General features: G+C 32.9%; 1 protein-coding gene across 1 annotated transcript; it reads right to left on the bottom strand.

Moving 5' to 3' along the window:
* Positions 1 to 40,142: 40,142 nt before the first annotated feature.
* LOC124537590 lies at positions 40,143 to 42,599 on the bottom strand. The gene has a single exon (XM_047114463.1). The coding sequence runs from the start codon at positions 42,597 to 42,599 to the stop codon at positions 40,230 to 40,232; it is 2,370 nt and encodes a 789-aa protein (XP_046970419.1). The 3' UTR covers positions 40,143 to 40,229.
* Between the last annotated feature and the right edge of the window lie 29,490 nt (positions 42,600 to 72,089).

The following is a 72,089-nucleotide window of genomic DNA, read 5'->3' as shown; positions in this document are numbered from 1 at the left end:
ATTTAGATAATTTTATTATAAACTTCTCTATCATAAAGATATCAGAACAATCAAACAATAAATTAATAAAACTAATAATAAAAACGCGCTAATTAAAATAGATGCGATAAAAAGTCATTGCAATTGAAACATAAGATACACTATAAAATCCCTTTTATACCACGATCCAACTCCGTGCGTCCGACATAAAACAGTCCCAGTCATAATACACACGTATAGATAATCTAGAATATTAACCGTCCATATATTTATTATAACCATAACTTGGTATCCATGCTCCGAGGTGCATCACTGAACCGCGGGCAAAGTGCACTGCACTTAAAACCTGAAAGCATCAGACGAAATTCACTCTTATATTTCAAGATTTAAAGTCGATTTTACTTTAATGAAAATAGGTTTTTGAGACATTCAGCTCTTGCACTAAATTGTAGTGATCATATTCTGGAATGTACCTTAATGCGTCTAGATAAATCACATTTTTCGACGTTGATGCGATATCCTTCTCAATTTTATGGCTTCAAAACGTTCGTCGCAAAACGAACTTTATTTAAACGGTAGTAAGAATGAAAATTAACTAAAACTGTAAGAGGATTTAAGTCGTTTTGTAACTAGGATGCAGAAAATTGACCTCAGCTGTGGCGTCCCCGTAAATATTTGCGTCGGACGCGGTTCGCGCCAACCCGTAAAGGATTAGAGATGAGATGGCTGAATTTTGAAGATGTCTGTTTCTTTAATGGTGTTAGACCAAAATATAACGCAATATATAACATCGTTTAGATAAATATTCTTTAATATCAGCTGGTAAACTTAAAATCTTGAAATTCTTGCAGTATAGAAAACTCATAGAAATTCTGAATGAATGTTCTGAAAATATTCTTTATAACATAATGACGAAGAGAATAGTTCCTATAAAATGGATAATATGTTTGATATTATAGCACTCATCATATGACGTATCCGACAATTATGACTACATCCAGGAATCCTACACATCGTATGTTAAAATTGATTTACGCTTAGACTTAGTACTAATATATAAACTAAACGTTTTACTTCAGTTAACCAATGTACAGTGTATAGACATATATAGCCAAGAATCTTCTAACTTTAGTGAAAAAATAAGCCCAAGATAAACTTATGAAGATATAAAAGCCATTTTAGCTATTGTCATTTATTAATCAAAATTTCTTTTAATTGATTGTGTACTGTATAGTTCATGAACCGTCAGTAAGGAATTTTAAATTTTCTACAGCTAAATATGAGCAATAGACAAAAGTATATTTTTTGGAAATCTAATGGGCATATATTCCTCTAAAATCAATCTTCTGATAATAACTCATATATATTTGTCTCACATTTGTATTGGATTAAAAATCAATGAACATCCCAGCAAATGTAGTCAAAGATAACTGAAATCGTAGTTAGGTTTACGTCTGATTAATTTGCGGTGGAATCAATCGGTCGGATGATAGCCGGCCAAGTATGCGGTAAAATTGAGTGGAGAGCTATGTGGACTTGGGTATCAATTAATCCAAGTATTAATATAGTTTCAATTTAACTTTTTTTTTTATTTGTCAGATTTATTTATAACGCGATAATTCACGCATGAATGTGAACATTGGTTATGGACAGTGATTTGACTATTTACCGTTTTATTTCGATATAAAAGTATTTTGATATGGTTATAAGTTAACGCCGTGTCTAGTTTAATAATAATCGAATGGCTTCCTGATTATTCTTGCACAGCAGCATAATATCTAAGGGTTATTGATCTCTGTAATCGTATCCAAAAAATTGAAGATGCGTGGTGAAATATATATCAAACCTTATCTTCTAATTGAAAGGTGTCGACAACAGAAGAACATTAACATTGAACATTTCCGAAATGAAATTTGAAGTAAAATTTTAAATACCATTTTCCAAACAAAATATTTTGGCGCTTAAGCTGTTCTCTGCACTGACTGATATATAGCACCTCGTCTAAAGTAAAGTAAAAGTAAAAGACCAATGGAGCTGAGATGGCCCAGTGGTTAGAACGCGTGCATCTTAACCGATGATTGCGGGTTCAAACCCAGGCAAGCACCACTATATATATGTGCTTAATTGTGTTTATAATTCATCTCGTGCTCGGCGGTGAAGGAAAACATCGTGAGGAAACCTGCATGTGTCTAATTTCATCGAAATTCTGCCACATTTGCATTCCACCAACCCGCATTGGAACAGCGTGGTGGAATATGTTCCAAACCCTCTCCTTAATGGAAGAGGAGGCCTTATCTCAGCAGTGGGAAATTTACAGGCTGTTACTTTACTTTACTTTTTACTTTATATATACCAATTACTTTACATCCTAATAATATAATACATCTAATAATAAATAAATATAATAGTAATAGGCTTATATAGTACATATTTAAATAAATATTATTTATTTTTATATATTTTAGTATAATAAATTTTTATTCTCTCGTTATAACAGTTCAGTTAATGTAGCAGCAACGAATGTCACTTTGTATAATTCCAAGTCTTTCAAGATAATGCATCTTATTAAAACATTTGTTTAATGTTTGTTATAAGCATATTATATCATAAATACGTATAGTGAAAATATAAAATTTTCAAATAATTTCTGGTCGAAACGGTGCACGTTCAAATCAAGTATAATAGAGCTTCCTACGTGATAGCTATTAATATGGAGCTTCCATGTACTATAATTATTTTAATTTTTCTTCTACTCAGCTATGAACAAACACATGAAACTAGGAATTATTGAAGGAAATGTTAACTAATATATCCATATTTTTATGTTTTGGGGGGAAGGGAATCGGGCCTCCATGACTCTCCATACCGGACGAGACGAGGTACCACTTTACGCCGATTTAAATTGAGTGAGTGGCGACCCTTATGGTTTGGTCATGTCTGTCTGTCTATTTGTCCGTATGTCACAGGCACTTTTATTTCTATAAGAATTATACAGTCGAAATTTCGTTTAAGGAATGAAACATTTCATAAATATAAACTTTGATACTTGTTGCTACGGAACCCTTCATGGGCGAGTCCAACTCGCACTTTTTTATGACGATTGAAATGTCATATAACATATTACTTTTAGCAAAATTCTTTTAAATATATATAGTTTTTTTCATCTGACGCGTGTTACACTCAACGTCTTTGTATAATTAATGACCTAATTTTCTTTTGAAGTGTTCTTGCGACAGTTAACTGGTATATTTGCCAACAGATATGATTTTTATAACGAACATTTTGCAAATTACATCACACGTGTTAGTATTTTTCCTTTACAAATAATAACTAGCAACCCGCTTCGCCGGTTGCCATGCTGATACTATATATTATACTACAGAATGTCTTACAACGTTCACATCTTTTTTGTCATTAGACAATACAAACTACTGTCCCGGAGTATTTAATCTGTAATATCTTTGAAAATAATTATTTAAATTACATACTGTAAAGAGAAAATATTAATCGAAATTAAATGTACAATATATTTACTTGGTGATAGGGCTTTGTGCAAGCCCGCTTGGGTAGGCACCACCCACTCATCAGATATTCTACCGCTAAACAAAAGTACGCAGTATTGTTGTGTCCCGGTTTGAAGGATGAGTGAGCCGGTGTAACTACGGAGCATTTTAGTTTTCAAGGTTGGTGGCACATTGACTATGTAAGGAATAGTTAATATTTTTTACAGCATCATTGTCTATGGGTGTTGGTGACCACTTACCATCAAGTGGCGCATATGCTCGTACGCAAACCTATTCCATAAAAAAAAACTTAATAGGATGAGGATTAATGCTGTATTCCTTAAAACCTCTTCGAAAATAAGCCATTATTTCTCGAAAAAAGTAAAGAATAAAAAGTCATTATTATGGGTTATGCCAAAGAGACAGACATATACTATCGCGGACTTTTTTAAGGAGACGCAAGCAAAGCCGCGGGCGAATACTAGTTATGAAACAAAAGTGTCTTTGAATAAACTATGTCTCCATTTTTATTCGTCAAAAATACGATATGAAAATATTACGAAGAGAACTGTATGTTTTAAAGATAAAGATCTGAGAGAGGGTATCGAATCAACACAAGGGAGTTGCGTACTTTGCGTCAAATTCGTAGTATTCGAGAGCTTTACTAGAAATAACAAATGATTTTTGTTTCTCGGAGACGAAATTGTTTTCAAGAATCTGTTATAAGTCATTTAATGATGTGAAAACACGAGAACGGTATGTGAATCTCTGAAAATAGGTTCAGCTGGAACACGTATGTTAATTACTTCGGGTTCAAACCTGAACAAGCATCACTGAATTTCAAGAAGGCGATTTGTTTTACCACTCATCTTGTACTAAGCAATGGAACCTTTCAGAGAAGAGCGTACTCTTCCTCAAAGGCCGGCAACGCAGCTGCTAGCCCCCTGGTGCTTCAGATGTCCATGGGCGGTGGTAGTCACTTTCTATCAGGTGAGCCTTCTACTCGTTTGCAGGTCGCAAATCAACATAAAAAAAATTAAAACATCGCGAGTAAGTCTGCATGTGTCTTATTTCAATGTAATTCTCCCGTATATACCCATTATAGAGCAGCATACTTAGTTAGGGAAGTTTGAAAGTGGCAACGGTAACTGAGAAGCGAAGTGGATGGATATAGAGGTAGAGGACGACCAAACAAACGATGGATGGATTTTGTGAAAGTTGATATGGTTAGAAATAATATTACTTGTGAGATGACGTGGGACAGAAAGGTATGGAAGGAGAAGACATGCTGTGCCGACCCCAAGAAGAATTGGGATAAGGGCAGGCGGATGATGAGAGCAGTATAATTAGTTCAAAAATCTTCTATAATTGAGAATAGGCCTTAGCCCAGCAGTGGGAGATTAAAAGGCTGTTAATTTGTAAAGCAGCAATAATTAGAGTAACCTAAAAATTTGAGGAACCCATAATAGTTTAAACTAAATCCACGTAAATTATCATAATCGAAACATCCTTCCGTATCACTGACGATTAAAGATTCAAAAAACTGTTACGTGATATCAGTAAAACATGATAGTATCTGTATTACAGAACACATTTTCCGGTAACTGTATCTGTATCAAAATCGTTTCCACGTAAAATAGTTCGCAGAATAAACGTCAACGCGTTTATCTCATCGCGTAAAAGATTTTCGACAGTCAGTGATTCAGAGATAGAATGGTGTGATGAAATATTATGTAAAAGGTGATGTTGGTTGAGTGGTTAGCTGATTAACTTAGGTTCGATAACGAGTTGGGCAATTCTATTTCTGGAGAGACATTCTCAGTTGCAACTTGTAGGACATAAATATGTACTGCACAATTGTCTTCAACTATCTTAGAACATTAACTCTTTAAACTAGAATACAGCATTGAAATTTAATAGGATGTTAGCACTACTACAAATTACTTGATTTTATCCGCCCATTTGAAATAAAAAAACTGACTTACACAGATTATTATCACCAGTATATCTAATTTGATCGCCATACTGGATCAAACTCAAGGTTACGTTCCATATTATTTCTGACATTTCCTGATTGTATTCTGCAGTAGGTATAGTTCTTAAAGAACAGTTCTGGTAAACCGAATTGTTAAAAAATTAAAATCTTTTCATTACTACCTATCTATATATCTTACCAATTGTGTGACATGAGCTGAATATTATGTATGAGATCTGTGCATATATAAATTTTACATTCAGATAAAAGAGATCGAATTTATGACATACATCGTTTCAGTTCTGTACGTTTTATGTATTGATAAAAAATGTGAAAGACATATTTATTTCATGTTCAAATATTTTTTGTAATGTAGGTAGACTGCCTTGTAAATGGAGCATTATATGGTAAGTGGTCACCACTACCCGTAGCCTCTATAATACTCATTTAAATTATCATTGAGAGGTTGAGACGTATCTTGAGTTTTTGAACACTGGAAAGAAGGGTAGTCAAAGATTAAAATCTAAATGTTTGCATTGGTTGATGGTAAAAATGACGTCATTGGCAACCAATGAGCGTTCAGTATATCCTTAGTTAGATTAAATGCGTCTTTGCTTATAATTTCAGAATCTGGCAGAAAGTATCCACGCTGTAAACCAATATATTATACAATTTTGGCGTTAAGCCAATATATACAATACTTTGTTTATCAACAATTGGATGATAATATTTTCGTTCCATTTTAATGGACGGAACTCTTAAAAATACTTAATTGCTGTCCGTCAATATTAAACGTGATTTCTCCAAATAATTTCAATAATTTATTCTAAAATTATAACGAGATCGAATCGATGTACTTGTGCCCACACACGAAAATGGAGAGTATATAGCATATGTTAATTTCAAATAAATATAAACATCTACATACATTTCGTTATGTCAAACGATAGCGCGATTTAAAAGACAGTCAGCGCCATCTCTTGATCAAAGCAATAATACTAATAAAATCATTAGGTCCGACTAACCTTCAAGGAACAGACAAAATTGCTGCTAATATTTGAAACATTGATTTATTTTATAACCCACTGAACTTTAATTTGAAATTGGAAGGGAATCTTTGTATAAATTTAATCCACACAAAGTCAGGCTAGTCAGCTAGTTCGTATTAAATTCGAAAACTGAAATTTTATGACGTTAAAATATGGAACGGTTTCTAAATTTGAAATAATAATTCGTCGAGAAACCGATTCGAAATCGTCTTGCTTTAAAGGTTGCATCATATTTATTCTGTATTTACATATCATTTCAAAACGTTACAATCTAGCGCGTCCCATTAATTCGAATTTAAATCGCTTTAAGCGTGACGCCTTAACCATGAAAACGGCTGTCTCCAACCGGAAGGTCGTCATTAGTGACAGATTCTTTAGATTCTGGTAGCTAGCCAAGTTCATGGTTATCTTGCGTGATGATAGAAAATAAACGTGTTTGGAATTTAACTAAGGAAGCTATTGAATCGATATTTTGTCTGTTTATCAGCTTGGCATTACTGCCAGACTTCAAGGCCTTCTCTGGAGCCAAATGGTCATTGATTGCTTTCGAGATAATATTATGTCTTATTCGGGTTATAACAATAAATTTGTTAGTCGAAATTTCATATTTGTTTGTTGCAAACAAACTCTTGCATAATTTTGTTTGAAATTTAGGTTGTTATGATGAAAAACTAACGACATTGTCCTGACTGATCACTGAACTTAACATTGATCTTAATTCCGCTCTAGTCCAATACATTCAACTGCGATTTTGGGCAATATTTAGTTTTAGTTTTCATAGAGTCGAGATGGCCCAGTGGTTAGAACGCGTGCATTTAACCGATGATTGCGGGTTCAAAACAAGGCAAGCACCGCTGATTCATGTGCTTAATTTGTTTTTATAATTCATCTCGTGCTCAGCGGTGAAGGAAAACATCGTGAGGAAACCTGCATGTGACAAATTTCATAGAAATTCTACCACATGTGTATTCCACCAACCCGCATTGGAACAGCGCGGTGGAATATGTTTCAAATTCAAGTCAGTTGTCCTACTAAATAAAAAAACGATAACAAAAAAAGTATGTATTTTGTAGAGAAGCTTGATGGATCGTCGGTTAAACATTTGATATACATTTGATAGTGGTATGTTCGGTAACAAAAAACAACAACAGCCTGTTAATTTCCCACTGCTGGGATAAGACCTTTCCCTTCGAGGAGAAGGTTATTCGGTAATTTTGGCTTAAATTGTTTTAAGTGAAAGGTTAAAAATTACCTGACAGAGATATACAAAAATATATTAATATAAATAGAGTTTATTCATGTAATCATGTATTTTGAATAATAATGTATCTGTATAAAATTATAATATATGTTGTGACTGAACTCAAAATTATGGCATGAAAAATCTTTTTAAGTAAATTAATTTCAATGTCATAATGTTTCTCTAAATTGATGAACCTATTTTCATATATACAAATGGGGAAAGCTGCCAAATGAATACTGAGTGATATTATAAATGCGAAAGTTTCTTACGCTTTATTACTCCATCATCACGAAAACATACAAGTAGCTAGGGGTACAAAAAAGATCATAACATACCCAATACCTGAAGAACTTGCTCACTCTTTTTTTATGGTGTAGGTTGGCGGACGAGCATATGGGCCACCTGATGGTAAGTGGTCACCATCACCCATAGACAATGTCGCTGTAAGAAATATTAACTATTCCTTACATCGTCAATGTGCCACCAACCTTGGGAACTAAGATGTTATGTCCCTTGTGCTTGTAGTTACACTGGCTCACTCACCCTTCAAACCGGAACACAACAATACTGAGTACTGTTATTTGGCGGAAGAATAACTAATGAGTAAGTGGTACCTACACAGACGGGCTAGCACAAAGCCCTACCACCAAGTAAAACTCTAACACACGCCCAGGCAAAACCTTCATTTAAATTCAAAAGGAATATTAAAAGGACTTAGCTCTCTAATTGTCTAGCTTATTTCGAAATGTTGATGTATTATTTGTATAGCTAAAATAACCCAAACTAGTTGTAAAGTAAAAAACTCCAAGGTATATTCATACCGTCTCTCCTCAAGTGCATCGTAAAATATCAAAATACAAAGCACTCGTGGTTTCTGAGTGAGTTTATGCGAAATAATTTCTGTTTTCATCTGACTACGGATTGAGTTCTGCTTAGTGTTACGATTTCTGGTGTTCGAATTATTGTTTGAGATACGCCCTTACGACACTCAGCGCTCGGAATTGTTTTAGTAATACCGATATCGGTACTGAAACTCACATTTGTACTAAAAGCTGTGCCAATTTATTCAAACTTCTGATGTATTAATTGTACATAGAAGTTTTACTTCTTATTTTAAATATCTAGGTTACCTGGCAAATGGATTAGCCGAATGCAATATCAGGCATTGACGCTGTTAGAAAAATTTGCCGTTACAAAGCCAAGACGTCACCAATTTTGAGAACTAAGATTAAATGTTCCTCATGCTTGTAATTCAACAATAACTACCATAGTTTGGCGGTAGAATATATAATGCACAAAGCCCCATCACCAATGAAATAATTTTAATCTATTTGGTAAACATTTAAGGCCTACTTTAGCTTATCTTAAATTGGAAATAAAACCTTATTCCTATAAGTACTCTTATCTTATCTGTTCGTCAATATTTTTCTGCCGACAGTAACAATATTATATTGTTATATGCATATATATCAGTTTACTTCTACATATAAACATAGTATCGCAATCTTTCAAATCATTTGGCAATCTATTGAACAGCTGCGCTTCTTCATACAGTGTTTGATTTGATAACCAAGATAACACCTGCCTAGTAGCGAGATCTATTATAACGAAGCACTTTACTAAATCTAGTTACAAAGTTGATAAGATTTTTAGTTATATGAAAATTAATGAGCTCTTTTTTTGTAAATATGCTCATCCATGAAGGAAAACATTCTGATGAAAAAATCTTACAGTTTAGACGTTGGAACAATAACAACAGCAAGCACAGCCTGTAAATTTCCCACTGCTGGGCTTAAACCTCCTCTCCCTTTGATGAGAAGGTTTGGAATTACATTCCACCACGCTGTTTCAATGTGGGTTGGCGGCATACACATGTGGCAGAATTGTCATTAAATTAGACACATACAGATTTCCTCCCGATGTTGTCCTTCACCGCGGAACACGAGATAAATTATAACACAAAAAAGCTCATGAAAATTCAGTGGTATTTGCCTGGGTTTGAACCCGTAGGCACCGCAGTCAAGATGCGCGCGTTCTATTCACTGGGCCAACTCGGCTAGTACCAATCTGTAATGTCACATTGTTGGGCTAAATAATATACCATAACATTACAGTTTGATACTTTACTTTCCATAAAGACTTGCAGATTTAAAATAATTATTGCTGGTGAGGGTAAGATGGAATCGTATAACGTGAAAGCATCATCTTTGTCGTCTATGAACAAAAACAAAACTCCTTTCTTGGAGTTCAGCTTTGCTTCATATTAAATTTCATCAAATTCGGTTCAGTGGCTTAGTCGTGAAAGATCGACAGACATACAGACAGACACAGAGCGAGAAACTGGCATATTTATAATATTCATATACATATAGATATAATTAAAACTTTGCTTTAAATTGCATACAGAGAAAATATTCATTAACGAAATTTAATAGTGTATTAATTTTTTTATTCATATATAATACATTTAAAAATATAAAAAACAGAGGCCAACCAGTGGCGGGAACAGGGTCCAAGCCACCGGTGGTCAGGGCTCCAAAGAGAGGAACTTCCTCACAGTACGCGCCGTGCCGAGGAGTACTGCCTTCTGCGTCTATTATCTTAATAGTCTTATTATTAATAATTATTAATCATCACATTTGATTTTACATCTGCCGAGCGTTATGGCCATTTACCATTGACTAGTCAAAAGTTTTACCGTAATACTTAGATTAGCTGATTAGTGACATCTATCGGTACGGTTAAGAACTATGATCCTTGACCGAGTGGAGAGTTCATCGACCCGTTGTTACGAAATCGTGATCGTCACAGCTCTATATTATTATCTAAATTGTGAACGCTTTTTTGTTTTATTATTTGCTAAGCTGAGTGAGATATTGTTAAATGTAGTCTTATTTTTTTACATGATAGATTTAAACTCCTTATAATGTTTAAACAAAATAATCATTTTTTATTAGACACTGGTGAGTATAATTAGACGGTGGAGTGGAATATACGCAAGGCGGCAGGCAGGAGCTGGATGCGAGGACCACAGTCTCGTGCACTTGGAGAGGCCTATGTCCAGCTGTGGGCAAGATCAGGCTGACAATGATGACAAGTATTAGACTGAGAGTATTGACTAAGAAACATATAGTACAACTTACATTAAAATGCCATTAATCACCCATGAAACCTTCTTTTTATTATATAGGCAGACGAGCAAATAGGCTACCTGGTAAGTTGTCACAACCGCCCATAGTAATATCTTTGAGAAATATAACATTTCAAATTATTAAATATCAATCTTTACATCCCCAATACGCCACCAACCTAAGGAACTAAGATGACCCTAACACACTGGCTCATTCACCTTTCGAACCGAAATACAACGGTATCAAGTTTGGTCTTTGGCGTAGAATTAACTGATGAGGGTCGTACCTACCCAGTCGATCTTATACAAAGGCTACCACCAAGTTAAAACTAAGGTCGTAAGTTTTGTCTTAAGCCTTTAACAAAGTTCTTATTCATCTTTGGTTTGGTTTATCTTTGACTGTAAAGTCATAAGCCAAAACTAACATCGATGACAACAATGATCATTCTTGGAATTTAAGAAACCTAGCTCAGTCATCCTTCAAACCATATTAAAAAAAATGTAAAGTAAAGTAACAGCCTGTACATTTGCTGACTGCTGAGATAAGGCCTCCTCTTCCATTACGGAGAGGATTTGAAACATATTCCACCACGCTGTTCCAATGCGGGTTGGTGGAATGCACATGACAGAATTTCGATGAAATTAGACAGGTGCAGGTTCCCTCACGATGTTTTCCTTCACCGCCAAGCACGAGATGAATTATAAGCACAAATTAAGCACATTTATATAGTTGTGCTTGCCTGGGTTTGAACCCGCAATCATCGGTTAAGATGCACGCGTTCTAACCACTGGGCCATCTCAGTAACCATATTATCTTTATGAAAACCATTGATATCCGACGGTGTAGTGGGGGTGAGGGTAATGCTTAGGTTTACCTAGGCTAGACTATACTTTATTGTGTCATTTAACATAAACGTAATCAAAGATATTTAATTCTTTACATATACATACACAGTTTTTATTTATTTTATTTATTATTCTTTATTGCACAAATAAAACATGTACAAAGGGCGGACTTAACGCTATAATAGCATTTTCTGCAGTTCTTATCTTCGTCATCTTTGTAAGATTAGGTTAGTTTTAATGTTACTACCGATTCGTAATGTTGATTGTATCCAAATAGACCAACAAGAAAGTGATAGTTGATCTTTACAGCAAAAGGGTTGTTATAAAAAAAATCATATATAAGTACATCAGATATACGTTGAGATTAACGTAGATATAAATATAAAAAGTAAATATGAGACAACATCACACACATTACTCTGATCCCAATGTAAGTATCTAAAGCATTTGTGTTATGGAAAATCAGAAGTAACGACGGTACCACACACACCCAGACACAAGACAACATAGAAAACTAATGATAATCTACATCGACTCAGCCAGGAATCGAACCCAGGACCTCACTCGATCACGGAGGTCGTCAAATAATCAAGTCAAGATATCAACCAATGAAAACAGTTGAAGAATTGAATTTTTAGTTCCCGAGCAAAACATGCAAACAAACAAAGTTTACTTCAACGACAAATCTGATATGACCGGTAAAGTTTTACCCCAAGGTCAGGCTTTACGTGCTTTCCGAGGCACGTATGCACACTTTCAACTCCTAGAATCTTGGTGGTCATTAAGAGGATCTATTGAAAAAAACAACTTTATATCGGCCCAACTTGGGATTTGAACCCACGACCTCAGGATCAGCGGTCTTATATCACTAGACCAATGAGACAACAACAGATAAAAAAAAACAATAACGTAGCCTTCAATAAAGCAGACATATATCAATGTTTATAGGTGTGAATACCCCTATAAAATTTACTGCATATTAATAGGACGATAGATCCCTAACCTTACCTAATATAATGCAAAGCCATGTTCATAAGCTAGCTTATACGTACTAGCTACAAGCGTATTGATGAATTCATTTATCATATGACGTCATGCGTAGGCGCCGATGCCCCGGTCAGTGACCTCGGCCTGGATTTGAGAATTATTGTATTATGAACGATTATATTCAAATCGCGTCGTAATTATGCTCTTTGCAAATTTGTGTGGCTTTATATAGTAAAGAATATATGCGTATTTTTTTTTGGTTGTTGAATCATCGAATGAAATCTTTGCCGAAGTACCGGTGAATTTTCCTATGTTTAATTTTTATATATGACATATTACGTGATATGTAGGAAAACATAGCGAGGTTATCTGTGTGTGGTGTGTGTAAATTTACTACAGTTATGAAGGTTTTCAGGCACCATGGTGTAATAAGTTGAAAGCCTTGTGTTCAATAGGAAAAGAAACCTAGTCCAGTGCTGGGACTACACTCTGGTTCAATTGTTTTAATCCATATAAACAAAATGTTTTTTTATTAAGTTTGCATTTACAATTTTCTCCTGATATTTTATACATTTTATAATTAATTCAGTGCTAGGTCTCCGCAGCCTACCTTTTTAATTAATTTTACCGTCAAACAGTAATAATTTGTATTGATTTGTTCTGATTTTGGTGGGTGAGCCAGTCTATGTCAATTTCAGATTCATATATTTTTTAACTAGTAACCCGTCCCGGCTTTGCACGGGTAGACATAAGTATTTTTTAATAATATTACTTTTTATTTACATACTCTTTGTTGGCCTTACTCAACATATTAAACAATTGTGGTTCTATTTCAACTTATTTACACAAAAACCACATGAAAATCAGTTCAGTAGTTTGGAGTTTATTTTGAACATACAGAAAGACAGACGAGGCTGACTTTGTATTATAATATGTAGTGATATCAAATACAAACAAACGACACAGAAATGGGTTCCCCGTGGGTAAAGTCAGCAGAGTCCATAGAATTATTAACTAAATCACTAATACGCCGCCAACCTTGGGAACTAACTTATGTCCCCTGTAAGGAGAATTAAAACGTTTTGTTTTTACACTTTTTGAGGAATAATCATAAATTATATATTTCCAAATATTTTCAATTTATGTAAGATTCAATTATATGCATAGCAAGATATCAATCCCTTATTTTTGGAATACAATAAAGCATTTGTTATAGACATAATAAAATTCGAGTATCTGTTTTATGTATTAAAATGACTAAATGCCTTTTTAATAAATGCATGAATGTGTTTATAGCAATTTAACATTTTTTTCTGTTTTTGTCTGTCGGTTTATTCCGACTGATCTGTGGAATGGCTGGACCGTATTTTTTTATTTTTATGGGACTTTCACTGGAAGAAAGCTGATATAATGAAGAATAACTAAGGTTATAACAATACCTATGTTGTTGAATGCAAACGCGCGCGAAGTCGCAGGCGCATCTAAAACATTAATATTATTATTTACCATCATGGATATGTAGAAAAAGTACATTGAAATAAAATTATTGTTATCAAATTCCATGAGATGGCCCAGTGGTTAGAACGCTTGGATCTTAACCGATGATTGTGGGTTCAAACTCAGGCAAGCACCACTGCATATATGTGCTTAATTTGTATTTATAATTCATCTCGTGCTCGGCGGTGAAGGAAAACATCGCGAGGAAAGCTGCATGTGTCTAATTTCTCCGAAATTCTGCCACATGAGCATTCCACCAACCCGCATTGGAACAGCATGGTGCAATATGTTCCAAACCCTCTCCTTAATGGAAGAAGAGGCCTTATCTCAGCAGTGGGAAATTATTATAGTACAGGCTGTTACTTTACTCACTATATCAAATTCGGATATAATATACACTAGTTCTTTATTCATTTTAAGTACTATTATTATGATAATTTAATCAATACGATACAAAAATGTGTTTGATTTATACATATTACGATATAAATAGTTGATTGTTTTGGTCGTATATAAAGTCATATCTATATTAAATAGCAAGCTGTAGGTTCTAACGATTAATAAACCATAACGCAATCTAAAACATGAGTACAATAATCAAGGTAGGTACCACCCACATCACAAATTCTACCGTCAAACAGATATACTTAGTATTGTTGCATTCCGGTTTGAAGGGTAAGTGAGCCAGTGTAACAGGATCGGTGGGCTGCATCGATGTCAGCGATTGGTGGATAACCAAAATACCTACCTATTTTTCATACTTAAGATATTTATATAAGCCTATAAATTTAATTAAAGCAATGAATATCAATATAAGTCATCATTGTATATAATATAACGTCCAAAATAAATAGTTCGAAATTATAATACGTATTACAAATTATATGGTCATACTTGTAATAAAAATTATCATTATTGTTATTCGTGTCATATAAGTACGAGTATACAATATCAGGTTGAATTTATATAAAGGCCTAGCGTAATTACTTGATTATACTTGCGCAAGCAAGTACGGTGCGCATAAGACGTCTTAAATTACATTTTATTTTAATTTATTCTTTGCTTTGGTGAGCTATTCCGTAAGAGACTAGTAACTCGACATAGATAACGAATCAATGAATCGAACATATCACGAACGTCAAAGTCAGAATGTGATATGTGATAATGACTCTAATGATTATGGAAAGAGGTATAAAAATCGCGTATAATCGCCGATTGTCAAAATTTCACGATTGATACAATGTGCACTCTTAAAGAATCGCATTTCAGTGGTCGAATTAAGATCATAATTATGATTTAAATTTGAAGACCCTTTTTACTCTTATGTATACGTTTTCTAGTAAAATTACTTAATTTTTTTAGAAGCTATAAGATGAAAAAAATGTCGTCAAAAATAAGGAGGAAAACATATTATATATATTGTACTGTGTCGATTTATAAATACCTAATACACGATCTACCTCTTATATACGATATAAGTTATAAGGGTGTTGAGTTACACAAACATGTCTATTAATTGTGTCATTAGGTAAATATTATAAAAACATACTTTTTTTAATTTTTCTGTCAACCGTACACAATACAAATCGTCCATACACATTGCTTATTTAAATTAAACATAATGACAGTCATCAGTTCCACGTCTCTGATTGATTTGAGACACGTACAGTAATGGGCTATGTTGTGCTGTTTCTAAAATTGCCTTTTCGGTAGCTGATGAAACACTTAAGGTCATGGACATCAATCTAGCTGCCTCGGAAGATATTTCATGAGATATATTATGCATTATTTATAGTGAAGTTTTTCCATGTCAATTTAAATTGGCGAAATTCGAATTTCGAACGAATCGTAAAAAGAATTTTTTATTTTAAAATGAGTTCTTATGCGTTTCTTATTGCTTCTTTAGAAAATTGAATTTTTAAACGATTGTTCTTTTTTTGAAATTATATTTTATTTTTTAATGATAGACAAGGTAATAATTAGCTTATGAGAGCCGGTGAAGGTTTGTTATTTTTTTTATTAATATGTTATATGAAATAGCCTTAAGGCGATTTTATTTCCAAGGTGCGCTGTCATCTATTAACTTACTAATCGTATGAACCTTTATAATGCATTCAGGGATAATTTTGTAAATGTTCACACTGCCTCACAAAATCAAAATTGATACAAAAAGTTTCCCATTCAAGAAGGTTTTACATGTACTTTTGGACCATCATTTTTAAATATACTCAAAGTAAGCCTACTACAGGTTTTGAATTTAGATGATTTCATCGAGAATAACCGGCAAGTAACTAAGTAGTTACAATATATTGCTTATATTCTCTGTCTGATCCAGTAAAACACAGGGAGTTTATTAATCACAATGTCTCGAAAACTAATTTAGATTTTTCTGAATGTATTTATATTTAGGCCGAGAAGACGCAGTGGTCACAACTTGTGGTTAACGAAAATCACGAGATCGAAACCGCACCGAAACTTTCCCTGTGTTCAATATGAAGTCCATATTTCAAACGAAACTCACGTTAAATAAGATCCAAAAATTTCTCATTGAGACGGTATTTATTTATTTAATTGTTTTATTTTTAAAAGAGATAAAAAAGTGTCTTCGAAGAACTACCCTTAGTAGACCATTATTCCATTGAGCAGCGTGATGGTATAAGCTGCAGGTTATGCTGACTTGTAGGGAGATGATCAAGTGTCTCCACCGAATGCGTACAGCCCTCTAACTCGCTCCATCCTGTTCTTACAGACTACGATAGTCTTATCAACAGAAATAAACTAAGAAGGGTTGACACTTAGCATTATATATAATAAAATAAATATTAAATACCTTGTCTAAGTGGCTAAACATCAGGCCGAATATTCCGTTGTAGAGGGTTCAAGCCTTAGGTCTGGAAGTCAAAAAGACAGTTTGGAAATTATCGAATTAGCCAGTTCATCAAATTATTCGTGTACAGTGTATCTATGTTAATAATACTCATGTGTTATTAACATTGTATTGCATTACATATGTGTATTCACTAACTGACTAGCTAGTATGAAATCCGTTAGGACGATTATTTATTTATTTAATTTATGACTTTCGAATCAAAGAAACCCACTAAAATAAAAATTATTAATAAATTCTTATAATAAAACAATGTAAGTATTACGAGTTGTGTGCTCCTTTAATTATAGAAGAGAAAGGCTTACAAAATAAAAATATTTAAATAGAATTAAGATTAAATGTGAAAAAATAATACGTAACAATGAAAATACATATACAAATTAAGAATAAGCGTATTAAAGCCGCATTGGAGCAGCGTGGTATGTGCTCCAAACCTTCTCCTCAAAGGGAGTCCGCCTTACTGGAAAATTTATAATCTGTTAATGTAATGTATAAATGTATGTACTCAATTACAGTATAGATATAAATGGACGTTTATAACACAATCGTTATGCTCGCCAGCTGTTTCTTGTTTAAACTATATTACCTATATATAAAAATCACGTACTATTTGAATGGTTATCGAATCACAAACACGTGCTGTTGCGACACATAAATAAAACATGAGATAATATTTTAAGTTCAACTATAAGCTATTGAATATAGACATTGTTTGTTAAACAAGGTTTTTATTTGATTAGATAAATGTGACAATAGTAAAGACTAATATTTGAATTATTGAATAAAATATATAAAACCTCTTTTCGTGAATAAAAATGTATTTTTTTATGTTACAGGTGGCAAACGAGCAGGAGGCTTATCTAATGGAAAGTGACCCATCGTCCATGGACATCTGCAACAACGGGAGCTTGCAAATGCGTTGCCGGTTTTTAAGGAAGGAGTACGCTCTTTACTTGAAGGTCCCCAATTCGTATCGTTTCGGAAAAACCACCGGTGAAAGATAGTTCTAAAGAGTGGTCGTGCGCTGTTGTGGATCTTCGGACATCAATATTGTATTAAAAAAAGATCCTCTTGATCAAACTTTTAACGGCGTCTGAAACATTAAACTACAACGTTATATTCTTTTTATAGTTACGTTATTATAACGTTACTAATTTTTCTTGGTAACGTTACATGTAACTGTAAAATATACATATTAAATATTAAACTCAAAGATACTTAAAATACTCTTTCAATGAATTCATTCGAGGTTAATGCAAAAATTACAAACGTCGGTAAATATCCTTTTTCAACCGACTTCCAAACGGAGGAGGTTATCAATTCGTCTGTATTTTTTTTTTTTTTTTTTTTTTTTTTTTTTTATGTTTGTTACCTCATAACTTTTTACTGGGTGGACCGATTTTGATAATTTTTTTTTTGTTTGAAAGGTAGTGCTTCCCGTGGGGTCCCATTTTTTTTTTTTTTTCCGATGATGGTATCCGTATGAAAACGACGTAAGTCTTAAATTTGCATTATGTATATGCGCGACAAATAGGTGAATAACTCAAAATCACGTTAACCAATTTTGATGATTCTTTTTTTATTATAAAGGATATACTTTAAGGGTAGTTTGGTGAAAGTTTGGTAAGGTTCTGAGCACAGGATCCATGACAAATTAAGGGAACGGGAGGGAACGGAACAATTCTGAGGAGCACGTTAGCAATACTCGGTCGAATCTTTTATTTATGGGTTACTTGGATATTTGAATCACCTTCCGGAACGTGGTTATGTTCATGTAATTGTCATAATCAAATATTATAATCAACTAGCGACTCGCCCCGACTTCTCACGGGTGCAATACTGATACTAAATATACTAAAGAATTTGTTTATTTACGACATCACATTGTAAACTTCTAAAATTGTCAGTGTTTCTTTACTATATTGTTTATTTATTATATACACAAACCTTCCCCTTGAATTACACTATCTATTAAAAAAAACCGCATTAAAATCCGTTGCGTTGTTTTAAAGATATAGGGACAGAGAATGCGACTTTGTTTTATACTATGTATTGACGGAACTCCTAAACGGCTTACAGTTAGGGTGCGATTTGGGGCAGAATTTCTTTCTGTCTTTAATCAAATTTTGTGTATATGATGTACGACATAGCATACGAATAGCTCTTTTGCAAAGTTTTTTTACTAAGGTCGATTACAGCTCTTTCGAGAGTGGTACCTTGTAGTTTATGCCGCATGACGTACTAAAGCCGCATTTTCGAAAGTCTATTTTTGCTTTATTCGAAAGTTTCTTTTGAAATTGTCCCTGAAGTAGTTTCTGATTCATATAATCGGCACGCTTAATCTATCCATATTAAGAAAAAAATGTTAGTCTACATCAGCTTCACCTAAAATCAAAAAATAAATAAAATTTTAACAAAAAGAAAAACCGACTTCAAACAAAACAGTATTTTAAAACAAATTAAAATGCACTCAAAAGTAATAAAAATAATTGCATATTTAACACATTTTTGAGAGTCCTCCTAGGTAAAATGAAATGAAAAATATTAGACTACTTAAAAGTCGATTTACGATTATATAATGTAGTTATAATTATTGCTATATTTGGAGTCGGTGTCAGCCAACCCTATACTATACCTACCAAAAAACAATACGAGAATACTTTAAGAAATGTTTCTTACAAATTACCTTTTATACGATATTATACTGGGTCAATCAATAGGCTCGTATCGCTTCTTTCTTTTGATTGTTGAAGCGTGTGCCTGTGGCTGACACCGGCTCCAAATATAACAATAACTATAACTACATTATATAATCGTAAATCGACTTTTAAGTAGTCTAATATTTTTCATTTCATTTTACCTAGGAGGACTCTCAAAAATGTGTTAAATATGCAATTATTTTTATTACTTTTGAGTGCATTTTAATTTGTTTTAAAATACTGTTTTGTTTGAAGTCGGTTTTTCTTTTTGTTAAAATTTTATTTATAGCACAACAATAGGCACCCAAACCAAAGGCTTCTGTTCCTACAATGGAGTTCATCAGCGTTCCGTAAATTTATTGAATTCGTCTTACCGAGGCTGTTGATTAAAAATATCGCTTATGAGATTTCTAAGAAAACCGTTGACGGTTAGCGTCGTTTTCTAAAGAGGATCCATGGATCAGTAAGCAGCATCCAGTGCGTCAAAGAGCACGTAATGCCGGTCGTCGGTCATGCGTTTAACTCTCTGGTTGAGTCGAATTGCCGTTTTATTCATTGGTTTAGGAGATTGACGATATAGTGAGTTTACTTATTTGTGTTGCACATTTTTTTATGGTATAGGTTGGCGGACGAACATATGGGCCACCAGATGATAAGTGGTCACATTCACCCATAGACAATGACGCTTTAAGAAATATTAGCTATTCCTTACATCATCAATGTGCCAACAACCTTGGGAACTAAGATGTTATGTCCCTTGTGCCTGTAGTTACACTGGCTCACTCACCCTTCAAACCGGAACACAACAATACCGAGTACTGTTATTTGGCGGTAGAATAACTGATGAGTGGGTGGGACCCACCCAGACGAGTTTGCACAAAGCCCTACCACCAAGTAATAAACAATACAATAGATACATAATACTGTGCTGCGGCTTAAAAAGAAGAAGAAGCTATATATGAGAAAAACGATATCATTTTTATATGTATAGGCAAATGGGTATAAGAAACATAACTTTGACATAAATCACCAATGCGCCACCAAACATATAAACAAAGATAAATAAATAAATAAATATGAGACAACATCACTTGTGTTATGGAAATCAGAAGTAACGACGGTACCACAAACACCCAGACCCAAGACAACATAGAAAACTAATGGTAATCTACATCGACTCGGCCAGGAATCGAACCCGGGACCTCAGAGTGGCGTACCCATGAAAACCGGTGTACACACCACTCGACCACGGAGGTCGTCAAAATGTGATGTGTCTTGTTCCTGATCAGATCAATTAGATCAGATTGATACTAAATATTTCTCTTTGGTGGTAGAATATTCTTTGGGTGGTACCAACAAAAATGGACTTGCACAGACTAAATAATATACTGTTTATTGCTCTTGAAAATAAATAAGTATTTCTCACAATATAAGTTGCCTATTTAGTCAGTAGGTCACGTTAGTATCGAAACGAAAAAATTTAAATAGTCAAAATGAATTGAATACCTTAATTTTCAGATGAATCCATGTTCAAAACCTTTGCTAATCGTATCTTCAAATTTAATTTATCATGTTAAATTACGAATCAAAAATCTTTTTAAGGAATTTGAATACATTTTATTTTTATATTATATATTTGTATATCTACGATGTACATCTGATCACATTTTTTGTATAACAATATTTCTTATTCATCGATCAATCACCGTCGCGTCTCCTCAATCCTACGTGACATTGGAGAAAAAATCCATCTCACTTGCAAAAGCCATTAAGCAAAGAATTCAATCGAATATTGTAATAGGACTTATTTCGTTCGAAAACTTCAATTGATACATTATATATAGTGTTGCAAGATTTATTTATATCACCACTAAGCTTTGTAGCCCATGGTCAGAACACTACATATAAAGCAACAATTGTTCCATCAGCAACATCCTGTATACTGACTACTAAATTTGTATGTGCTTAATTTTTAAAAAGTGAAATTCTTCTATATTACAACCTAGACACTCACTAAGAAATTACTTTTGGAAATTCCAACATCAAAAAATCTGCCTTTCTTTAAGTCGAAAATATGTAGTCTATAAAAAACGAATTTCCATCTCAAATAATATTCAGGCTTTCATATCTAAAAGACATGTAATATTTTGATAAATATTAATGACGTGTACAAGAATATCGATAGTTCATTTGTATTTATAGTATGTTTATATTTATTTGGTAACTTAGACAATTTTATTATATGTATAGATTAAACAATAAAAGTTAGTTATTATCGTCGCACGTGGGGTGCATTATTCACGACGATATGTTGTAAAACGACAGACGAAATAAGGGAAAAGTAAATATTTGCCAAAGAAACAATATTATTTTCGTTTCGTATCGACGGCAGTGCGCAATTTGTAGTCGATATGGGTTCGTTTGTCATAGACTAAGAATTTAGCGAGCAATGTGTCTCCTTATTATTTGGACTCAGTCAATGATATCTTTTTATTATTTCCTAAGTTTTAGTAAAGACTTTTTTATCATCAGATCGATTTGTTAAATCATACATTTATGAAAGTAATAACTGTTGTTCAAAATATTTTATAAGTAGTGTAGTATGTGTAAAATGTCATTTGTATTAATTAAAAATTGATTCAAAAATCCGAACAATTCCGCGGAACATTCGTCGTGAAAAAATCAGTAGAAGATGTAGAGTAATCCAACATCTCGACGCATAGCCAAAGGATCAAGCTGATTGGAAAGGAATTGATCATCGATAATTCGAGCCGCTCTGTGTTGGATATGTCCAAATGGAAGGAGCTGGTACTGGGGAGCACCCGCCCAGAGGAGACAGCAGTACTCCATGTGATGCCGAATTTGCGCATTGTATAATTCAACTAGTAAATACGGCACCTGGCAACTGGTAATTGTATCCTATAATATTAAACATTTATTAGCTTATTCGTTCCTCACAGTACAAACATAAATACTGCAATACTCAATATTGTTTATGGCGCTAGAATATGTTGAGTGCGTAGTAACTACCGAAACAGGTTTGCACAATACCACCAAGTAAATATATGCATATGTACACTATTTTTAAGTGTTAATACAGTACTATTTATTTTGACAATACTTATTACGATTAAGTATTTATAATTCATGAAGAAAATATTTTTTAAAATTCAGTTATTTGCTATGGTATAGCCCCATAAGAACAGCGTGTTGTAATAAGCTCGTAACTCTCTTCTTAGGAGGAGAGGATGTCCAATAGTGGGATATGCAAATACCTGCTGTTAATACGAGAAATGTCCACTAGGATTGCGATTTGCTACTGAATAACTTAAAGGAAAAGAAGTACCAAATTTAAAAAGCAGTTGAAATAGAAACATTTTTGTCTTTCGGTAAAATATCCAACGGGATAAAAAAATGGACATTTCCTGATATTTGTGTCAAATTGTGATATCTACAAATATTTGAAGTTACTCTTTGCTGGTCTGTCAGTCAGTCTGGTCACGTAGGCCCACCGACCGACCACCGTAAGCTCGGTTAGAGCGATGCATAAAAACTTAGTTTTGCTTTGAGCTTTGAAATTCAAATACGAATATCGATACAGGCCAATATGTCTGCGCTTTTGTCGGGAATATATTGACATATACGATACTATTTCTATGCGTCTTAACGGATTTGTTTTGAATTTCAGCTTTGCGATAACTTGGCGAAAGAAGGAATAGAGACGGATATATGTTTCGAAATTTAAAATTTTCGTATTCGACACTTGTTTCACATTCATAATATTAAATTGGAGAATTTGTTATAATTCTTTATAGTAGTCTATTTAAATACGTGTGTTTTAGAACTGAAAAATAACTAAAACTAAAAACGTTTATAAAAACTGAAAATTTATATAAAGAAGATTTCTGAATCGCGCTATCGTTTGATTCTCTCCAATATATATAAGTACAAGGTGTCTATTAATGTAATGTTGGTATTTTTAGAAGTCTATTGGATTGTCAGAGTAAAACATGTCTAGATCAGTTCATTGACTATGTCAAATGCCAATCAATTAATTTAAAATATACAGAAAGGACCTATACTAAGTGATTTTCGTGTATATACTTTTATGTATATTTATACTTTTATATATACTATATAGTATTTACTTTTCTTGCTAGTTATTCTCGGCGGTATCCAAGGAACTATACATAGCTTTATAATTATTTTAATCTTGGGAAATGACGCTTCAAGCGTGCTCGTGAGCCGTCAATAATATTTTAATGGATGTCTCATTCGTCTCGATTGAAAGCCTCAGATCTTGTCCTGGAACGAAACCTCAGGTTCTGTCGATAAAATAGTATTTAGTTTTTTCAGACGATCATTTTTAGCAGCAACCTGGAATTTTGAAGTTGAAAATTTAGCAGTGTGTTTTCTCTCATTCCTCAAAAACACGTTAAGCCTTAGCTCTCCACTTAAACTCTTTCTAGTTATCTTGTATTGGCTATCCCACTGGATTATGATAGTCAGGTTAGGTCAGCTAATGCAAGTCTGTTGAGACACACTCGTGTTCCAAAATAATATGTTTTGTTTGTATGTGGCGTATATGACCTGCTTAGTAGGCTTGTCTTTCGTGAGATTTGATTTGCTTTTCCTATAAAACAAGGAATCAAATCAAGCGAATAACACCAAATGTCTGACATTTCAAAGTTAATACATCCTATCTGATGCATGTTATTTACTTCTGTACAAAAAATCCAAGCTTATTTTTAGCTTAGCCTATTTATAAAAATGATACCAAAAAAGAATATAGTATTATTTTATAAGTATACATTCATAACAAAAAGGATAAATGTTGATAAAATTTTAGATAACCAACATATATACAGCAGGAAGAAAAGACTTTTGTACCGATTATTCTCAGATTATATCAATGCATTCCGATTCCGTGACATTACGTTAATTTCAATCCTGTTTCACGATGAGTCTAAACTGATTATATGAGCTTACTTGAATTAAGAACATATTATATTATATCTGCGTTTTTATAAGTAAATGTGATTGTCTCGTTGATTAGATGACTTAATCCCAGATCGAGAAGATAAAACGTTAATGAGTTTCAAGACCAAAATATCTCAGTAACAATTTGGAGTCTGGGATTTGCATGTGTATAAGCCCATTGCTTTATATAGTACGAAAAGCCGTCGGTTCTGCCCATGAGCTCTTTCCGATCGTGTCGTATTTGCACACTTGTACCTGATACAGGTGCGCAGTTGGCTGGCTTCTCTTGATTGAGATGAGATTCGTCGCTTTGGTCACTACATCATCATTATCATCAAGGAAAAACCATTTTTGTATTCTGTTTAAGAACTGTCCTGTGAAATTCTTATATTACTTGTTCCTATCTAAGTTGTTACACTGTCTCACTCTGGAGTACGATTTGGGTTGATCACGAAAAAGATACATACCTAGTTCTCACAGAACAACACTGATTCGAAATTATTTAGATTGCCGTGTCAATGTCAAAACAAAATTGGGCGTTGTGTACGTGAGAGTAAATTTGGCATCATTCATGTGTTTATTTTTAAACTTCGTCAAAATTTGTGGGAGTTTTAATTCTACTTTCATTTCATTTCGATTTACAGTTTTTATTTTTTTAGTTTATGTTTTTATTTATATGATGGTAATACTTTTTTTTTTCTTATTTACCTTTGTCCTACATATGTACAGTCCCATTGTCCATTCTTCCTTTTTTTAAACATTATTTTTTATATGTAGCTATTACATAGAATGTCAGGAGCATCCTTGTAGATTCCAATAAAGAATCTGGTAGAATATTCTGAACTAATCTTTCTCTGATTCTGAGTCTTGTCACAGACTAATGATCATACTTCATGGAGCACATCCTAATAAAAAAGGGGTTTTAACTCTCCCCCTTTTTTCAAAAACCTTTGCTTCGCAAACTAAGCAACTGTTTAAGATCTGTGATACAACTTACGATGGAGTTCAGGAGGTTTGGGCTATTCTGGATAAAGAGCGTTTTTTTTGATAAATATAAATATTTTAAAATGCTTTGAACTCGAAAACAGTAGGAAATAGTAAAGGTCAACCGTTTGTTTACTAAGATTAAGTTACAATAAATATTTTGCTTCGAGTATTATTTCAAAAACATTTAATTACTCCACTAATTGTATCAAAGTGACACATTAGAAAAATAAACATTAAGAACATTCCAAAAATGTTTTAATAAGGTTTTTTCTCTACAAATATCTCAGTAACCGTTGCCAACATTTATCACACGTCAAAAAGTCGCTTTTGAAATCTGTAAAAAAAAATATATAAGATACTAGACTCTAGCGAAAGCAGACGAACGATATGACGTTAAGACGGCTTTATCTCTAAAAAGTATGAACAGTTACAGCTTTCCACGAGGCCGTTAATACTCATTACTTTACAAAAAGCGAGAAAATAACTTGTTAAAGTCCCCTGTGAATATATCATTACGCATAATTGAGATAAAAATGGGAATTAATATGAATCTTACTTAGTGTTAGGTATTTCGTAATGTACGTTAAATTTTATCCCTGTATATATTTTTGATTGGTGATATTTCTTGAGAATATTGATCGTCGCCTTAAATAGAAGCAAATTTTGTTGAATATTGCAAGCGTTTTGAATCGTCGTATAAAAAAGTTAATGGTTAAGAAATATTCTTTTGAAAAAAGATTTGGAGAGAAAAACGTACTACGCGCTTCCCCCACGTGATGGAAATTGGGGGGGGGGGTTAGTCTTCCCGGAACCCTGGACGCCGAGTGCGCCCAAGCACACCGGGTTTGCCCACTAAAAAACCAGCGGTACCCCCTCCGTCTTTCGGCGAACGCCACGGGATCGCTTACTACGTAGAATTTCAAGGAACTTCCGGAAACTTCCGGAAATATAAAAACTCCGTGCCTACTAGGGTTTGAACCAGCAATCATAGGTTAAAATGACCAATATGGCAACGGCATAAAATAAATCAATAATAGCTTTTCTATTAACGGTCCGTAATTTAGATTTTACCGGTAATAACTACTCTGAAACTAAGTTGATGCCTAATGGATTGTAAAATTCACTTATACACACACACACACACACACACACATTCTAATTAAATATATATACTGATATAATTATTCTAATTGTAAAGTCTGTTACTTTAATTCTACTTCTGTAATTTTTTCTGTAATTCTACTGCTGGGTTAAAACCTTTTTAGGTACACATATGGAGAAATTTCATTGAAATTAGACTCATACAAAATTCTTCAGGATGAAAACACATTGGAAGAAAGCGGAAGGTTTAGCCACTTGACCGTATCATATAGAGAAAAGCAAATATAAAATAAGTGGCTGTCAAAAATATACAAGTGCAGTGCTATGGATTCCAGGGCCCCTAGCCACCGCAAAATGTCGCTGGATCGATCCTGGCCGCTTGTGCTATGGTCGGCCCCACTCTTAACAAACTTGATAAGAAGATAATTAGGATTATTAGTAAATCTTTAATTAAATTGGGGTAATCCCACTATTCTTTATAAAAAAAATGAATAATGCCTTTGTTTGGGTTTGAACCCGCATTGAAGAATTCCATACATACAAGTATGGTATCATCGTAAGTCAGTTTTCAACATAGTACAATTGATATACGAAGAGAATTCTTAGAGAATAACTCCGCAGGTCACCAGTGGTTTATAAAATTAACAGAATGACTGAAATTCTTGTCGATTTTTCTCAGTATCCACATTCCGATTCTGGTAACTTCAAGCGCTCCTGACACGAGTGTCTTGTAAAATGCTTTCGCAATTGCCCGTCCAATGGCAGAGTCAGAACACGCCAATTATATGGCATTCGAAATGCCATTAGTCAGGGATCAAGCGACCTTTATGTTGATAGTTCAAGTCACATAATTATCCTTTTAATTGACAAGTAATGAGTGATTATTCAATTGTTTTTTTTTACGATTGCGTAATAAATAGTTATGAACTTGGATGTGTTATATTTAATATTATATATAAAACAAAAGGTCAATTCTAATTAGTGTGTAAAAATGAAATTAAAAGACGTATTATGAAATTGTTTTTAATTACAAATATGTATGATTTCTTTATATTAATGATCTCTGTACAAACATTGTCTAAACGGAAAACTTTTGTTTTTTTTTTTTTTGGTATATTTACTAATCCCGTAACGATTCAAAGTTTGACCAATCGGAATCCAGCTTAGCAAATTTATATAATATTATATGACTTTATATTATTTAAATTTAAAAGATAAGACAGGTAAAAATTATCATATGACACACGTGTAAATAGTTGAATAATCATAGAACATAAATATTGATCAGATAAATGCATTGTTAAGCCTTTCTTCCATGTCTTTTAAAGATTTTATTTTTACTTATTTAGGCATAATGTACAACCAATTATCTTTGCATTTGTGAGCGAATGACATTTATACGTAGCTTAAATATTAGGAAGATATACAGGAAGTGACTTTGTCGCTAAAACATGGATCTTTTCCAGACATCATTAATATAGAGGAAACAAAATGATAACAAATGATGTAAAAAAAATACGATACGAACGGTGTCGGTTTATCTTTGAAAAATATATATGTATTTAAAAAAGTTCTTAATAGTCTGAATATAAAAACTTAAACGACAAGTAAAATAACACTATTTAAATATTAACCAAAATACAAATTATATAACGCGATGCAAGACTCGGCTGAAATAGAGGGTCGTTTAAAAATTTAGACACAAATTCGTGCCTGCCATAGAAAACCTACGCTCTAAATACATATCTTCAAATGCATTCGCCTCGAGGCACGGGAAAAAGCACACTTGCTACATTTCCAGTGCAATTATCCGTTAAAATAGGCAGTTATTTCTAATGAAAATATACGATACGGGAAAAACGACTTTATTCGCTTACAATAAGGCACTTTTGGTATGAAAACGCTGAATGTACGCCTATGGTAAAGAAGCGTGTGTTTCATGATACACCTTTCGGTTGCCATGCGAATTACTTTAAATATTTAGATAGGATGGATTAACTATCTGACAAGTATTATAAATGCGAAAGTTGAAATGGATGTTTGTTCTTCGTTCGATCACATTCAGAAAGGTTGAGGGATTCGATTAACTTTTGTCATAGACGTTAATTATCCTGTTGAATAAAACAGTGCATGGACTAATTTAATTAACGACTTGGCTAATATTGAACGGTTTATTCGGAGTAAAATTAAAAATAATTACCGTCTATTGAATTTATTTGTAAGAACGATGGCAAAATGCTTGAAAATTCGTTAAATAGATTTTTTTTGGGTGGTTAAAGGAACAATTCTGTCACTAAATTGTGTAAACGATTTTTTTTTGCCTTTATGACGTCATACCTACTGACCAATATCGGACAAATCCACATAATTATACTAATCAAATGTGTGGGAATTATAGATAAATGTGTTTGCACAAACAATGATGATCTGAAGATAATCCGAGTCCATCGGGGAAAGGCCAACCGCAAGTGCGGTGACGTCATTTCTGTCAGGAGTTAAAGTCGAACCCTGCCAAGTTAGTGAAATTAACTTTTGACCGAGATTTTTGTTAGAAAGATGGGAAACCCAACACTTACATACAATGCGTCTTTTTATGGTTTATAAAGTTCCGTTACGTTACGTATCCTTCCAGTACTTACTTTGTGGTTTGGAATGGCCTTACATTCATTGTACAGTTTTCCTTTTTTATTATGGTTTAGGTTGGCGGACGAGCATATGGGCCACCTGATGGTAAGTGGTCATCGCCCATAGACAATAACGCTGTAAGAAATATTAACTATTCCTTACGTCGTCAATGTGCCACCTACCTTGGGAACTAAGATATTATGTCCCTTGGGCCTGTAGTTACACTGGCTCACTCACCCTTCAGACCGGAACACAACAATACTGAGTACTGTTATTTGGCGGTAGAATAACTGATCAGTGGGTGGTACCTACCCAGACGGGCTTGCACAAAGACCTACCATCAAGTATATTTATTGTATTTCCTTTTCTGGGCTTAATTTATTTAGCAGTTTTCAAGGAAATTAATTCTGAATCTTATAGATTAATATTTATCAATTCTGTCATTTTTCTCATTTGTACGCTTTTTATCAGATTGGTTATATTTCGAGGGGTTTCGACTTACTGTCCGCATAAAAATTGACGTTTGTATGAATAAGAATGAAAAACTAGTGAAATTTAGTGGGTTTATTGCATAATGTAATGTTTATATAATAATTAAATGTAATAAATTTTGCCTGGAAGAGCTGCCATTAAATGATCGAACTATTTTCCGATCGTCAAATTGAATGGAGATTTAAATCAAAATACAGTGTACTTGGTGATAAGGCTTTGTGGAAGTTTGCCTGGATGGGTACCATCCACTCATCATATACACGTAATATATCACCGTCTTACTATACTGAGAACTATTGCCTTCCAGTTTGGCCAGGCACAAGGAAGATCCTAGTTTCTAAGTCTGTTGGGACAATAGTGATTTGAAGAATGATCTTTATTAATAGTCGGACTAATGCCTATTTTTGGTGATGACCACTATCAGCCTATTTGTTATGACTAGGTGTCACGAAAGTCCATGTTATTCCTGAATTACTAACAACACGAAATAAAAACAATTTTAAAATGAACCCGCGTGTCCAACACGTATGTATTAACACAATTAAACGTTTATTATTTTATTATTAGTCAATTACTAAATATCGATATTTCAATTCAATACTCAATAAAGACATCAACTGTACTGGCGCTCAATTAATATGAATGGCGAATTATGTATTAATTATTTATCAATCGAAGTGGCGTTTATGTTGATTATATTATACATATATGATACACATAATATATTATACAGTAGTAAGAATATTTATATCTTAACCGTAGATTATGCTTATATATCTCACGAGGAAACTTGCATGGATGAAAAAATGAGACTTTTTTTTTTGTGGGACAATAAGATGGTATCCCATTTGCTCATAAATGGGACACCTGATGATAAGTAGTGACCACCGTTCATACCCACTAGCGCAGTCAGATATATTAACCACTTATATCACCAATGCAATATAAACCTTGGGAACTAAGATGTTTCAAACTTTCTGTGATGTGATCTTTCAAACCGGAACACAACAATACTGATTATTGCTGTTTGGTGGTACAATATCTGACGAGTGGGTGGTATCTACCCAACTAAGCACTAAGCTCTGCCACCAAGTAAAAGTTAAACTACCAATTCGAATTAGTACCTCATATATACTTCTCTTAAAACGGGGAACGGCCCAGCAGTGGAATATTTACAGGCTGTTACTTTTTCCAAATACACCTGAATCGTAGCTATAAAACAAATAAAAACGATTTCAAGGCTGTTCATTCGTAACAGCTTAAATTCTTGATTTGATTCTGGTCCCGCTGGATAATCCTCAAACTCACTCAACTCCACTAACAATCACAATAGCGTTTAAATTAAAACCGATCCGGATTACGAATGTACTGAATAAATGGAATAACGCACGATTTGTTTTTATTTTCAATCTATCTACGTGACTTGAAGTAAAAATATTTAAGTTTAATTAAATATGTGTAGCTCGAAACACAAAGAAAGTTTTTTATATAAAAAAGGTACTAATTTTGAACATGCTGTATAAGGGTATCACTTGGTGGTAGGGCGTTGTGCAAGCCCGTCTGGGTAGGTACCACCCACTCATCAGTTATTCTACCGCCAAATAACAGTACTCAGTATTGTTGTGTTCCGGTTTGAAGGGTGAGTGAGCCAGTGTAACTACAGGAACAATGGACATAACATCTTAGTTCCCAAGTTTGGTGGCACATTGACGATGTAAGGAATAGTTAATATTCCTTACAGCGTCATTGTCTATGGGCGATGGTGACCACTTAACATCAGGTGACCCATATGCTCGTCCGCCACCCTATACCATAAAAAAAGTGATTAAGAGAACAACTACTCTCATGCAGGTTCTTCTCGGTAGAATCGAAATTCGGCTGTTTAAGAAAATATTTATAAAATATTAAGAATAGAAATATATATATATAATAACGATTGGTGGAGTGTGCAATCCGATATATACATGACATTTATTATTTTGATATTAAAACATAAGAACTCATAAAGACTGCAGACGGAAAGGTATATGGTATCCATTTAATATAAGTTTATTTTCTATTTCAGAATTAATTTTAGTATCAAAAAAATTAATTTAGTAATAACATTATATATTTTTTTAAACTTAATCTCTAAATTAAGACGAATTTGGACCTAACGTCTCACCGTTTTAGGGTCAAAGAAGATTATGTTTCTCGTAAACATTGTTTTTTTTCTTAATTCTTATTTATGAATAAAATAAACTTCGGTTTCGGTTGTATTAGGTACTATCCATTTTCCACTGAAGCTTTCACTAATGGTAGTGTAATTTTATAATGTTATAAAGTACATAAATATTATGTAAGGTACATATATACATATGTATATACGGTATATTTATTATCTGTGACCACCAAGTGGTCAGTGAATATTTGGTGATCAGTGGACCAAATACACGTTTTCCTTCCAATTAATTAATCGTAACGCATTAATTGGTAGTGTCCATGAAAATATTATTTAATTATAATTATGTTGAATAAAAGTATCACTCAACAATTATAACGAGGTTAAACTAACTACTGAGCTAATTATTCTAGCAGGTATGTACATATTTAATGTATTATATGTAGACATGCAAGGCTGTTGTGTTTTTTTTTTAATTCCAAATGAATGGACACAAAACATTGAATATTTAAGCATACGAGTCTTCTATTAGACTCTAGTATTTTTGATGAACATAACTACTTAATACACCCTGGTGGTTGGTGTAAGTTTATAAAGTTACCATTAATATACAAGTGGTATACCACTATATCGAACGCTCGAAGTGTAATATAGACACATTATTTTTAGAGAGTATGATGAATTTATTAGGATTTGTTGAATAATATAGAATGTTAACCTTAGTTTGACTGTCTGTAATTTACACTGGCTCACTGACCACTTGAAAACTGTGTGTAGCGGTAAAGGATATTATATTTAAACAATAAAAATATTGGTATTTGGTACTGTATGTAGAGTAAGTGTTTTTTTTTCAGATATACTAATATGCTCTTTCACGGCAAAACTACTTAAACTTAAAATGTTTGTCATGTAGTAAGCTACATAATGAAGTAACGACTAAGGATACTTTTTATTCCTAAAACTTATACCAAAACCAAAACACTAGTGAATCCGCAGACGACATATAAAAGTGTCAGCCCTTAGAAGGCTAAGATCATATTCACTTCACTGCTCTGAGATGAATTATATGAATAAACACAAATAAAACGCATGGGTTGAATTCTCATCCGTTTTATTGCGTGCCTGGATTGAAGCCACAATCATCGGTTAAGATATGTATATTCGTGCTGCAACCACTGCACCATTACGACTCTTAGGCGACAACTAATGTGATATATATTGTGATTAAAGACAAAAATTGAGAAAAATACTTTCACAAGTAGTATATACTAAAATATTTCAGTACTGCATTCGCTTCTGTTTCTTAACTTGTACCACATACATCGTGGTTATTAGGAGCCCTTTCCTTGAGCTATGTGGACTGCATTTATTTATTTATCGATTGTCCACGACGATTATAGGCCGACTGATTCCAACTAATTGATGGATGAACAGTCGTAATCACATACTTAGCGTTTAAATACTGAAGACAGAGATAGTTTAATTGAATTTCTTTGTAGCTGCGCGGGCGTCTTTGATATTTGTATAACCTGTAAATTACGAGAGGATGACTTAAATCTTAGCTAGTAATATTTTTCATAGTTTGTTTATTGGAGTTTTTAAAATTGATACTTGTGATACACTATAATTTGTTTTATATGTGACAACAACAACAACAACAACAGCCTGTAAATTCCCACGGCTGGGCTAAAGGCATCCTCTCCCTTTAAGGTTTGGTACATATTCCACCACGCTGTTCCAATGCGGGTTGATGGAATACACATGTGGCAGAATTTCTATGAAATTTGTCACATGCAGGTTTTCTCAAATTTTTTCACGTGTTTTCCTTTACCGCTGAGCACGAGATGAATTATACAGACAAATAAAGCACATGAATCAGCAGTGCTTGCTTGGGTTTGAACCCGCAATCATCGGTTAAGATGCACGCGTTCTAACCACTGGGCCATCTCGACTCTTTTTATATGTGATTGAACTTAAAATTACTTTACATTAATTAATACCTACGGCCTACCTTGTTTTACGAAATATGGTATCTTATATATTTATTTGCAGATTATTTAAGATTTATATAAAGTCGCCAAATTTTCGATTCAATTTCCAGAGATTACCTTATAAAATTATTCTTATTATTATTATTATTAATTAATTTGTGATTTATTATTAGTAGACTTCTAACAGCCAATTAGAGATATTCAGATACAATTCAATATTGTTTAAATAAGAGACTTTGTATAAAGAATTTTAATTTAGAAAGCAATTGTTGAAACTAACTTGTTTATGAAATTTAGATATTTAAGTTGAAAATTGTAAAGTTATCTGAAATATGAATGTAGCTGTGTGTGTGTGTGTGTGTGTTATATTGCCTAGATTATATATATATATATATATATATATATATATATATATATATATATATATATATATATATATATATATATAATCTATTATATGTATATAGACTATGAGAATAAATATTAGTTCTATAAATAAAAAAATATTACTAAAACAGTTATATACAATAAATACATTTTTATTAATTAATATCAGTTTTAATTTATTTGTTTTTTTTTATTGTCTAGTAGGTTCATTATCTTTAGTAAGTATATCAATATTATTATTATTATGTAAATATCGTTGTTTTAGACACGACTTCGAATATAATTATTTAATTAAATGTTATTAAATGCAATATGTCATAGAAAATTCCATCAAAATCGGTTCAGTAACGTACCATTAACCATGAGAAAAAGAAATAAATCTTACATTTTAAATTTTAATATGTATTTTGTAATGGCACCATTATTTATTGAAGGACATAAGATCTTTTTTCATTTTTATACAAACAAAATTATTTGTCTCATGACTTTAAAAAATGTGAATATTTTTTATAATAAAAGGCAAGCGTGCGTTGTTCATTAATCTAGACTATATTTTAAATAAAAGGAGCACAAGGATTTTGATCTTGTGTCAAGGTCTCTTCCCAATGTAGCGCGGCCTTAATTCTTCAATGAAATAAATATAATAATACATAATGTGCGAATCTCATCAATTACGTTTTCATTCGATTATCAGAGACGTAAAAATATTTTATTGTGACCGAAGGTATCGATGCCAAGATTATTTTAAATTTCGAATACCTACGCGAATTGTATTGCATTTCACCCTGACTTTGTTAAAACATTAATATTAAAAAAAGAATGATCTGCGCCTCTATATTAAAACTTTTTGTTTTTTTGATCACTGTTTAGGTATATGTATTATCTTTACATACATACAAAAAGTTACAATTAGAAATAAAATCGTTTCATATTGAATGCTGCTCATCGAATTTCACACTTTTAAGATTAGCCAGTCACTAGATTGCCAATATGCCATCTTAGGAACTAAGAAGTCATATACCTTTTGCCTTTGACATTGTCTCACTTTAAGCCGAAACACAACAGTACTGAGTATTGCTGCCTGTTAGTAGAATATATTGAATGAATAGGTGCTATCTACTCAGACAGGTTTGCAAAATGCCGTAATAAGTGGTATCACTACCAACTATCATCAGTAACTAATGACTTTTTTCTCGGTTCAATCAATATGCCAAACCAGTGGTAGCTTTACGATTGATACAGTTCTGTACAACGACGATTCAAATTTCTACATTAAATTTTTGAATAAAGTATACTTTGGTTTTGATTTTCAATAAGCCATCTCGGCAATGAGATAACAGCTACTAGAATATGCAATCAAACAATTATTTGTCTGAAGTAAATTCAAAAAAATCTCCATAAATAAGGAAGATGTCCAAATTGGGCAACAACCTTTCCATATTCAAATAAAATATACCAGACAGTTTTAAGAAGGCAATTTTAAAAATAATGCTCAAATCTCATTGAGCTCATTTAGTGCTCAGCGCTGTTGCCTATCATAACTGTATATTGTTTGAACTGTCACACCCAAATGGGGACCGGAACGACCAAATAAGGTTATTTGTTGGAAAATTGCGATAAAATGGCGCTAGTTTGTATTGGTGTGTCAGAGATACAACGTTTCGAGCTAATATTTAGTGACAATAATGTTTTCTGATGGATGTGGGAAATTATCTATATAGCTTGTACACATGTAGGTATACATATTTGTGTGTGTGCAACCTACATATATATTTTCTTGAGTTGATCTTCATGAATTATATAATCAATAGACATACTTACAAGATTTTACATATGTTGTGTCAGTATATTGTGTATCTGTGTGTTTTTGTCTAACAGTATATTGTAGATTCATTTTCTTTTAAAAATTCTTTCAAGAAATTATGAATTGACAAGTCATGTGTTAGGCACTAAACTAGCCTACGTCCTTTCTTAAAGTTCAAGTTTGCTTCACGCCAAAATTCATCTAATTCGGTTTCATTTGTTTCGTCTTGAAAGAACGACAGAAAGACAGACACAATTACTTCCAAATATAATATAATATAATAGATTAAGTACGATATACATACGTGTTGTACTATACAATTATATATTCGGACAACATTAGCACGCAGCTTGTTTGTATGTATCTACAAATATCATATTGGTGCAATTTAATACCATACCATATCAATCATGCCATTGGTGGTAGGGCTTCGTACAAGCCCGTCTGGGTAGGTACCACCCACTCAACAGTTATTCTACCGCCAAATAACAGTACTCAGTATTGTTGTGTTCCGGTTTGAAGGGTGAGTGAGCCAGTGTAACTACAGGCACAAGGGACATAACATCTTAGTTCCCAAGGTTGGTGGCACATTGACGATGTAAGGAATAGTTAATATTTCTTACAGCGTCATTGTCTATGGGTGATGGTGACCTCTTACCATCAGGTGGCCCATCTGCTCGTCCGCCAACCTATGCCATAAAAAATATAAATGTATATGTATGTGTTAGAGGTAATGAAATAGCTAAAATTTAACCAACAAATATCGAAATCACAAAGCAAATCCCAGGAAATCCGTATCAGTATGCTAACGTCATTAAAATTATTTAGCTGCCAGTGAACTACTGTTATAATTTATACTCGCTGTGTCGCTGGAATAGTTTTCATATTTACATTATTAATATAAATTATATTATTATTTTAATTACCTTTATAAATTTACAGGGCTTTCGCTAATTTCATATCTTTGTAACAATTGAGAGCCGAGATGGCCCAATAGTTAGAAAGCGTGCATCGTAACAGATGATTGCGGTTTAAAACCCATGCAAGCACTATTGAATATTAAGTGTCTAATTTCATCGAAATTCTGCCACATGTGCATTCTACCAACCTGCATTGGAACAGCGTGGAGGAATATATTCCAAACCCTGTCCTTAATGGAAGAGGAGGCCTTATCTCAGCAGTGGGAAATGTACGGGCTGTTACTCATCTTTCGCTTCGCTATTAAATGAATTCCAATTTGTTGCACATCTAAGTCTTTTAACTATTGAATGATTTATATTATACTATTCCTTATATAAAAAATACTATATATTTGGTGGTAGGACTTTGTGCAAGATCATATTTACCGTCGAGCATCAATACTTAGCACTTATCTTTCAATTTGAAAGGCGAGTGAGTCAGTGTAACTGCTGATTCAGAGACATAACGTATTAGTTGTCGAGGTAAGCGGTGCATTGATGATTTAAGGAATGGTTAACGTTTTGACCATCAAGTAGCATATTTGATTGTCCATCTACCATGTTATAAAAAGACAAAATTGCCATTTATTATGTGCCTGATCTATTTGTAGCGCTACAAATGTAACAATATTTTTTATCTGTCGTGGGCAAAGTCGTTATGGGTAGCAGCAGTGTTATAATATTGAAATACCGATAGGCAGAAGGACTTTAAGTAATGTCGTAGTAGATAAAATCCACAAGTTCATAATTATGTGCATAATTTATGCGACACACAATCCGTTGTAATGCACTCATCGTTTGACACGCGGCGATGTTCGCGAGAGAAATTTTTTAAAAAAAAGAACATTCATTTTTTTGTTATGAATACTCTTTTCATTGCCATTTATTTTTTTAATCTGTACATGTTATTAAATTTATTAAATCCATTTTTTTTTAAATTATAGATAACGTTTTGATATCTTAAATTTATTTTAAAAGGAATATTAAATCTTTAATTCAATACACAAAATTACAAAAAAAAATTATAATTCGATCAAAGTTATCATTAATAATTCGATGTAAAACATACTTTATCTCTGTCTTTCAAATGCATTTTATCTTAAGGATGACTAAGATAGAATAATCAGAATTTTTGAAATACTTAATGCGGCTGACGATGGTAGATATAATCCTAGTTTCTTATGGTTTCCATACGCATATCTACTTAATTGGATAGGGTAATAAGATAATTACAGTGCCTTTAACATTGCTATGTTGCTAATTAACGTTATGATCAACACTGATAAGATGCTACCATAACTAGAATTAACTAGTGTTCTAGAGATGTTCGTCTATTACTAGTATATATTAGTATCTAACCACAGATACAAAGCATTATATGATTATTCCAGACTACGGTATCGTCTTGGAGTTAAATCCACCACACTTATATAGGTTTCTTCATATTGTGTACTAGTTGTTCCCCACGGCGTCACTCGCATTTAAGGGGGCTATGTGTTATGTGTCAAGCAAAAAAGTAGCCTATGTCTTTTCATCGAGTTTAAGTTTGCTTAATACCAAATTTCATCCAAATCGGTTCATTGGTTTGGTCGTGAAAGAGCGATAGATAGACAATCAGAAATAATTTCTTTAACATTTATAATAATAGCTTAGATTAAAACATTAGTACAGATTATAATTAGTATAGATTCACATCGAAATAAAACAATTGAACGCACGAAATCTTAGTAGTTGATAGCAAAATATATTACTTTGTAAAATGAATTCGTAGCAAGCCCAATATTATTATAATCTGTCGCATTTAAAAAGTCCTTAAAATATTAAAACGTTACAATACACACGGTACGTATGAATAATTTTATTATTAGATGGCATTGACAGTCAAAGTCATGCGGGCTGGAATTCCTCGTGACTAAATAGTGAAAAAATCCGGAAGACACCGAGTGCATGTAATATGTTAATTTTATAGTCGTGCCAGAAAGCATTTCTTTGTTTCATCCATGTCAAGTAAATGAAGACAAATGCTTCATGTACTACGTTAGTAATTGTTCTTAATTTTAATACCGTTTCTATATATCTACTAGCCGAACATATCGCTGCTTCTATACAAAAGGGCCACAAATAAAAAACATACTTTGTTACAGGGGAGCAGTTTGAAGTTTAGAAATTAAATTTTTGTGTTTTGCTCTGTTGCGGTACAACATATAATATACATGATATATATCGTTAGAAGCGTATTTTTAGCCTCCATTTAACAACATATGTAACTAAGCTGTAAGTATTGTCTTGTAAGATAAATTAACATAAAAGGCCCTTTTGTATAAAAAATATTTGCCTTAATAATGGCAAATAAATTAAGAAAAGACACATTTCATAAGAAATAAATGTTTTTAATAAAAAAAAAATATATTAGGCGTAGGTTAGCCTGAAACACTATTACAAAAAACAATGAGATAGACATTCCATTCCATAAAAATAACTGAAAACAATTCTAAAAATTAAAAATAATTAAAAAAACCGCCTAGAAAGCAAAATTTTAGAAATGAAAACTGGAAAACATGCGATCAAAAGAGATATTATGGCCATGCCAATAAAAATATCTATAAACCAATTCTTAAAATAAAGCAACACAAAATAAGTAGCAAATTTTTGCAATTAACATTATATTTACAATATAATTTTAGGCAAAATCCTATTACGGAAAGTATTGTAGGCACAAGGCACAGTTCTTAAGTACCATATTTATGAGCTATGTCTAACTAAATTACATAACATTTTTTGTAAGTTATTCTGGAACTACAACATAAAAAATATACTTTCAAATAAATAATTATCTTATACAACAAAATTAAAGGCTATTAGGAACAATAAAAAAATCACAATCGTTTTACACTTTAAATAACATTAATAACAATCAGTCTGAATCAGTCTCTATAATCTATCAGTCTTAAAGATTAGAATAAAACCCTTCGTAATATTTTGGTATAATATTTTTAGATACAAGATTAAGTATACCTTGCTTCTTTGACTGTGAAATATGCAATTTTTGAGAATATAATTTTTTTATAGTATTGTTTATAGAGGGATTAGCTTTTTGTTGCCTTTTTTTTAGAGTAGATACAGATTTAAACCCCTCTTCCTGGTAAGAAGTCTTATATAAAAACTTATCTTTAATTTGTTTGTCAACTTTTATTATCCTTATGTCAGTCCATTTAACCTTTTCTCCGTCTTCATTCGTTGTATAATTGCCTAGAGCTAGAGGTTTTAAATCAAAAAAACTTTCATGTGTAAGTTCTCTAACCAAGTACGGGGAGCCTTTCTTCTTAGCAGTTTTTATCAGAGTAATGTATTGATCTGGCACGTAAATAGGGGAAGACCTCAAAGCTCTGGAGATATTTCTCTGAATCATGGAATGTACTGCATCCCCCTCATTTTGGGTGTGACCCTTAATGAGGAACTTATGAGTAATACTTCTCAGTTTTGGGAATGCACCTGTTGCATATTGGTACATTGACACCATGAATTTATTTTTTTGTTGACCACAGCAATTGTCACTGTAAAACACTACATCGAAGACTTCTGTAGCTTTATTATTTAAATTCTCCAAATACATGAGCACACAGGATCCGATCTCATTCACCCCTCGAGCTCCTTCTCCTTCGTGCCAAACAAAACAAGTTGTAGCTTTAGAGCCAAGTTCGGTAATGGTAAAATTTAATAAATTTATTTTAGAAATATAATAAAAGCTTGACACTTCACCCCGGGGACATGGCATTACCGCCTGCAAATCATATACTGATACTATGAAATTTTCAGTAACATTATTCTTATCTTTTTCTTTTTCTTCTCGTGATAATGATTTTTCTTTCAAATGCTCTTCGTGTTTTCCTTGCAATTTCGACTTCTCTTCAGAATTATCAAATGATGTGCATTCTTCACATTGATCTTTTTTAGGTTTCCAAAAAGATATATTAAATTCAGACATAAATATATTATAGTAAATTTGATACGCAACATGCTGTTTATTTTCAGAGTTACATTTCTCAACATAATTTCTATGCAAAGCAGCTACGGTAAGGCCACCTTCTATGTACTCCCGTTTAGACTGTGCACGACAATAGTGACTTTCGATTCTCGGGATCGAGTTTATATGATCCCTAACATCGTCTTTTAGAGATGAATCGAGCTTGGGGTGATTATTATGCTTCCCTCTAAATTCTTTAAGCTGAACCCCTTTTAAACTTGACTTCTGTTTTTTTACAACAGTCCTAATGGTTTTTTCTGAAATAGCAAGAGTATTCATAAAGAATACTTTGCATACTCTTGTGCGTTCCCCATTTAGTGGCAAATAGTATGAATGGTTGAGATTTTGGCGTGTGCTGCCAACGCGAGTGTAACGATACTTTGGTTTGATTTCTGTCATATTGCTATATATAAATTGTCTTTGTACAAGTAAATCAGCAGTCTTCCAATATTCACTAAAAATTAACAGTCTTTCCTGAGTAGTAAATTTAGTAGTGCATTTTAATTTACACTTATCAGAACATCCTGCCCCCATCTTCTTTTCTTTTATTTCCTTTTTTGTTTTTGACATAGATGTATATGCCATACCACTATTTCTTAATAATTTTGTTCTATTCCTTTTCCATAAATGAGTATTTACTTTCCTTTTACGACCTTTTTTTTCTGTGTTTTGATCGTCAATACAAGGGGATGCTGTATCGACACTTAACGCACTATTACTGGGTACCTGGTCATCTATACTGTAGGGTTGTAAATCGAAATTGGGTTCACCTTTATTTATTTCAGACTGCACATCAACCGGAATCTTTATCGTCATCGAAATGTTTTGCTCTTTAGACTCTATAAAGTTTTTACTAGACCCAGAAGGTCCAGGTGTGGGCAACAGTTGAAATTTAGTCGACAGGGCGCAGTCCAGATTATTGTCGCCATCTGAATCTGTGTGAGATAAGTCTGTTAATGCCTGGAAATCGGGATCTTGAGCACTGTCGTCACTAGAAAAATCTTGAAAGGAACTGTTCATACTACTCGTAGATGTAGAAGTTTCGCTGTCACTATCAGTTTCTGGAACAACGACGTGCGGTCTGGTCTCTCTGTCTTCATCATCAAGCAGAGATAAATCAAGATTATATTGGCTCTCAGGAATTGAATTAGTGTCCGAGGAATCATTTAACAGGCCAGCATTCGGTTTATCGTTTAATATTGAATTATCAATTTGTGGGTTAGTGACTGTCGTTGGCGATGTGTTAGAACAGTTATCCTTAATATGTCTCGTGTTGGTATTACCTGTTAACATACTAAGTATTTTGTGCGCTCTACTGTTCATTCTGTAACAATATTAATATTTTTTTAAAAAACCCTAATAGTTAGGCAAGTATACAGAAAACAATTGTATTAATATTATAATGAGAAACATAAATAGTTTACTATTACACGAAATGCCAGAAAGGCGACCATTTAATTTAAGGTGAAAGCGTTGTTTATGCAGCAAATTGCAAAAAAAATTTGAATTTCGCGGTTACCCTAACGGTTCCACCTTAAATTTATATAATTTGAATCCACTGTAAATCAAAATAATAATACTGGTGTAAAAAAGAATAGGCTTTTCGTTAATAAAATAATTTTAATATAGTTAACTCATATCAATTATAAACAAAACGGCCGCATTCCATAATATGACTGGTTTGAATTGAAATAAATAAAGTAATGTCACAAAAAATGTGAGCAAAACGGCCATGTTCCGTTATATGACTGTTTTGAATTGGAAATAATATTAAACTTAAATAATTATTTAATGAAAAACGGCCATTTTTGAAATGTGGCAGTTTTGATTTAAAATAACGTTTAATACTTACGTGAATATTTAATGTTAAACGGACGTATTTCACAATATGGCACTTTTGATTATAATCTCTCTTACAAAAATGGTAACCTTTTTGAAATGTGGCACTTTAACATAAAACTAACGTGCGCTTGCGACGAAGGTCGGGTCGCAACTGACAAAATGGCGGTTTTGTTCATATTTACTCCGCGCAGATACGAAAATGCAAAAAGGGACTTTTATTATTTTTGTATCTTAAAATGGGAAATCAATGGTAGTTTTTTTAAATATAAAAATATGGCCAAGTAGCATTGCTTTTTTTTAATAAAAAGTATTTTGATATTTTTTTAGTTGTGGCCCTTTTGTATTGAAGCAGCGATATGTCCAAGCCCAATATTTACTTCCTTAATGTTAGAAGTTTGTAAAAGTCTTAATAGTTGTCTACGCCCTATAAGGAACCTACCTGCTAAATTTCATGTGTATAGATGTTTAATTTTCTGAGATATCGCGACTAATCTAGCGACCAGCCCCGGTTTTGCGCGGGTGCAATATACTACTAATTTGTTTAGTAACGGTATCTTATTAGAAACATCTAAAATTATCAGTGTTTCTTTACTATATTGTCCATGTATAAAACCTTCCTCACGAATCACTCTATCTATAAAAGAAACCGCATCAAAATTGGTTGCGTAATTTTTAAGATCTAATCCTAAGGACAGAGGAAAGCGACTTTGTTTTATACTATTACTATGTAATGATGATGATGAAGTTGGAAAATTCTATGGAATCTGGAAATTGCCAGTGTATTAAAGCCGGCGCCTCGGAAAACACGTAAAGCTTGTTCGTACTTGTATATCCGGTCAAGTTGGTTACCGTTGAATAGATTTTTATTTATTGCCTTCTGGACAAACAAATAGGCCACTCAGAGGTAAGTAATTATTACCAATAAACATTCCTTGACAAATGCGCCACCAACCTTGGGAACACAGATGTTACGTTCCACCCATTAAGCCGGAACACAACAATGCTCATAATGAATACAAAAAAATAGTTTATACTAGAGAACGCAAAAAAGTTACTGGCCGGTGAGAGAGCGTTACGTTTGTATATGAAAAAAAAGTTTGTCATAAGTTTCGAAATTCCTAAAAAACTTTTGTATAAACGCGGGGAACCCGCTAGTCATAAATTTAAAGCATTCATACGGTTGATCTTTAGGTTTCGATTTTATTTCACCACATTGTACATACCTTAATTTATGAATTACTTGCATGGTTTTTTTAGCTTAGACAACTCTGCACATTACCTTATAATAAAATTATCTTTTAATTAAATAAATAAATATTTTAGTAACATTTCATATCCGAAAACCTAATAAATTGAATTCCTATTAGTGCAAAAAATCTTTTGTAATAACAATGTGGTTTTCATATTATTTTATTTTACTAATATAATAATGCAAAAGTTTGAATGGATGGATGTTTGTTACTGAATCGTGCTAGAATAGAAGATAAGTAAGAAAGTAGGGCTTTGTGCAAGCCCAACTCGGCAGGTACCACCCACCCACACATCAAGTATTCTACCGCCAAACAACAGTACTTTGTATTATTGTATTCCGGTTTTAAGGCGCAAGGGACATACCATCTTAGTTTCCAAGGTTGGTGGCGCATTGGCGATGCAAGGAATGATTAATACTTCTAACAGCGCCAATGTTCATGGGCAGAGGTGACCATCATGTGGCCAATATTCTCGCTCACAAACCTAATTAAAAATAGGAAAAGATAAGCATAAAAAAAGGAAAATATTAGCAGGCAATGCCGCGGTTGGAAACTAGTTTGTTATAAAATATTTAGTCATATTGATATTTTATATTAGTGAAGATTTTTTTCCAGCATCCGTGTGAGTATCCGTGAAGATTGTAATCTCCTCTCAATAAGAAATTAGGCGATTAACCTCAGAATATAAACTACAGTATTAATCATTTTACAAAAGGAATAAAGATTTCGTTTTTTTTTTTTTGTTGGATTGCACAAGAAAATACTTCGAAAAGAACGTAAGATCACGATTTATTTTGCAAGCAATCTTTATAAGAGATACTTTTCAATATCCTATGAGACTCGACAAGACTTAAGATTTAGTTTTTGGTGATATATTAATTATGTCTTTAAAAAAAAAACTTCTGATATTGCGAATATATTATCTGTCTGTATCAAGGTATTACTAATATTGGGAATACCCTCAAATTAAAAAGACTTGTATTGGTTGTGGAATCAATAATAAATTATCGAAACTATAACTGTTACACCTGTCAGATCATTGGATCACAGTGGATTAAAGAAAAGAAGAAAATTCAAGAAAAGAGCGTACTTCTTCCTAAAAGGCCGACGCACCTGCAAGCTGTTGCAGTCCCCTGGTGTAGCAGATATCCGTGGGCGGTGGTAATCACTTCCCATCAGGTAAGAAAAAAAATTATGACCACTTTTGGATATTATCTGATGGTATAAGTTCCAATTATTAATCCAATATTACAATTGAGACGGGACGTATATTTTATTATACTTGATAATAGGGTTTCGTGCCCATCTAGATATGTACCACGTACACATCATTGTTCTACCATTAATTAACAACACTTGGTATTGTTGTGTTCCGGTTTAAAGGGTTATAAACTCATTGTTGCTGTCGCATTACTGATGTAAGGTTAAAACTCCTCACAGCAACACTTTTTCTTTATCATCATATACATAATAGTAGTCGCACGCGGCTTTGATCCCGTTTTATGGTGTTGGTATTCGTGTATTAGGCAAAAAAGTAGCCTATGTCCTTTCTGTTCAAGTTTGCTTCATACCAAATTTCATTAAATCCGGTTCAGCGGTTTATTCGTGAAAGAGTGAGACAGAGAAAGAGAAGACAGACAGGCAGACAGAGTTAATTTCAAATTTATACTCTTAAATAATTATAGATATGTTATGTACTTGAAGAATATGAGTTAATGTAACAATAACAAAATTCACACAAAATAATTGTTGTACTAGTTTTTTTTTTTTTATATAAACACTAATTTATTAACAAATCTTATTATTAAACAACAATACAGAGAGAATTATTTCAATAAAAATAACCGTGTCAAATGAAAAAGTACAACAAAATTGGATCGTGATTCAGCATATTCGTGTATAAATAATTCCGACGGTTTAAACATCTCCAATCCACCGCCATTTGTAGAAACCTTGACAGTGTTTGCGTTACGTTCCAAATTTACACTGCACTTCCTTTTGATGCGCACGCGCATCTCGTATTATTTATCTTGAGGATTTTTAAGGATTATACTGTTTTCGGTTTCTCTTATGAAATTACTTTTTCACGTATTTATTACATCACACAATTGAGGTCATCGTCTGGTAGGATATTGCAACAATTTTATTTTGATGAGTTATTTGTGTCTTACGTCATAACAATATTTACAATACTTTTTTATTTCATTCTTTTTTTGAATATTATCATATCATATATATTTTTTAAATGTTAAAAAAGAGTAACTACTGAGTTTCTTGCCGGTTCTTCTCGGTAGAATCTACTTTCCGAACCGGTGGTAGCTTCACTTAATTGTAAAATGACGATTCAAAAGTGCTTATAAAAGCCTACTTGAATAAAGTTTATTTTGATTTTGATTTTGATTTTGATTTTGATCACGCATCTATAAGGATACGATGAATTAATCCTGGCTGGTATTGGTCACTTTGCCAGTTCTAGAAAAAGTAGCTAAATACACAGGACCTGATAAATATACGTGCTCATTGTGCACAAAAATAAGGGCTACTTCTACGTTCACATCATAATTATGTTTATCGTTTCAAAAAGGAACAGAGATGGCCCCATGGTGAGCGCGTTTGTTTTAACCAATAATTGCGGGTTTAAACCCAGGCACCAATGAATTTTCATGTGCTTTTTCAATTTGTGTTTAATATTCATCTCAACGAGCTCAACGGTTAAGGATGCATCGTGAGGGAAACCTGTACGTCTCTAATTTCAACGAAATTCTGTCACATGTGTATTCACCAATCCACCAACCAGAATTCGATCAGCGTGATGGAATTTGCTCCTAATTTTCTTCTCAAAGGGTCTTAGCCCAGCAGTGTGAAATTTACAAGCTATTATTTTTATCATTATTATTATCTTATTAATATTTAATATTAGATTACAGAAAAGCAACCGTTAGGCAACTGATAATCAATGACGCTGGATTAAATTCAATATTTAGTACATCGTTTTCCATTTAAGTGGCCTATGTATATACAACTATATATACAGCAATAAACTTAGAAAGTATTAAAAGTAATACCACCTTATGTAGGTGCCTGGGTGATGACACCTCGTGCCAGGGTCAGCACCCTTATCCAATAAGAGCTGTCTGTTTGTTCGTTCGTCTCGAGGCCGTATCACTTGCAACAATTTACGCAGTCACGATAATAAGTCAGAATCACTTTTTAGAGATCCTCGCTGGATATGTAATGCATGTATCATTAATCATAATTTAAATATTCTGTTACTGAATATAACTCCGTTCGTTGTGATAATTCGAAAAATTGTTCCAATTTGTTTCTAAATGTTTATTTATTTCTAGAAAATCTGTTTAAATGAAGAGAAGATAAAAGAGAAGAGTAACTATGCAAGTTTCTTACCATTTCTTCTCGCTAGAAGCTGCTTTCCGAAACGGTGGTAGTATTTAAATATTGACGATTCAAAACAGTTTCATTGTGAAGTATACCTGAATAAAATTGATTTGATTTTATTTAAATTTTGAGTACATTAGTTATTGATATGTTTTCAATCGTGTGAATACGTAGTGACGGAAATGAAATCACGTCGCTGGCCAAGATCTATCAGTACACTAAACGCATCGTTTTATCCGAATGTGTAGAAGAGTTAAGAATGTCTTTCAAGCCCAATTAGTAGGATAGGGTTATTGGCGCATTGGCGATTGACATCAATACCTGACCCTTTTGCCATTCTGCCTACATATATTAATAAAATAAACATAAAAAAATAAGATGTGTCACGTAAAATTCAACGTTAGTATGTATAAGTTACAAAAATTGCCACTGTCAAAAATGCAAAAAGCACATTCTTTCTTGTTCTTCTATATCTCTAACTGATCTTTTACGCTGCTCGTTTAAAAGATCCCTAGACTCATATACTCTTAAATTTTCCAATAGACCCGATGTTTATTAGTTCATTTAATATTTTCAACCCCATCAAAAATATACTTCTTTTTTAGCACCTTTAGATCGAAATTCTTTAAAACTATTCGTTTAATTTTAGGCTCTTTTTGAATGTATTTCTTTTTATTAAAGTGTCAATTGCAATTCGATGTTCATATAATAAAATCTTAATCGTATTAATTGAGATGAAAACATACGGAACCGTATTTAATCCCAGACACGTCACGGGTAGCCAGCGTTTTTTGTTTCGTAGTACGTCTGCTGAGCTTCCTGCGCGCCATCGATCAATTCACTCTAATGTACATAGATAAAACGTTTATTGTTCGTCCGTTGCATTCACCCTTATTTTATGACCTTTTTTTTATTAGATAACCTTTTTTGTCGGACGGATGTTTTGTATTTATTAAATCGATTATTTTATCTGTGGTCTATTGTACGATTTTATTCGATTGAATTTGTCGAGCTGTTCTGTAAGTAATCGAAAGTGAATGTTGAGTACGATCGTTAAATTTCATAAAGTATCAGTGATATTGACGTTTATAATAAGGATCACATTTGCGGCCGTTTTAAAATTTTTTTTATGGTATAGGTTGGCGGACGTGCATATGGGCCACCTGATGGTAAGTGGTCACCATCACCCAAAGACAATGACGCTGTAAGAAATATTAAGTATTCCTTGCATCGTCAATGCGCCACCAACCTTGGAAATTGAGATGTTATGTTCCTTGTGCCTGTAGTTACACTGGCTCACCGGAAGACAACAACACAGTACTGTTATTTGGCGGTAGAATAACTGATGAGTGGGTGGTACCTACCTAGACGGGCTTGCACAAAGCCCTACAACCAATAACCCATATAAATTTACGGATAGCTATCTCCGATGATCTGTAAGAACTTATCTGTCTTTAATTTGCATTTCACAATCAAGGAAAAGTGCTTTATATCTTTAACCAATGGCAGATTTTTCCCTCGCGACTATCAAAACTCAATTTTATTCTCAAAAGAGGTATTACATTAGTTTTTTTAATTGGCTTATTATATCAATTACAGTGGTAAATTATTTTTAATACAAACAAAGTATCTATTTATAAATAGGTTTATTATGTTTAATTTACTTTACTATAATATAATCAATAATGAAAAAAAAACGTTTTGAAGACACACGAAAGAACCGGCAAGAAACTCAGTAGTTACACTTTTTCAACACTTATACAAAGTCATGGCAGATAAATACAATTATATATGTATGTAATATCCTGTCTGTACGTCAACCAGTATTAGCTACAGGCTTTTTTATCATCTATATAATCTTGTATTGAATAGTATGCCTAGGGGTGCTTGTTCAAGACGAATAAAAAATGATCTTAGATTAATTGTTGTAGCTACAATAAAATATCCTGTATAGGAATTATGGTTAAAATAAAGGAAGGAACGATACACTAATAATTTAAATTAATTTACATGTCATAGTACGGATATATCTTTGTAATTTATATAATATATTCGTCCATATTCCGTTGTTAACTTACAGTGTTTTGGCTCAATGAAAATGTTAGTTACATTTGATAATATATTTCTATTACAGTCTAAACAGATTTAAGTAAACTTATTTTAGTGTCTGTATTGGTTGAATTGATAATATTTTTGAGCCTGAACCACGAGATAATACTTGCAAGAATATATATGTATATATTTTATGACTTGCCCAATTTGTGTTGAAAATATATTCTATAATAAAATTCCACAGACATTTTTAACTTTGCCGTTTCGTAAATTCAAATCGTTTATAAGAAATACATTGGTAAAAAAGGCATATCATTCGATACAAGATTTTATAGATGATAAAAAAGCGTGGAGTTAATACCTGTTGACTTCCAAGCTGGATATATTCATTTAAATAATCGTATTTAACTACTTGACTTTGTATTTTTTTAATGTTGAAAAAGAGTAACTACTGAGTTTCTTGCCGGTTCTTCTCGGTAGAATTTACTTTCCGAACTGGTGGTAGCTTCACTTAATTGTAAAATGACGATTCAAAAGTGCTTGTAAAAGCCTACTTGAATAAAGTTTATTTTGATTTTTGATTTTGCTATCTCGTTGAAGAAGCATATCTTAGATCTTAATAACTATATCTGTAAGGGGATACAACGGGGGTTATAAGTTTTTTTGTATAATTGTATTTATTACGAAATCTCAAAATCTGCAAACTTGAAAATTGGTAGGTAGGTTTCTTATAGAGTGTAGACATCTGATAAGAACTCTAAGATCTTAATAACTATATATGTAAGGGGATACAACGGTTTATAAGTTTGTTTTTATAATTGTGGGCGTTTGAAGCCACAGCATAATAAAGCAAGTTTACTGCGAGCATAAAGTTTAGAGCATATTCCACCATGCTGCTCCAATGCGGGTTGGCGGGTGCGCATAGAAAATAATTTCGTTGAAATTAGACACATAATGTTGCAGGTTCTGTCACGATTTTTTTCTTCACATTCGTCTTCCAGTGGTTTGAACCTGCAAACGGTGAAGATGTACGCATTCTAACCACTGAACAATCTCGGCTCTCACAACATTCTAGCACAATATATAAATACAAATTACAAACAATTCCACATTACTTGCCATCTGGACAACACGCGAACTCCAGTTAATATCCACGTGTTTTATTTACTGAGTCATCTCGAGTCTGTCCAATACGCCATTTTAGCTCATTTATTAAGTAAATATACGTATGATAATATTAGCAAGGGAACTAACAAATAACATCTGATGGTAAATGGTCAGCTACGCTCATAAATATTGGCACAATTACATATATTTTAACTATATCTTACATCCAAACAGACCTGAAACTTATGTCTATCCTTTGTTAATTACACTGATGTGAGTGAACCGGCATGAGTGAGTGAGTGAATGAAACAAGAAGAAGGGCATTCTTCCAGAATACAGTAGTATATGTAAAGGGTGGGTGGTAACCTAGAAGAGTTTGCCTAAAGTCCTAGCACCAAGTTTACTTATTAGGTAAATAATTAATTTAATTAACGAAATATATTAAATTCACATTTTTGATAGATACTTTTGGCAAAATCCTTTATAATTCTGAATTAGTTTACCTACTATAAACGCTTGTTTTAATATTGTATTATATGACATATGACTATTTGTTTGTATTAACAATATATAAGTTAAATTTGAACAGGCTTTGATTGGACATCATTAAATATATGTAGAATATTGTACTTAAAATAAAGTAGAGAAGATAAAATCCTTACATCTATTTGTTACAGATATATAAAAAAAAAATCTTGACTAATTTAATATGTTTACTTATATGGAATACTAAATTCCAATTAATTACTTGCACTTTTATTTACCTAGAAAGTTGCTATAACTCGCCAACAACAAAACCGCCATTTTTCCACTGAGCCAAAACGAATACTATATTAAAGATCTTGATCTCAACCAATGATATTATCAGCACTATCGTTCCAAGGATGAACCTTGATATTGTAAGTCAATTCAATGTCACAGTATATTTGTCTTCATTCCTGTGATTGGAATAGGTTTATAGGTTCATAGTGTTCAAAATAATATGTTGAAAAAAACAAATATTAAAAACGGAAAATGATCCTCAACATTTAAATAAAAAATCCAAAAAAAAATGTCAGTTATTATCATTTATCATTTAAGTATTTTTTATAAATGATTTATTAATCTCTTAAATATTTATTGTATACCTATTAAGTTGGAATGAATATTCATTCATAAATAATACCTGAAAAAACAAATATGAAATTAAACCGAAACATTCAACCATAATTGGCTTAGAATTATTTAAATCGCCTTACATAAACAATGGATAGATAACAAATTTAAACAGTTAAATATTTGTGTACCGAGCATCCATAAAACTAAAGGAGCGTTGCGAACTCGGAATATTTGCTCGATGGAATCCAACGCTGCGCTAATGCGGCGTCGAGTTGTTCTTGCTAACGTTTTGGCAAACTTTCAACTGTCACACGCATCGTGCTTCCAAGCGGATAGGCCTGTTAGCCAGTGGAAGATGTGATATTATTTTTTTTTTTTACCATTAATTTGTTCCTCAGCTTAATGGCTACTGCAAAAAATCTACTTATTATTTATACGACTCGTAACACTAACAGCAACCAATAAATATAATTATGTTTAATTTAACTCTTGAGATAAAAATGTTGCATCGGCATTTTACTTCATTGTATACATATTATGGCTAGGTACAAAGAAAAATATAATTATATAACTGTTATTGAAATAATTTTAATTCAACTTGAAGTTATTTTAAATATCGAATTCAAGTATTTTAAGAGTAATGTTAAAAATCATCACACTGTTGTCATAAAGTGCTCATTTATAAGTATAAATAAATATACACACACAAACAGTGTGATTCTTGACTTAATTTATTTATCAAAGAATTGTTTTAATTTAAATATAAATAAATATAATTTCTGGGAGTATAATAGATTGTTAGTTATTCTTCTTTATTAATATAATAAAATTGAATTATCTGTGTTTACGATTTAAATAAAAAAAATAATTGGCCATATAATACGTTCTCGATTCTATTTCAACTAATCGTCAGAATAATAATACATATTTCAGGTCCAATTTGACTAATTTATAACAGTTAAAATACCTTTCTGTTTCTATTCCGATACAATTTCGACCTAACCGCAAATTCGCTGCCGTTTTAGTAGAATAGGAAAAAGGCTTATGTTTCAATTCACAATTTTCTTGGTGGTAGGGCTTAATGCAAGCCCGTCTATAGGTAGGTACCACCCACTCATCAGTTATTCTACCGCCAAATAACAGTACTCAGTATTGCTGTGTTCCGGTTTGAAGGGTGAGTGAGCCAGTATAACTACAGGCACAAAGGACATAACATCTTAGTTCCCTTGGTTGGTGGCACATTGGCGATGTGAGGAATAGTTAATATTTCTTACAGGCTCATTGTCCATGGGTGACGGTGAACACTTACCATTAGGTGGCCCATATGCTCGTCCGCCAACTTATACCATAAAAAAACCATAAAACTAATTGACTCAGGGACGATAGTTCTTACGTTTATCGCGTTCAGACCGACAGTCAAAAAGACAAGAGACGTTGTGATAAATTGAAGACTGAAAAGTATTTACGGACAAAGCGATAAATATCTTTATAGCTTGATTCTTCCAGTGTGCGCAAACACCAAAACGCATTTCAAAGGAATTCGAATTGCATCGGCTCATATTAATCTCTTTCACGTTTCCACTGCGCGGCGTTATTGCTCGGCCGCTGTTTAATAGTTGAATCCTTAATTAATATGTCAAGTGCTGATTATATCTGCGATGTATAAATAGAAAATTAACTATCAAAGATAAAGTTTTTCTTCGGAGAAAGTTTATAAAAACTTGTTGAAGCAAGAAATTATTATGTTTATGCCATTTGAATAATGTGATCTTTCTAATTTGTGTTTGGTAAAATTTCTTACATTAAGTAGCTATGACTACCTCCGTGGTTGATTAGCGTGTACACGGGTTTTTATGAGTACGCCAATCCGAGGTCCCAGGTTCCATTCCCGGCCAAGTCGATGTTGAAAAAGATAATTCGTTTTTTATGTTATCTTGGGTCTGGGTGTGTGTAGTACCGTTGTTACTTTTGATTTTCCATAACAAGTGCTTTAGCTATCATATATTTTATATACTAAAACTTTTTCGAAACACGCTACTATTGTTGCTATAAGTCTTATGTATATTGGTTTATTTGTTCTTAAAAAAATGGCTAAGTATATAAAAATATATAAGACTAGCGACCTGCCCCGGCTTCTCACGGGTGCAATAATATGACATCACAGTAGAAACTTCTAAAATTATCAGTTTTTCTTTTCTAAATTGTCTATGTATTATACATACATAAAACCTTCTTGAATCACTGTATCATTAAAAAAAGCGCATCAAAATTCGTAGCGTAGTTTTAAGCATGCATAGGGACATAGGGACATAGGGACAGAAAAAGCGACTTTGTTTCATAGTATGTAGTGATAATAAATGTTTATTTCATCAATAACCAAGACAGTACAAAAACATATCAAAGGTAGACTTCCTCTTTTGAGTGCCGTGAGCTCCCGTGCCGGAAGAAGTCACTCTTCCTTAACACACTCATACTTTAATTAAAAGTTATAAGATGAAACAAGCTAAGAATTACAAAAATATATAAAATAGTTATGGTAGAACGCGCGCACGTGTCTCTTTCTTTCTCTCTCTCTCTCTCTGTGTGTGTGTATGTGTGAGTACGCATGTAAATTACGAGTGAAATTTTCATGAGTAAATGGCTAGCTGTATAGACATCCAATCCAATTTATAATAAATAATGTAATACATAAATGGTAATAAGAAACATAATTATAGTCGATGTTCAATCGAAGCAGAGATGGCCCAGTGGATAGACGTGAATATAGTAAGCACCACTGACTTTTCACGTGCTTAATTCGTGTTTATAATTCATTTCGTGCGCGACGGTGAGTAAAAAACGTGGGAAATCTCTATGGGTCGGATGAATTCGTACTACTTATGTCCTGCTTCGATGATCTAGAGTCTTTCTATAAGGCTGTAGACCCTAAGACCCAGTGTACCCTAGTCACTTGGCAATATCTATCTAAATATAACCAGGCTGGGCACATATTCAGAGACCTCTCAGTGATCAACAGTTTCAATACCTGTGGTGATCACAGACTTCTCCGAGGCTCTCTGAATATCGATTTTAGGGCCAAGCGCGTCCGTCTGATGAAGTCCACGCTCCGACCAAAGCTGATCCAACCCATTGCGATCTGAAACGTTCCAGTTGGACCTGGAGAACCGATTCGCTGCCGTGGAAACCATAACAGACGTAAACCAGAATCTCGAAAATGTAGTTCGAATATTATATTTATCAACTAACCCAAAAAAGAGCACCTTGATATTAAGCTTCGTCAGGCAGTTGGGTAGTATATTTGTGTAAGTACTTCTGAAGTAGTCACTTTTGAAGTTACTTTTAGTGGAATACACATATTGGAACAATAATCAATCTTGATCATTCAAATAGATAGATGACTCGAAAAACAATAATTTGATTGAGTAAAGGAAGTTTCTTTTACTTTACTTTTGTATAGTAACATGTATAATTAAAGACTCGCATTAACAATAATACACATGATATGGTTATGGTTTGTGAACGCACATTAGATCAATTTTTTTAGAACCTTTTCACCAAAAGTATGTATGAGTGTTTGGGTACCATTTTATATAAAATAGTACTCAAAGTATGTCTTGGTTTTCCATCGCTTAGAAGAAATATAGAAAAAGATAAGTAGTTATATAAAAACCACTCACACAAAACTAAAACTATGACAAGCTCATGAATTTTAAAGAATTGACCGCAACGTGTTATAATTATTATGAAAACAAATATTTTCCATAATTTTTCTCTCATTACCTAAATGAATGAGAGATGTATCTTGGTGTGGGATTCTGTTACCACGATGATACTAATGTAAATTACTGTAAATTTTGTGTAACTGCGTATAGCAGCTTGTTACCAATATTCAAAGATTTCTTGGATTTTCTTTGATCTTTAGATTTAATCCTCATTGAAAAGTGTCTTCAGCAGCCTTACAACTATTTTCGTACCTATTCGCATATTCATTGCACAGAAACAAAAGATAACAAATAAAGGAAGTGAGATTAAATAAAATCGTCATTATGCAAAGGAACAAAAAGAAATCCGTACATGAAATTAATCCGCGATGTCAACGTACGTCAAATTGGGATCGGTACGATGCACTAACAAACGACCGTCCGGTCGATCGTTCGAAAAGTATGCCATTTTCAGTACCGTTGTAACATTTGAATGGGAATGTATAATTATTTTGCATCCGCCATGACAGTTAACGGGTATTGTGCTTGATGGATAAATGATTACGGATTTTTTGTTTTTTTTTTTATTTCGCTGACAGAGTCATGTTACGGATTCTGAGAATGTATGGCATCGCATTGTCCTTGAAGATTTCGTATTTCGATTGTGTGTATATATTCGTTGTTATTTTAATTAGTTTCATTGTATTGATGTGTTGATTATATTATTATATAAAGTTTATACATTTCGAATATAACATACATAACAACGCTTACGTGTACTACAATGTGACTAATTTTATTATATTTGATCATTTGATATCAATCAATTGGTGGACGAGAAAATGGACTACCATAATGGTAATTCAGTGGTTGGAACCACTAATTGCCGCTGTAAGATATATTAAAAAGTCCTTACATCAAATCACGCTTTCTACCATGGGAACTATGTTATGTCCCTTGTGCCTGGTTCACTCACATTTCAATCTGGATTACAAAAGTATTAAGTTTTGCTCTATGGTGGTAGAATATCTAATAAGTGTACCTGAGTGTACCCAGAAGCCCAAACCCAACCATGAAATATAATTAGTTTTATTATTAAACCCATTTACATCAAAGAATACTATAGGGAATAAGGGTTTTATTGTACAGTCAGAGTAAGAAAACCTTCGTCAGTTTTCAAAATCATTCCTTTATTAAATCTTAAACTCTTAGTACCTTTTGAATGTAAACATCAAATCATTGGTCGGTTTAGCAGATTATCGCTCATACTGAGCACAAGAAAATAGATCTTAAGGTGACGAACCTTTTCTTACCCCGACTGTACATCTTGAGATTCCTATATAGAAATATATTGAGTAAATAGTTGTTGAATTGAGTAATTATATAAATCAAATAACCATCTATAATCTTCGCTAATAATTACGCTATAATCTTTATTAATTTTTTATTTGTGTATGAATTATAAATTTATCACAGACCATCTAGTCTATGATTAATGATAAAGTTCCTATAATAAGAATATTTAGATGATATCAAAAAATAAAAAAGTTTGATATACTTAAGCTGTCAACGTTCCTTTCGAAAGATAAATACGATTAAATTTTACCTTTTGTTTCTTTCTTTGTAATTTTTTTTTTTTATAATAGACAGCATCAAAATTTAAGTTAAAGTATTAATTATTATTTTATTTATAGCGATAATAATTCATATGCGATATAAATATCTGTCTTCAAAAGTAGGAAAATCAATGAAACTAAAATCGAATTTCCTTTGAAACCTAAAGTCTATAACGACATTAAAAATATTTAAAGAAAATAATACAAAGAAAAATAAGTTTTGCACTCAAATTGCACTTAACTGAGATTCGAGATATTTTCTTTGCTTTTTGTTTTAATAGTTACTAAGTTATATAAGTACGCTGTGTTGAACTCTCGATGAGTTGTGTCGTCTATTTGGTTCGAAATTTTATGAGATTGCTATAGCCAGGCTATTCAATTGCGATAGTGAATACGTTTTAATTATTATTATAAAGATATATAGACATATAAATTGTAATCATGAAGCTACTAAAACGATTTTCCTAATAATTATTTAACTAATACAAAGCTTTTTAATATATTTAGTAAGATCCTATCCTGTAAATGACCCTCGGGCGGGAAAATGTCTCCTCTCCTCCTTTTGAGGAGAAGGTTTGGAGCTAATTTCACCACGCCTATACATACGTGGCAAAATTTTCTTGGAATTTCACCCATGTGTGATTCCTCGTGATATTTTCCTTCATCGCCGAGCATGAGCGCTGTAAACCCGCAATCGCTATTTATTTCAGTATTAACAAGATTTCAGACTGAAGCAACAATATTACTAAAGCAAGGAACGCTACTGATTTGTATCATTCTTGTGCGAGTATGTATTGTTATAAACTGTTATATAAACAAGCGAAGCCGTGGTCACATCTAGTTTAATATACAATTCGCTACCTTTGACGTTCCTTCCTTATTGAGTTCTCTGTAATTAGTTTTGATGATGACAAAAGACCCGATGGACTGACATTGATTTCCTGGGAACGAGGACGGGCCTTATTGTGGGGCGCTACGTGCGTTGACACATTGGACGCTCTCGAATATTCGCCTCTTACTTCAGTTAATGCTTGTGGTGATATCTGATTTTGGGCATTCATACCTTATCCCATATATGACCAATTATAGTGTACAAATATGTTTTTCTCCTTTTTTTCGCTGGAAAAACCTTGTGATGTGATGTGGGGTCATCGGAGATGTTGGAGCCGGAATACCCACAAAAAAACCAGCGGTACCTACTATATATTTTCGGTGGACGATTTGGGATCGCTTGCGTATACTGCCGTGACATTCTGACAGTATGTCTACCTCTGCGGTCCTTCAATTCCTAGGAGGTTCTCGAGATACAGAAACTCGAACAATTATGTACGCAAACACTATCTTTTGCAGTAAATTATTTTTACTTTTAGTGGTTGATTATTTATTGCCAAAAGTATTATAGCATAAGCATAGTGATGTAATGAAGAAATACGATTGACATTCTTGCTATCATTAGCTATTTTTAGATTGGATTTGTATATAACACCGAAAATTGTGAATACCGTTATATAATTATCAATCTCGCTGTATTGTAAACTTTATAATCGTGAACTGTACACCGCTTACAAAATATCACATTATTTTTCTGTAGATTATAATCATTCCATAGAACTTTGATTAAATTGTGGTAAAGTAGTAGTAATGTAACGGCCTTTCATTATGGCGAGGGTTTGGAACATATTCTACCACACTGTTCCAATGCGGGTTGGTGGAATGCACATGTGGCAGAATGTCGATGAAATTAGACACATGCAGGTTTCCTCACGATGTTTTGCTTCATAAACACAAATTAGGCACATATATATAGTGGTGCTTGCCTGGGCTTGAACCCACAATCATCGGTTAAGGTGCACGCATTTTAACCACTGGGCCATCTCAGGTCCCACTGGGCCATCTCAGCTCTTATTAAATTGACGTATTATTAAATCTATCATAACTTATATAAAAACCTAGCAGTGTTAACCGAAAATGCATACTTGTTAAATGCATTACCCTTCTTGTTTCTGTCATAATCGGATAAAACGACCATTCGCGCTACTCGCATTCATTTAAAATATTAATCTGACATAAATTGAACATTAAAAGCCGGCCTTTGATGTCAAAAACAAGCCAAATATGCAAATGAGCAATGCGCGCTAGTCATCTTTTACCGCGATTAAACCGAAAAATACTCAAAACTATATAAAATTTTAATGCCTCATATGTTTGAACGCTTAAATTATTTCATATAGAACGTTTGTCTTATGATTTCTTGAAAGTTTTCATAACATATCACATCGATTTGGTCATTTTTTTATTGGTGAAATAGGTAGGCCAATGTTCTACCCGATGCTTAATGGCCTTGAGAAATATTTTATTCGGTTTTACCTTGAGCATGTAGTTACACTAAATATTTGACGTTAGCACATCTGGGTTCAAACCCAGGCACGAACAAATTTTCATGTGTTTATTTTGTTTTTATAATTATTTCCATGATGAACGGTGAACGAATACATCGTGAGGAAATCTACATGAATCAAATCTATAGAATTTACGTGAAATTCTATCACACGTGTATCCATGCATTGAAGCAGTGTGGTGTTTGAAGCATTGAAGCATCACACCTTTTCCTCGAAGGCTTTTTCCCAGCAGTGGGGTAATTTGAGATGAATACTTACTAAATAAATAAAAGCTTTTAATGGTGAAGGAATTATTAGTAAAATTGGTTTATTAGTTTCAAAATTTATCGATTAAAACGCAACGGCACCAAGAATTTACATTTGGCGGTAGAATATTTCTTGAGGTGATGGTACCCGACAGGTCTATGGCTGATTTAAGATACAATCAGCGAAATAATGATTTCCGTATTTAAGTTGTATTTTATATTCTTCTAGTGATCGCTAGAAGATCTTTAATCAAGAGTTGCGTTTTCAAATCCATGCATGATCATTTCTAAGAATATATAATAATATTTGTTTATTTACAAATATTAAAATTAGACTCCATGGTCCGTTAAATTTAAATACCAAAATTAATATTGTAATAAAGAACAAACCAAAGACTTTTTGGCTTAAAACCAGCCATTAATCTGAGTTTAAAATATTTCCATTCTTGAGTGACGGGCAACTAGCGTGTCCTATGCTTCCGTTAAATCACGCTATACTTTAATCTAACCGTGATCGTTTGCGGTGAAGCCGGCAAATTTATCATTATTTCTTACCAATCAAATTTCAAAATATTAAATAGGTTTCATATTTATTTGTGGCTGATGTTAATATCCAATCGCTGGACAAAGTCCTCCTAAATTAGAAGGTTGTAGAGCAAGTCCCAGGCAGCCATTTCCTTTATCACCTCTATAATATCGTCACTGATAACAACAATGTCAATAATATTTAATGAACGCACATGTATCTATATTATTACATGTATCCCCATTTCTTTATCATTCAATACCACGAAAACATATAAAAGGACGGTGCCTTGCAATTATGATATCCATTCTTCTCCCGACATCGCAAGTACCAGATCTCTTCGCATTTGTTTGATATAAAGTAAAGTAACAGCCTGTAAATTACCCACTGCTAGGCTAAGGCCTCCTCTCCCATTAAGGAAGGGTTTAACGTAGGACATTTTGTTCTTCTATATCCTAGAATATTATAATATTTAAGAATTATCATTTTGATATGAGATCTTATTAAAGTTTAATTATTAATAGCTATGCACTGTTTCCATTTAATTTCGGTAGGCAGACTAACAATTGAGTCATCTGATGGTAAGTGGTCATGACCGCTCAAAACCATTGGCACTGTAAACATTATTATAACTATCACATGGTCAATTCTGTTCCAACCTTTGAAGATCAGATGCTATTTCACTTACGTTTTTACATAGCTTACTAATCCTTTAAATCTGGAGGAGACAATGCTAGAATATGTTACTAGTAGGAAAAGGCTTGTCTAAACCAGTTTAGCGAAAAAAGTGCCCAAAAATGTATGAAATGTAACAAGTTAAAATAATTCAAGCATGTCTTAATCACCTACTATTCCTGATCACGTATTTAGCGTAGACCATCATAGGTATTTACGAGAACAAACAACGGTAATTGGAGACATAATGTTTAATTCTATTGACATAAGGAAATTATGTTTGCGTTGCTAACATTCAGCATATCTTGTATTGAATCAACAAATTCATTAGAACGGGTACATTATTAATGCGATCAATACGGAATGATGGTTTCAGGATGTACATAAATTTATTATACAAGGTTAGGAGCTTAAGGGAGTACGTTTCAGTGTAAGTGTAATCTTAACTTTTCTTGGAAGTTGGGTTTTAGGTCACCACATATGTTGCCAAACAGCAGAAATTTTTGTCTTCCAGTTTGAAGGGTGATTCTTATCACCCTGTGTGTGGTGTCTATTATTAAATATATATTAATATTATAAATAGAAATGTAAATTTTTGTTACTACACTATTTCCACCTTGATGTCCGCAAATCCACAACAGCGCGATTTCTTAGACATTTTCTGCCTCGCACAACATTGTGGAACCAGCTTTCGCCGGCGCTTTTTCCAAACTGATACGACATGGGAATCATCAAGAAAAAAACGCACTCCTTTCTTAAAGGCCGGCATCGCACCTGCAATCCCTCTGGTGTTGCAGATGTCCATGGGCGGTGGTGATCGCTTTGCACCAGGTGAGCCTCCTGCTTGTTTGCCACCTGTGCCATAAAAAAAAACTCCCACTAGAGAATCCAACTAAATCGAATTTGATGAAATTTCTAATGAATAAAGATCTTCAAACTTCAGGGAGGGCCGTTTAAACATAAAACCTGCAAATAAAACCTCCGCCAAAAAGCTGAAAAAATTTGCAAATAGCGAAAGCAATTCCGTTAACCCTCTAACGTTCTTTCCATAACTGCCTTATTTTTCTGATAGGAAGACTAGTGTTGTAAATTAAATATTAAATAAATAAATTAACAAAATCAAGAAATTCTGCTTATGTTTAACTTGTTCGAGCTTTGCGCGAACTCATCTAAAGGTTAAGTTAAGTCTGAGTGTCTACCTCGTTATTTATTCTCTATAATAATTATAATTTTACCGCGAAATAGTAATAATTGTATTGAGCATCTAGTATGTGGGATGATTTATCCATGTAATTTGAGAAATACGGACCAATTAAGTTTGTCTATTAATAGACTGAAATATTTTCTTTATTTTTTTTATTATAATACTTACCCGAAAATTGGCTAGGACAACAAAAATGCCTCCTACCACAGCCTATGTGTACACACATAGGTTGCGCTCCCGTAACCTGGACATCAAAATTGACACGATATTTCCAATGTTTTATAAGTAGATGGTATAAGAGGACTGGCAAATGGGTCATCTCAAGGTCATCACTGGCCACAAGTATTGGCACTGTAAGAAATATTACCTTTTTTAATATCACCAATCCAGTACCAGTACCTTTGGAACTATCACGCCAATACGAAAACTATAACTTTACGTGCTGTCAATGAACTTTGCCAAACTACAGCTAATTGACGAAATAACATTTACGTATTCTAATTTGAGGTTCGAAACTTAGATCTACATAAATATCTAACGAAGCTTTCATATATATAAAATTTCAATTTTTTTTTATAAAAATAATAATAATTGCTCAATAAATAAACGACCACAAAGAATGTTTCGTCAAAATTTAAGCATTACAAATAGTAGAGTTCAGAACGCAAAACGTATGGCAATTAACGATACACTTAAAAGCACAAAGTCCATCTGACTCAGCACAGTTTGTTGTTTTTTTTTTGTTTTACGACAATATCGTGTCATTTACTGCGTAGTTAGTAAGTAGGGTTGACACAATATTTTATATTTGTCCTTAAATACTAAAGATTATATAGATAGATTTAGACTTTTTATACTAGTACTAGTTACAAATTGTTTTACTTTTACTTTACTTTTACTAGTTACAAGTTGTCGCCCACAGCTTGCTCTTTGGTCTGGATGTCAGGTATAAGGTAAAAGTAATTACGTTCTTTCTTGAAATTCAAGTTTGCTTTGTACAACATTTTATCGAATTCGATTCAGTAATTTCGCGATAAAAGCGTTACATATAGATAGAGTTACTTTCGTATTTATAATGTAAGTATAGATTTGAAACATATCAAGGATTTATATACATAGTCTTCATAATAGCATGTTTTGTATTTTATTTAAATACACGTTACCGCTCATAATGCCTGCCATTTCTGTTACTGAACACAATTGTAAAGTTTTTTATCCAGGTAAAATATTTTATCTGTATGTATTATGAAGTTCTCTGTTAAAAAGTTATCTGCCAACCCTACTGCATGCAGTGCGCCTGCGCAGGCAGTCTCGTTACTCTTATTATTAGATAATTCGAGTTAATCTGCGCGTGCGCCGCAATAGGTGTTGGAGGTCGCTGAACTGTTTATAAATTGATTGTAGTCATAGTAAGGGACTATGAAAATTGAGGTCTCGTTAATATCGCAGTTGATAGTACTTGATTGCTCGCAAGGACTCTGTTAAAGCGTTTATTCCATAAAATAATAGATTATTCTGGGAGTATAAATTCGAAACACGTGGAACATTAAAGGCCAATCGTGTAATAAAAAAGATTATTATAATGTCAATGTCAAAACATCTTGATAATGTATAATGGGACGTCTTTTTAAGCTATCTCTCTCTCTCTCTCTGTGTGTGTGTGTGTGTGTGTATGTGCGTGTGTGTATAATTTCACTAAATAAGTAGCTGCGTTTGCAATTTCGCCCGCTTTAATTTCTGTCTATTGAAGTGTCAAACGTTAATTTCATATCTAAGTTCATAACTTTTATTAATAACGCAATGTGTCAACATATACACATAACTTTTCAAGTGTACATTGAAATCAATCGAATAGACTGAATTTGAACATTTGAAACTTAATTAATAATTATTGGTAAAACTAAATGCACGTTGCTATGCGACATGGTATTAAATGACATTATTAAATAATATATGTAGCCTTTGCATCACTTTATTTAATTCACTTTCGAGTTTACCGGTGAGTTTCAAATATGTGCTTACTGAATAGGACTCCTGCAATAAACATACATTAAACGTACTATGCGTATTTTACACGAAACTAATTGATTTAGTTTAGATTAATTAAGTGTCATAACGCTTGCTTATTATCAACAGTGATAATAACAAACAATAAATAATATCAAAAGTCATATTCATTGCATGATTAATTAAGATTTTGCAACAATTGTGCAATATATAACGATATGCGTATTCTTAAATATTAATTAAATAAAATAAATAAATATGAGACAACATCACATACATTACTCTGATCCCAATGTAAGTAGCTAAAATTAATGATAAAATCTACATCGACTCGGCCGGGAATCGAACCCGGGACCTCGAAGTGGCGTACCCATGAAAACCGGTATACATACCACTCGACCACGGAGGTCGTCAATTAAGTCTCATATTTATAGATTTACAATAGTACGATGCTATAAATATTTATATCGATTTTTTAAATACTATTTTTGTGCTTTGGTTTGAAGTATGAGTAAGTCGTTATAAAACATTTAATTTGGAAATTGTTAATGTTTCTTACAGGGCCAACATAGCTTGTCATTAGGTAGTCTATATGCCAGGCTACCTACATGTATCATATCAAAATATCAAGTCTACTAGTGATAATTTAACAACAAAATAAGTTTAAAATTATACATAATTGGTCAAAACTAGAATGTACTATTAGGCTACAATATGAGTTGATAAATTTTATTAAGCACAGCCTTTGTGCAATCAAAATGACTAAACAACTAAAGAAGCGGTTTTGACAAACAATATAGCATTTTCCGTGCAGACGAAAATCTCATTACAACAGCGCATTCGAGTCACTTGCCTTACAAAATTAAATTCCCCGAAATCGGATGCTGGATACAGTTAAAAATAAACTAAGATTGAGTTACCGTAAAATAAATAAAATAGATACTTCATTAGATAGTTTTTGTGTGATATATTCTCTAGTTATTTATTTATCTAGATAGAGTGCTACGCTAACAAATGAGTGAAACGAGTGAACTTTATTATATTTTCTCTTTCTTTTCTTCGTGTCTGTGTTTCGATGTCAACCACTTGCTAAGAAAAATCTAGGTTTATGCAAAATTTCATTATCATTGGTTGTATATATATTACAAAAAAAACTTTCATACTAGAATCAGTATCATATATCGTTTGATTATATATATGTATAGATTGTAAAAGCTGATAACGGGTCAAACACGAATATAGTATGTATATAATTTATAAATACACGCACACTCCTAAAGCAGTATGACATTTGGCGAGTGTAAAACGTAGCTGTCACGCTACTACGCACACTAAGACAATAAAGTTGACTCGCTTCACTCATTTGTTCGAATTCTTTTGTAGTGTAACACTCTATCCAGATAAATCAATAAATTTCCTTGGTGGTAGGGCTTTGAGCAAGCCCATCTGGGTAAGTTATCCGCTCATCAGATATTCTACCGCCAAACAACAGTACTCAGTATTGTTGTGTTCCGGTTTGAAGGGTGAGTGAGCCAGTGTAACTACAAGGGACATAACATCTTAGTTCTCAAGATTGGTGACACATTGACGATGTAAGGAATAGTTAATATTTCATACAGCGTCATTGTCTACGGGTGATGGTGACCACTTACCATCAGGTGGCCCATAAGCTCGTTTTCCAACCTATACCATAAAAAATCAAATACATATCATAGATTATACAAGATCTTAAGCGATAATTCAAAGCCTGGTTTACTCCTGTGGTGTGTATAGGTTATTAACGTTTGTTCGATCGTAAAGTTTATTTATACGAAACGCCACTTAAAAATTTGGCAAGTAACATATGATCCAGTAAAAAATCCCCGAAAGGAGTACGTGTCAAATTTGACATGTATTATGTGTTTGAGTCAGTTTAACACGCATCCTGTCAAATACATCTCCTGAAATATTTGCGTGTTCTCTATATTTAGTTAACAAGTATGTTTTATGATTTTTTCTTTCTTTTTTTTTTTAATAAAGACGTAATGGTTTCGACTTTTACTGCCACTGTCTCTTGATGCCTTTGTTATAAGTGTATTTTTGTAGGTTAAAGTGTCCGTATATTACTTTGACGACTTTGATGCTAACAATATCTTAATATCTTATTTTCATACCCAATGAAAGTCTGAATCGTGATTTAAGTTTTTGACATTTGTTCCGGGTAAGCAACACTGAGTTTTCATGAGCTAATTTATATTTAAATTTAAAAATTACTGGAAAGATGCAGTAGAACAAGCTCCACAAAAATATCTATTAATTTTAATTTAGATAATAATGATGACCTTGATCAGTTATGTTCTATGATTTTTGCAATGGGTAAAAACCAATAAACAGATAGATAGTACTTACATAAAGAAGCACGCTCTCTATTATCACATTTTTAATATCCAAATTGTAGTTTTGTACTACTGAACCAGGCGCAGAACCAACTATATGTGCTTTTCAAAGCACATGGGTGTAAACGTGAAGAAAATGATTTAATTAAAAAACAGAATTACCTTAATGACCCGACCTGAGGCTGTTCAGCTACAAAACTATTTGGATAGCTTATCTAAATTCGCGTCATAAGAAACAAAGATCATAGTATAGCCAATGCTCCACCCTTTTCTAATGTTTCTGCATTGAAATTTGAGTGAGTCAGTGTAATCATGAGGATGACAATGATACTATATAGTGCTGCTTTGCAGTACTTAATATTGTAGAGTAATGATAATGTACGTTTAGTAAAATACATGGGTAGATGGTTTCTATCAAGATGGGTTTGGATAAATCCTAACCAAACTTTGTTTGATGAATCTTTATTGTAGGTCAATATTAATATAATTATACATGAGGCAGATATTTGTGTATTAATCGTAGTAGCTTTATTTAAATTATCTTAATAACTCTTCTCAGAAAATATATTTGTTGGCGTGAATTTATTTACAATTATAGATAATAAAAAATCTGTTAAAAATCAACGTGACTGTGATTTTCTTCGAAAACATACGAGGCGAAAATTATCAGGCGTTAAAACAAAACGAGATCAGATTTACGATGAGTGTGCACGTGGCGCTGCGCATGCGCACGAAACCGTTGTCATTTACGATTTCATGTTATTTCGTTTTATTTGCACTCCTCGAAATAATTTATATTCTGCTTACATTGGTGTGATTTTCGATTTTCGTGTCTTGTGTCTCACCGTGGTTAGGGATTGACGTTCTTAACTTAGTATACTAATAATAGTCGCCCTTAGTTGTGATCGTTGTTCAGTTTTTATTTTATTTTTATCTCAAGCACTTACTTAGCAGTCTGCCTACCTGACAGACTAGCAAATAGGCCTGATGGTCACCCTGCCCATAGACAGGCACCATAAGAAATTTTAGCCATTCTTCACATAGTAACAATAATACTAAGCGCTGCTGCTTAGGAGCAATTCTTAGTTAGTAAGCAATACATCATGGGCCCTACTCGGACAGACTTAGAAAAAGTACATAAACTTTGCTATGTGGTACCCAATGATATTCTAATAAACAGATATGTTATATCCATACTAAACAACAGAAAAAAATGTGCCGCGCCGGGGACCGTTTATTTTAGTTTATTTTTACATTTCGTTAAAAGTAAAAAGGATAGCTTGATAATAACAATAAGTAAAAGGGATAACCAGATATTTTAATTACGCAAAACGTATTACTACGTAATTGTGATGTATTATAACGTATTACTACGTAAAACGACTAAAGTCAAACGTCCCAATTAGGATGTTTCTAGTCTTCACTTTTTGCGCGTTAATAACATTTCTGTTTACTACAACATCATTGGTGGTACCTAATAAAGTTTAAATATACAGATTTTATTAAAAGGAATTCTCATCCAACTACGGTACCCTAAAAACTCTTTCAACAATCCAATTCCCACGGTCCTTCCTTCCTCACAAGACCCTCACACTCTCCCCTGGAATTTCCGTTGTGGTATCGCATCCTTTTCGCAACATGTCCCCCTAAAATTGAGTTTTAATTGAAAAATGAAGCCATTTAATATTGTTTACGTAATACAAATCAAATTTCACTTTTGAAGTATTTTGGAGGTTCGAGCATATTCGCATGCGTGCAGGTAACCTGGCAATGTATTAACGCCAGTATAATATATGTATGTGTGGATTTTATTATCATTCGTATGTATTCTATTATTGGTTCACCCTTGATGTTTCAAGTTCAAAAAATATGTGCTTATTCGATTTTTAATCCACAGTACTTCTATTATATCATCTACTATTTCAAAGTTATAACATGATTATAACGACCTCCATGGTCGAGTGGTGTGTACACCGGTTTTCATGGGTACGCCACTCTGAGGTCCCAGGTTCGATTCCCGGCCGAGTCGATGTAGATTACCATTAGTTTTCTAAGTTGTCTTGGGTCTGGGTGTTTGTGGTACCGTCGTTACTTCTGATTTCCATAACACAAGTGCTTCAGCTACTTACATTGGGATCAGAGTAATGTTGTCTCATATTTATTTATTATTATTATTTATAAAATATCTATTAATAATTTAATATAACATTTTGCATTACTTTGCATCAGCAAGACAGCGATTTTAAAATTTGTATATTTTTATTTTAATATGAATAAGTCTTAAGAGACTCCCAGTAACTTCAATAGTTGTTTCAATGTTAACTCGACAATGCATTGCATTTAATTCAATTTGCGCATGCGCGGGCCATGGGAAATATTAGTGCCACCTGTTCGCTCTTGTCGACTTCCTACACATCGCTGTGCATGTAATTATCCCTATTTACATTATGTATAATGTGTTAAACATTTAAATTAACTTATATACGACATGAGATAGCCCAGTGGTTTAGATACATAACCGAAGTTTTCGGGTTAGATGTAGAAAGTGTTGATATGATTCATCCCGAACCCAGAGGATGAAATATTATTATATGTTCATCACTGCTGGGTGGTGAAATTGGCTCTAAGCTTTCTTAACTATGAAACGACTAGTTCGCTTAGAAACGGGACATTTAAAATCTTAAAAAACTTATGAAACCGTATATTATTAAATTGTAAAGAAAACAAAAGATGACTCTGTTGTTGATATAACTACATAATCAAACAAATAATAATCTGTGAGTTATCATTCAAATTGTACTGAGCGCATCAACTTCTATGTATTATCATATCAACATTTGACAAATGAGATGAGAAATTAATTCTTACAGAATCACACCACTGATCGAAATTTAAACAGAATATTTATATTAATTTTAGTTTACGTCATGTAATTAAATTATAGCAGTTTCACTTGCATTTTATGCTTTCTGTTTTTGTTTTTATTTTCAATATAATAAGTCATCTGTTTGTATTAATTTTAAGTGGAAACTTGATTGATTTATGTTTTTCTTATATTTGTTTTTTACTATTAAGTGTAATTATAATTGTTTGTTTCCCAAATAAAAAAATAAATAAAAATAATAAAATTAATCTGTAGTTTGAACCCGATACCTTCGATAAATAATGTTCCAAACATTGAGCTATATCGACTTGTGCATACAGAATAATAATTATGTAAAGATATAGTCTGTCACACTGTTCTCATTATATTTATTATAGCCGGTGGATTGAAAGAGATTAGGAATTCTTGATAGGCCAACTACATATGTAGGGACGTTAAAATACCGCGGAACCAAAGGTCGGTGATTTTTTTCAAACGGACCGGCGCTTTTGATGTCCCTAATAATATTTTGTTTTATTGCCCGTTAATGCGGTGTGCGAACCGTGGCTTTTATACTCTTGGAGCCACTTGACTTGTAACGTTTCGTTTTAAAATATTAATTACACTTTATATTTTTTGTGAAATTTTTATTAACTCAGCCAACGACTCTATTATGTAAAGCTGAATAGTTTAAAAATATGGTAGGATTGTTTGAATGTCAGTACTCATCAATCATCATTGAAAAACCTTTGATGTTTGATAGCCCAGTAATTGAGAAAGTCTACAGACTATTAGACTAGGGCATCTACTAGACTCAGGGGATGGAACAGAATACATTTTATGCGAATAATTCAATTTAAAAAATATATCTTTTTATATGATAAGTCTGACTTTATGTATATGTTCTGGATATTTGTATGTAGATTTAAATGTAAAAATGTGTTTTACGGCAATAGATGAAAAGATATAAAGCGATTCCATTCCGATATAACTCTTAAAGTAACTGATAAGAGGTGATGATATAATATTCAATATTGCCATACAAGAGCTAGATGCTGACTGAAAATGTCGTAAGGTAACCTCCACGTGACCGATGGAATTATTCTAGCAGCGTTGTGGAACAAGTTCTAGCCTTGGTGTCTCTAGGAAGAAAACGTCATTGTCCAGTATTGGAATTACTTATAATTTACGTCAAATTGTAAAAAAATAATATTTTTTTGTAACAAGACCCAGTAGGAAGAAATCAGTTATGGAGTTATTATTCCTATTACTGCGTTTATTTGTTGCAATAAACAATTTTTGGCTTCTGAAGAAGTCGACGTTAACTTTTGATGTTTCATTTAAAAACAGAGCAACGATCTTTGAAATTATTGTAATTAATTTCATGATATTTTTATGAAACTTATTTTATATTGCGTAGTTTATGTTTTTACACGATTATGTCGGAGAAAAAGATTGCGAAGTTTTATAAAGTTTGAGTGAGCATAGTATGTTAAAGTTAATAGCTCAATGGTAAAGTGATCGTCCAGCGATTAGTAAGTCAAACCATCGATCCTGTCACAAGTACAATAAGAAAAATAAATTGTTATAATATAAATCTTGATTCTGTGTCTTAGAATAATAGAGGCGCCGGTGCGCGTTAGCAGTGAAAAAAAGAAATTTGATCATTTACTTTTTATATATACTTTGTGATTAGTTACATAAAGTAAGGTACAACTCAAAAGTATATTAAATTCAGTAAATTGATTATTTTTATGGGTGCCGTGCCGTTACTTTGTAAACAGTAATGGTATGACCATTCGACACGGTCGGACAAAATCAATGCTCAGGTATTCCTGAACGGGCACGTGTTTTCCGAGGCACGAGTGTAACCTTAACCTTGTATTATTTCGAGTATTTCATCATTTAATTTTCATGTGTTTAATTAGTGTTAGTAATTTGTCTCGTAGTCGGCGGTGAACATCGTGAGAAAATTTGCAACTGGCGATTGAAAATGAGATCATTTTTTTATATTCCTATGATTCGATGGATACTGTGGGTACTTGAATTTAAGTAATCATTTTAATTTAGACGTTATATGTTTATACGACATCCACAATATTTTTTCTATTAGCATGCCTTTTGTACTATATCTTTATTTATAATTTTTATATATTTAGGTACTCGGTACGATACTAGGTCGATGAATAAAAAGTTAATTAGTTTCCTATGTAGTCTTGGTGTTTGTGGTACCGTTGTTACTTCTGATTTTCAACCGACTTCCAAAAGGAGGAGGTTATCAATTCGTCTGTATTTTCAACCGACTTCCAAAAGGAGGAGGTTATCAATTCGTCTGTATTTTTTTTTTTTTTTTTTTTTTTTTTTTTTTTTTGTTTGTTACCTCATAACTTTTCAGTGGGTGGACCGATTTTGATAATTTTTTTTTTG

Source organism: Vanessa cardui, chromosome 18 (assembly GCF_905220365.1).
Source record: "Vanessa cardui chromosome 18, ilVanCard2.1, whole genome shotgun sequence".
Taxonomy (NCBI): domain Eukaryota; kingdom Metazoa; phylum Arthropoda; class Insecta; order Lepidoptera; family Nymphalidae; genus Vanessa; species Vanessa cardui.
The sequence above is the reverse complement of the archived record's forward strand: the minus strand, read 5'-3'. Positions and strand labels throughout refer to the sequence as shown.

Bases quoted from the DNA above. Each gene is read 5' to 3' on its own strand.
- LOC124537590 (XM_047114463.1), bottom strand. From the start codon at position 42,599: ATGTTAACAGGTAATACCAACACGAGACATATTAAGGATAACTGTTCT.